The sequence below is a fragment of the Lepisosteus oculatus genome, chromosome 16, assembly GCF_040954835.1.
Source record: "Lepisosteus oculatus isolate fLepOcu1 chromosome 16, fLepOcu1.hap2, whole genome shotgun sequence".
Lineage (NCBI taxonomy): Eukaryota > Metazoa > Chordata > Actinopteri > Semionotiformes > Lepisosteidae > Lepisosteus > Lepisosteus oculatus.
The window spans coordinates 15,836,662-15,908,750 of record NC_090711.1 but is presented as its reverse complement, the minus strand read 5'-3'; the positions used below and the strand labels follow the sequence as shown (position 1 = coordinate 15,908,750).

The 72,089-nt window shown below is 38.8% G+C and overlaps 1 long non-coding RNA gene across 1 annotated transcript; it reads right to left on the bottom strand.

Annotated features, from left to right (window-relative positions):
• Positions 1 to 30,932: 30,932 nt before the first annotated feature.
• On the bottom strand, positions 30,933 to 48,506 carry LOC107079545 (uncharacterized). Its single transcript, XR_001480491.1, has 3 exons — positions 48,429 to 48,506; positions 32,327 to 32,442; positions 30,933 to 31,328 (listed from the first exon to the last, which is right to left on the bottom strand). It is a non-coding gene; the product is annotated as an uncharacterized lncRNA (long non-coding RNA).
• Positions 48,507 to 72,089: the final 23,583 nt, after the last annotated feature.

The following is a 72,089-nucleotide window of genomic DNA, read 5'->3' as shown; positions in this document are numbered from 1 at the left end:
ACAAAATGAATGTCCTTTAGTGAAGCCATCCAATGTTTAGGCTTGAATGCAATAGAATCAGATTTGAAAATTGCTGTCCATTGATAGTATTGTACTGTATGTCACCAACATCACCGAAATTGAGCAAATTTGCAAAACCAATTTGTGTCTTCATTTCTGGTGTGCACAGTTTGAAGAGACTTATCTGAAAAGACTCATAATTGCTTCCTAGGTGCTTCCACCAAATATTGTCTGAAGGGAATGAATATATATGATATAAACAAACTTCTCAATATTTCTTTGCAGTTTTGCTGACATGTAACTTATTTTACCAATAATGTGTTCAGATTGAGATTCAAGTTTTATATAAAAATATTCATTTTAAAAATATGAACAGTACACTGTATGTACAGTAACTCTGTGTTATTACTTATCTATTCCAGGCATTAGCCAATACTTTACACTTCTTCCAAGACTTACATCAAACACAGGGGAGCCAAGTGTAAAAAACTGCCAATTGGCCTAGGATCTATAATTCCCATGAAATTCAGTGGGTGACTTTCTGATGGTACATACAGTACATCATGGGTCCCTAAGATGCCTGACTGTGGTGGTGTCTAGCAGGTCCCTTCCAGCCCTAGCAGCTTCACAGATGTCATTGGCCCGTGCAGAAGGAACTCACACAGGATTCCTTTCTAAAAGTTTATTTTCTAAACAAAAATTAAAACAAACAAACATGGAGGGTAAGTCAGGAGTACTGCAGGCTGGTAGTGAGGATCTAACTCTTGACTCCTGTGCCTGCACCACATTACCTGATTACATATCCTGTACAGTACTGTACTGTACATCATTTGTAATTCAACAAAATTCGTGTGAATTTCTTTTATGTACAGTGTACTTGATTAATAGACTATACATTTTGTTTTAGCAAGCAAGTTACAATTCTTCATAAAACAAAGTTAAAATTAGTGACATACTTGTCACTCAGATAAACTGTTAAGTATTTTATGCATATAATCATTGATCAGCCAGCCACATACTGTAGTGCAGAATCCACCTCTGTCAAATAAAATACCAACAACAAAGCACAAACCTGTACTTACTGGTTATTTTACACTGCGTAGAAGCAAAATGCATCTGCAAACAATGGAATGGCATTCTACAATTAATTTTTACAGTTAGCATGTTGGATGCATTTTTGTTTCAATCCAGGCCTGATAATGTATAGAGATCTCTATACATTACTGGTTTTAGTCATGTTGTGCAGAGACTGTGATGGGACTGTTGATGGGACCAAATGGTGTAATACAGTAAGAATTTCTCTGAACATGGTCACAATGAATACATTACTTGTTTTAATCTTGCTTCAAGAGAATCTTTAACTTCCTTGTAAATATTTTATCCGTAATCTGTTAATTGTGCATGTGAACCAAAAGTGGTTCCTGTTTTTTTTGTGATTTATTTTTGTTGTAACAGAAGAAATAAGGTGCTTGATCCCGAGATGAAGTAAAACAGATGAGTTTATTGCATGCAAGGAACAATAAAGCCGAAGTCTTGTTTCCCGCAAGAAACAACAAAACCGAAGTATTGTTCAACGTACTGTTACAAACTTTTGGGTTATATACAGTTTTCTTCTCCGTTTCTGACGTCACTCGGTCTGATGGTAAAGAGGGGGGTTCATGGTATTTGGCCAGTTTATGATGTTCTGGGCAAATGGTCAGTTTAACATTACACCCAGGGGGGTTCCTAGCTGGCATCTGCAATCCTTATCAGTTAACCCCCTTTCCTGCCATAAACCCCTGCTTGTGACTTAGAAGTCTAAACCCCCTACAGAAAGGATTAAATTCAAACCCCCGTCTTCACATCTTTCTTCATTCCCCCCTTATAAAATATGGCATACGTCAGTGTAGCCTATTTTTATACATACAATGTCAGGGCAGATCTTTCCTTTCTTGGCGAACAGGTATGTATTGCCATGACATTGTACGTTCCACGGTTATAGCAAGATGTGATACATGTTTTTGTGAATGTGATGATTACAATTATACATACAAACAATACTACTCCTACAGATAAACACTATAAAAAGGTTCCACCCCAGGCCCCAAACACAGACTTTACCCAAGACCCAATTCCCCAATTTTCAGTATAATAGTCCTGATATTTCTGTCCCTCATTGTAAATGTGTTGGGCCAGATCTGAGATGTGCTCAGAATTATCAGGGATATATGTGCAGCATTCAGTGCCAATTACTGCACAAGTTCCTCCTTGGGCCGCCAGTACATAATCTAAAGCTAGTCGGTTCTGCATGGCCACTGTTCTGAGGGCTACCATCTCATCATTAACAGCCTTCAGACTAGATGAGGTAGAATTTGCTAATTCTTCTAAAGTCGAGGCCATTTGAATTAACTCTCGACTCAGAAAGTTCATGCTGGCTTGTGGAAATATTATACCTAAATAATATTCCCAATCAGCCAATTTTCTTTGTGGTCTGTGGTTAGGTCCGAAGGGGCTGTGGGTTTGAACACGGATATAAGGAACCCCATATCCTAAATAACATGAGCCAGACCACTGGGCTGGCAACCATGGGTAGGCTCGTTTTCCACAAATTAAATATGTTCCGTTTGGCGCTCCCCATGCCTCTGAAAATAAGAAACTTATACCGAATTGTGGGGTGTGCCGATCCCATCCTGGAATTTGGAAGGTAGAGGTGGATATATTTGCAGCGATGGTAAGTTGGCAACGACTCCATCCAACCAAGTGCAGACCATTAGTGTGCTGAAAACATATGTTTCCCTCACGTTCCTTATTGAGAGTCAGGTATGGTGGTGTATGGCTTCTGTTATATTTAGGAGCGTAAGAGCCTGTGAAACTCGTAGGCTCTAAGCCTCGCTCCTGTAGATATTGTAATGTTGTGCAGGTTAAAGTCGTGTTATGGCAACCCCCCATAGTTTGTCATATTAAAATCTCCTAAATTATCCCTCCAAATGATCATGCCTATGACTTCCTCGAGACGCCAAGGAATGGCTCCCATAGGAAGTCCTCCCTGTACATATTTGGGTAATGCTGCACACACCCAGCAGGCACTTTGGTTGGTTTTCTTAGCTGTCAGATAGGAGAGGCCTAAAAAGGAATTAATTCCATGTTCTCCTTTGTGGGAGAGATGATCATTAATCCCTGCGGAACATAGTTCTACAGCAACAATTATCATTATTGACAGAAATGATTTCATTCTGGGTCTGTAAATGGGGATGAGGCTCGTCGGCAGTGTGGCGCGTGGATCCAGCGATCTTTTCCTTCCACTCGAACCGCAGACTCGGTTGTCAACAGGATCTGGTAGGGTCCGTCCCACCTGGGCTGGAGAACCTGTGAAGGAAATTTCCTGATCCACACCCACTCTCCTGGGATGAGGTTGTGCCCTCCTTCAGGTGGTGGTCCCCACGCCTCCAGGACCTGCTCGCGGGCTCCTTGGGTGGCCTCTGTCAGCTACTTGCAATAATACAAAGGAATGGTTGATCCATCTGAGGAAACCCCAGTCTCAGCATCTGTAAGAGAACTTGTTTCAAATTATTAAAGGCGGCTTTTGCTGCAGGAACCAAGGCAATCTTGTCCTTGTACTACACTCCCCCCTTAAGCAGATCTGTTAAGAGTTGTGCTCACCCTGTAAAAAACATTGCACCCAGGCCCTGTTAAAATTTCACAATGCTAGACACAAAAGGGCCTTATCATAACTGCTTCTATTAGACACTCAAAAGCTGAAGCAACTCAGACTTGTGGGTTTCCTCGTCAGGGGAAGCACTCAGAATACCATCAACATACTGAGTGATCACAGCCAGTTGAAGCCACGTGATACCCTGTTCTGCATAGTCATTCTTTGTAATGCATAATATTCCAACCCAATAGATCTGGAATAAAACCACCCATTAAAATCCAGTACTCGGCAAGTAAAACTTGCTGTCCCAATACTCCTATGGCCTCCTGCCATCTTCCCATATACATTGCTCTATAGTACACTGTTGAACAGAGGAGTGAAACAAGCAGGACAGTAGTGCTCCAGTATCCCCTAACAGAGAAACCAACACTCCATTAACAGTACATTTTTATCCACTGGACTGGGACAGACTTAGGGAGGCTACAAGGGATTTACAGGATCTAATCGTTAGGTAAACAGATTTTCTCACAAGACGTTATTCTCCCCAGTCTCGATTCTAAACCTACAGCGTTTCAGCATGTCTGGTTTCGAGACATTCGAATAAAACCAAATTGTTTCCACTATTGCAACTAATTGTATAAATTACAATTTATAATAATTTATAATAATACAAAAACTGTTTAACTACTTTTACGTCCACCTGTACTGTACTTATACGTTTCAGACGCTCTTATATTTTCCAATCTCCTTAAGTTGATTTTCGTCAAGTCTCTTTAGTTACGTCTCTAGCCAGTCCCGCTGGCTAAACACACTCACACCGTCATTTAGTAGACCAAAACTCACAGTTACACACATACACACCGGCATACACCATACACCGGCACACAAATTCATAAAACACACATACACATCGAGAATATATTTTTCTCTTCGTAATACAATGTGCTGTATTCTTGTTTTACTTTTACATGAATCCTTTTAATTCCTGAAGCGCACTCCAGGTTCGCTGCATTTCTAATTTCGGGTGCGGTACTTTAGCCCACCGGTCAATATCTTACGGTTTTGGATTTGATCGTATGGGGGAAATCAGGGAAGGTAGGTGCGATTGCAGACCCCCTCGACGGGGTGCGAGACAGTGTTAGAGTGGCACTGTCATCAACGGCGCCAGCCCCTGCTACATCAAGTCCTTTCCCACTTCGAGTGAGAGTACAGATCTGCGGGCGCCCTCCCTCTAACAGGGGAGACCCTGATCCGTTTTTATCACACTCATACCAAGTGTTATCCCAATCAGACCCCCCTTCTCCATATGGCCACTGAGGGAATTGATCCCAATTATTTTCGTTTCCTGCCTGTTTGTTCCCCTGTGGGAGAGCAGGACATAACTTAGTCGCCGGCTGCAGCACATTAACCAGTGCAGCGTGACCAGGAGTTAATTCCTTCTTTAGTTTCTCATTCTCCTGTACTGCCTCTTCTAGCTTTTTTTCTAGTACCTCTTTTGCCGCGAATAAATTATCTTTCCTCTCATTTAACGCTTTTATTTTTTCTGTGAACTCCTTCTCTTTTCTATCCCATTCTGATTTCTCCTTCATGCTAATCTGCCACCTCAGGTGTCGGCCGATCACCAGGGCTGCAGCTAAATCTTTGTTTTTGTTCCAATGTTCGTACGCTTTTTTACAGGCATCTTCGCCCCAAACTCCTTCTGACAGACTCAGCTTCTTCCTATATTTCTCTTCCCTTTCAGTCAATTTACACTTTTCTGATATGTAATCAGATACTTCCACCACTTTCTCAAACACCCAATTAGCACACATGTTTGGTTTCTTTAAGATTTACTTTTGTCGTGTGTGAGGTAACAGCTCATTCAGTAGGGGGATGTTTTCACTTGGAAAAACCTGTGCATTACTGCACTCATTCAGCTAAGGGCGTCTGTTACCTCCAGATCTAAATGCCTCTCCGAGACTTTAGAGAGGACTTACACCGCACTGTTCACAGGTAAGAAACGAGACCTCGAAAACCCCCTTTCTTGATCAGTAATTCACCATCCCCAGAACGCCAGCATCGCTGCTTTTGCCCCGGGGTGGACTTACGCACTGAGCTCAATCAGGGCGATTCTCGGGTCTCAACGTCCTTTAAATCCTGCTACTTAATGCTTTGCTCTTTTATTATGAGGTGTGTTTATGTTAGTGTAGTGCGTGTGTATATGTATTTCACAAACAAGGAAAACACCAAAAACATACATACATACATATATCTCTTCTACTCCTGTTTCCTTTAAAACAAAAAAAAAAACCACGCCACGCCAATCTGTGCACGATCAAGGCGTAGCTAATCTCAGGACCCCGGGCGTAATTAAAGCCCACACCAATCCTGGATTATACGTGCATTTAATGCACCACTCAGCTCCAGAACCCCGGGCGCAATTAAGGCCCACACCGATCCCGAGCCACAGAACTCCGGGTGCAATTAAGACCCACACCAGTTCTGACCTTCAGAACTCCGGGTGCAACTAAGACCCACACCAGTCCTGAACTACGTGCATTTAATGCACCACTTGCTCTAGAACCCCGGGCGCAATTAAGGCCCACACCGATTCAGAGCCTCAGAACTCCGGGTGCAATTAAGACCCAAACCAGTTCTGACCTTCAGAACTCCGGGTGCAATTAAGACCCACACCAGTCCTGAACTTCACGGTAAGGGTCCAAAACCCGTTCAAAACTCCACGCGCAATTAAGGCATACACCAGCTTCGAACGCCTGTACACAATACCGCGGAACCCCTGCCAGACCAAATTCTGGGCTTACAGCAAACAACCCATTACATACACCGGTGCCTTCCCCGGGCCAGAGGAATTCAGAAACTCACGTTTACTCCGTCATCTCGGGCGATTCTCGCAGGGAGCAGAGATTTCCCAATCGGTCAGAGAGAGTCGGGACTTTTAAATAAAAGAGGAGTCCTTACCTCTTAGTTCTGTGCGCGCTGACCGTCTCTCCTGCCGATGGGAAGTTCTGCGCATTCTGGAGCATCCTGCCGACTACGCCAAATTTGTTGTAACAGAAGAAATAAGGTTCTTGATCCCGAGATGAAGTAAAACAGATGAGTTTATTGCATGCAAGGAACAATAAAGCCGAAGTCTTGTTTCCCGCAAGAAACAACAAAACCGAAGTATTGTTCAACGTACTGTTACAAACTTTTGGGTTATATACAGTTTTCTTCTCCGTTTCTGACGTCACTCGGTCTGATGGTAAAGAGGGGGGTTCATGGTATTTGGCCAGTTTATGATGTTCTGGGCAAATGGTCAGTTTAACATTACACCCAGGGGGGTTCCTAGCTGGCATCTGCAATCCTTATCAGTTAACCCCCTTTCCTGCCATAAACCCCTGCTTGTGACTTAGAAGTCTAAACCCCCTACAGAAAGGATTAAATTCAAACCCCCGTCTTCACATCTTTCTTCATTTTTTAGAAGGAATTAATATTAGCAAGTGTACAAATTATACTGTACATCACCCTATCATTTTATTAAACATTCATCACTGGTTTAAACAGCCATAAGTTCAGGAAGATGCAAATCTCATTTTCTTCATGTATTATAGGTACAGCTGTTTATACTCAAATATCCATTTCTGTATGAAGTATTTATAAATGACAAACATCTGACTTCAGATAATACTGGTACTGAATTAGTACATTGTGCTTACTACAAGGTCATTGTTACTGCATTAAGGACCCCCTCAGGTATTATAGATTGAGAGAGTTTAATATATGAATTCGCAGTGCATATACTTATACCAAAAATAACTATGCAAATCTTTTTACAGGTGCATTTTACTTTTATTGTAAACATTAAGAATAAAATATATCATGCTAGACAAAAATATTTTGGTGTTTTTTTAACTCATTCACACCTTTTCTTTATTATGGCAAATTGTGATTCATTGAGAAACTTGGCAAGCTTAAATGAACATTTTTTAAGGTGGTGTAATTTCATAAAATGCTAAATTGTGTGTAAAACCAAGATGCTATTCTTGGCAGATTCTTTAAAATAAAAGTCCAAAAAATTATTAGAATCATAAACACATCACTGATCTGGGGCACAATGAGTCATAGCACCTCCCTAAACTTGATGTGGAAGTCTTTGATGGCCTGGGCAGGAGTTGTCTAGTCATTAGAGCAGGGGTGTCCAAACCTCGCCCTGTAGAGCCCCAGTCCAACAGGTTTTATACTATAAGTAGCTTTTAAAGTAATCAATTTTTAATTTTAAAAGACAATTTAACTGATTGAGTTCAAAACAAAAAGTTTTTTTTTGCTGACTTGTTTGTGCGTTTTGTTTTTGCAGTTGAAATTTATAAGTTTCTTTATATACAGCAAGTCTGCTAAATTGTGTTTGATAGAGCAAGTTGCTTTTTGTGAAAAGATTTAAAGAATTACGTTAAAAGTTGTCACATAGAACAACAGTGTCGCTGAAAGTTCTTTCTTGGTTAACCAAACTTTTGATGTCCCACTCAGTATGGCTGGCACACAATAATATTTGTACTTCAAAAAGTCAAGAGAGCCACATCAGGATAGGTATGCAGCCACCAGCTGGCACAACAGTGGACATTGTAGTTCTTTTACCACTGCTAAGTTGAAATTAGTGTCAGCACACCACAAACAGTATTGTTGCAGATTCATATTTTGCAAAGAAGCCTTACTTTACAATGCTATAAAATTTCCGTGGAGATCCTGAGTGTGACTCATTGTAAAAGGCAATGCTCCATGCTCTTACCAAACTGTGGTTTGTTTGCGTCATTTTCATTATACACTGCACCTCTGTCATCAAATATATGTACAACGAGGAAATCCTTTTGTAAGGCTATCTACATTTGTAAGGCTTGATGTCTATAGACCATAAGGGAGTTTTTATCAACAGAACATTATATGCAAATGAGTGCATTCCAGTTATTCCACTTGTTTATGACTCATGTGTTGATTTACTGCATGTATTGTGAAGGTCATCTGTGAGACAGGGTGGTTATTGCATGGGGTGTAATGAGGTGCTACATTGATACAGCTAGCATTTTTATTAATTTATTATTGTTTAATTATGTATTTAACGATGAGTAAGCTTCTGGACTTAATTCCAGAGATGTTTCTTTGTTTTCTATGATACATGAAGGTAATTTAGATTCCTTCCTGTAAAGCTTTAATCCCTCACAGTTAATGCTTGCTTGCATTTTGAAAATAAGATAATGTGGTATGATAGTGAAGTTATGTTTCAACTCTTGGTTTTGCTTTCATTATTGTATTCAAATACAATCCTCCTTTATAGTTTATAATATACAGTAATAATACTTGTATGTTTTAAAATGCAATAACTGGGCATCGTGGGAGAAAACATATCACACAGAATTGGAATGATTTAGTGTGATATGCTCTCAGATGCCTTTCCTTAGCAAGTTGATATCCTTTGTATCCTTGATGCAGTGAAACCTCAAGTATCTGTCACTTATACCGGAGAAAGATGACTAAATGAGGCTTTTTTTGCTTAACCCAGAAATACTTCCGTTGCAATTCTTGCCACAGAAAAAAAATATCATTCTCTGGAATCTTTCTTCAGTGACAAGTGGCTTAGAATAGCTTATTCTTGCATTTTTATAAGATTTTTACATAACCGATTTTTAGAACACCCCTCCCATAAACTGGGTTAAATTTTTTGTTGAAGAATTCCATATATTTCTGCATTCACTTTTGTTTTTATTGTTTTTGTTGTGTCATTGTCATGCTCTGAATGCACACAGATAATATTAATGTACAAGTATATATTCAAATAATTCAAGCTTTCACAGGTTTACTGGGATCAGATATAGCCATTCCTAACAGGTCCACAAAAGCAGAGGAATGTCTTTAAACCCAGGAATAAATGTAATAGCCTAATTTATATCTGTGAACTGTTTCTGCATCATGATTTTAGTGTTTTCAGGAATAAGAAATTGAAGCAACATTTCCCAGCAAAAAACTGCATGACAGATTTTATTTTTTTTGTCCCCCTAAAGTTTCAGTTGAGGTATATTTTCACAATACAATTCCCAGCCTGCATTAAACAAAGAAAATGTCTGTTTTTTTCTGGTATTGGAGTCTAAGGGTTTCCTGTTTATTTAGAAATTGCTCTTATCCATTAGATAAGCACTGCTGTGTTATTAAGGTTTTCAAGCTGTGTAGATGGTATTGCTCCTGAACTGGAGTTCTGCACTGACCAACTACCAGTATAACAGAAAATAAACACATCAGAAGATGGTTACTATTTCAACTCCTCTGGAAGAGAGCTTGTCATTACAGCTGTATGAAAACACAGACTATTTTCCTTCTGGTCTGGTTACACTACGGATATAACAGAAATTCAAACAGAACAGAAATCTTGTCCTGCCATAAAAAAATATTCTATGTGTCCACAATTTCTGTTTCTTTATTTTTCTCTGGATTAATTTTGTCTTCATATGATAAAATAAATACAAGATGTTTTTCTTCATACTTAAGGAAGGCATTCTATGCTTCTTCACTTGGTCTTTTCTCCATATTGGTATCTTTGAGCTCCCTTCATGCATTTTTTAGTTTGCTGATTAAGTTTTACGATTCGATCTCTGCTCTCTCTTACCCCATATCTCTGACATCTGTCTCTAGGTATTACCTGTTCTTGATTTCCACTTTAACTCTGTGCTCTTCTGCTTTTTTGTGCTGACCTCCCAATGTCAGTGTCCTGATTGTTCTCAAATACTTTGTATATGGATTGTGTACACAGGAAGCTGCTTTCTGTTGGGCACGTTGTTCTAATATATCTCAGAAAGCTTAACTATGGAGGTTCTAAAATGTCCTTAAGTTTAAAAACCTCCAGTTCTGTATTTCAAAATAAGCTGTGGAGCTCATTGTGTTTTCCTGTTCACTGAATTAAATGGATGAAGACACAGTCGAGCACAGACCATTAAGAGCACACCTTTCATGCACCTTACATGAGCTTATAGAAATAATGGAAAAGAAAACAACTTTTGTACCATTACAAATGTGTGTGACCCATTTTTTTCTACTTTTCACATTCAAGATTACTTCAAAATAATGTTTCACTCTGACGAATATGGCATTTAGTGCCCTAGAAAACTACTGGCATGATTTTAAGTGTTATTAACATTGAATTAAGTTCAAGTAGTTTTTCATTCTTGTACAATACATCACAAATGCCTTCTTAACGTAATCATTTTATAAAATGTATGTGGTACTCCAGTAGCTGCATTATGTTTAGTTTTAAAAATACAGTACACCCCTGGGGGGAAGGGGTGCCCATTACTGCTGAGTGTCTGTTAAATCACAAATGACATTTTTTCAGCCCAAAAACACAGTAATACAGTGCAGTCCATAAGTATTTGGACAGTGACACAATTTTTGTTGTTTTGGCTCTGTACTCCATCACATTGGATTTGAAATAAAACAATGACTATGAGGTTGAAGTGCAGAATGGCAGCTTAAATTAGAGAGTATTTATATCTATATTGGGTGAACCACATAGGAATCACAGCCCTTTTTATACATAGTCCCAGAATTTCAGGGGACCAAAAGTAATTGGACAATTGGCTGCTCAGTTTTTTCTTGACCAATATAGGTTCCCAATATACTACTGGGAAAGAACAGAGGACAAGTACGAGTAGTGCTAGAGGTTATGACGCGGCTGGATTAAAGCTAAGAAGATGTCCAACTACTGAAGTGCTCAGGGATTAAAGGAAAGTCTGATGTGGTAAAGAGCTGTTCACCACTGGAACTTGGAACGTAAGCACTATGAACCAAGGCAAACCAGACATGGTTAAAGGTAAGATGGCAAGATTGAACATCGACATTCTGGCAATTAGTGAACTAAGATGGACTGGAATGGGTCACTTTACAGCAGACAATCATCAGATCTTTTAATGTGAACAAGAATCCTGCAGAAGACACGGAGTAGCCCTGATAGTAAATAAGATGGTTTCAAAAACAGTGCTCGGTTACACCCCAAAAAATGACAGAATGATCTCAATCTGACTTTAAGTTTATGTCCCAACTACAGATGCTGAAGAGGAGGAAGTTGATCAGTTTTATGGGGGTCTGCAGCACCTTCTGGATATAACATAAAAAAATATATATTATTTTCGGCATAGGTGACTGGAATGCTAAACTTGGCAGTCAGAAAACAATTGGAATAACTGGCAAGTTTGGACTTGGTGTATGAAATGAAGTAGGTCATAGACTAGTAGAATTTTGCCAAGATAATTCAATGGTCATAGCAAATACCCTTATTCAACAGCTTAAGAGACGACTCTACACATGGATATTACCAGATGGTCAATATTGAAATCAGATTGACTATATACTATGCAGACAAAGTGTAACGCATTCCACTCGCATCTCTGTCCCGTCTTGCATTCTCACGCGCACTGTGTTTAACAAACGCTCACTCTGCAAGTAATACACCTATCACCTTTACTCCCATTACTATTTTAGTTCTCCTCTTTCCTCACTTCCCCGCTCACTATTGCGGATACACCTAGAGCTCCCAAGTGCGCATTATTGTCTTCTAAGCCTACACTTTGGTATTTGATCTTCAAGCCTGGCCCTCGTTTTCGACTTTGCCTTTCATTTTGGATTGTTGCTCTCTCATTGTCTCTCCCATGTTCAGACCTACTTGCTCGCCGCAAGGTTTCGTTGGAACTTAATGATTCGGATTGGTGATTTCTCTCTTTCCTGAGTCCTGCACAGGATCCATACACCCTTCCTGCTCGCCCTGACAGAATAGTGAGCCACATCATGGATCCAGCGGATCAGAATACTGCTGCCTTTTTACAATAGCAGTCCTGGGCTCTTGGACAACTGACTGCCGCAGTTCAATGCCTAGTGGACCACCCCTCCCGTCCGCCACCTCCTCAAGCGGTCCCAGCGCCTGCTCCTACCCCTGCTGATGCTGCTTACCCCAGAGAAATTGAGGGCGATGAGCGGAAGACACCCTTCATTACCAGTTTTGGTCATTATGAGTATCAGGTCATGCCCTTTGGTCTGGCTAATGCTCCTGCCGTATCCCAGGGCTTTATGAATGACATTTTCAGAAGTATGTCTTGGTCTACCTTGGTCTATATTTTGATTTTTTCCCACAACATGGATGACCATATCCTTCATGTCCGCGAAGTACTCACCCTACTCGTTGATAACAACCTCTATGCCAAATTGGAGAAGTGTACTTTTCATACTAGCAAGATCCACGTTTTGGGTTATATAATCTCCTCTCTTGGGGCTAAGGTCTCCGCCGTCCTGGACTGGCCCACACCTAAGAACCTGAAACAAGTGCAGCGGTTCCTGGGCTTTGAGAGCCGTTCATCCGAAACTTTAGTTCTGTTGTGGAACCCATCACCTCCCTTACTCAGAAAGGCCCTAGGGAGGGTAGATAGACCCCGTAAGCTGACGGGGCCTTTCTTTGTCTCAAGCAGAACTTCTCTTCGGCCCCAGTACTCCGTCATCCTGATCCCACTCTCCCATTTGTGCTCGAGGTTGATGCCTTTGCCCTTGGAGTTGGTGCTATTTGCTACTCCATCCGTGTGCCTTCTTTTCTAGGTGCCTATCCCCTGCGGAGATGAATTATGACATCGGGAACAGGGAACTCTTGGCCATCAAGCTTTCCCTGGAGGACTGGAGGCACTGGCTGGAGGGGGTTCACCATCCCTTTACAATTCTCATGGACCACAAGAACTTGGCCTACCTGCAGTCTGCTAAACACCTCAACCCTCGCCAGGCTAGGTGGGCTCTGTTCTTCTCCAGGTTCCATTTCTTCATTACCTATACCCCAGGCTCCAAAGCCGATGCCCTTTCCCACCTTCACAATCCCTCAGTCCAAAGACCTCCCTGTGCCTATCGTGCCTCCTGACAGGTTTCTCACATGCATTGAAACATCAAAGACCAAGTGAAACATGCACTCCGAAACCTCACTGTTCCCCTCCCAGTGCCCCCTGGACAGATTGTTTGTTCCTGATTCTGTGCACTCAGCACAGATTCAATGGGGCCATGACTCCTGCTTTGCCACCCAGCCGGGTGCATGACTTCCCTGAAGTCCGATGTAACAGAATACGTGCTAGCATGCCCCACCTGTGCTAGGAGCAAGACCTCTCAGCAGAAGAGGGCAGGCCTCTTGCAGAATCTTCAAGAAGATCGGAGATATCAAGGGAACTTTCCATGTAAAAATAGGTACGGTAAAGGATAAAGATGAGAGGAACCTAACAGAAGCAGAAGATATTAAGAAAAGGTTGCAGGAATATACAGATTAAGTATATAAGAAGGACCTTAACATCACTGCTATTTTCAAAGGTATGCTCACTGATCTAGAGCCAGACATCTTGGAGAGTGAAGTTAAATGGGCCCTAGAAAGTCTTGCTAATAATAAGGCTGTCACGCAGGGGCTGATTGCGTAGGATAGGGATCCAATGCGGTGCCCTTGGTAGGGTTGGCGCTAGATGTAGGCGTAGTCGGAGTAAACAGGCAGGGGTCCGAGTCCGGGAAGGCATAGTAGAGGCATAGGCACAGAATCGGTAGGCGAAGGCATAATAGCGGGAGCAGGCTGGGGTCGGAGTCCAGGAAGGCGTAGAAGAGGCGTCGGAGTGGATTAAGAAGGCGGAGGCGTAATCAAGGAGACTGGCAGGGGTAGTCGGAAAAGCAGGGTCGAGGTCCAGGGGAGAATCAGTAGTAAGGCGAAGGCGTAGGTAGTAGGTAAGCTCTGGGAAAGAATCTCAATCATGAGCAAAGACCGGGGGACTGATGAGGGTTTAAGTAGAGGACCGATTGACGCGTGCACGTTTGGTACGGGGAGAGCTTGTGAGAATGCGGGAGCGCTCTCCTGCGTGAGGGAGATTTGTGACAAAGGCTACAGGATGTGATGGAATTCCAGCTGAATTGTTTAACTCTGCAAGATGATGCTGTTAAAGTGTTGCCAGCAAATCTGGGAAACACAACAGTGGCCATTGGATTGGAAAAGATAAATTTATATTCCAATTCCAAAAAAGGGCAATGCCAAAGAGTGCTCAAATTACCAAACAATTGCTCTTATTTCATATGCAAGCAAAATAATGCTTAAGATTCTGCAAGCTAGACTCCAGCAATATATGGACCAGGAACTGCCAGATATACAAGCATGTTTTAGGAGAGGCAGAGGCACCAGAGATCAAATTGCTAACATCTGTTGGATAATGGAGAAAGCAAGGGAGTTCCAGAAAAACATCTACTTCTGCTTTATCAACTACTCCAAAGCATTTGACTGTGCCGACCATAATAAACTGTGGCAAATTCTTAAAGAAATGGGAACACTGGCGCATCTCATTTGCCTATTGAGGAATTTGTATGTAGACCAAAAAGCAACAGTTAGAACTGAATATAGAGAAACTGATTGGTTTAAGACTGCAAAAGGAGTGCGACAAGGCTGTATATTGTCACCCTATTTGATCAACATATATGCTGAATACATCATGCAAATTGTCAGGTTAGATGAATCAGATACTGGAATCAAAACTGCTGGGAGAAATATTAACAACCTGAGATATGGGGATGATACCACTCTGATGGCCGAAAGTAAGCAGTTGAAGAGTCTGTTGATGAAGGTAAAAGAAGAAAGTGCAAAAGCTGGTCTGCTGCTTCACATAAAAAACTAAGATGATGTCAACGGGCCATATTAATCCTTTGCAAACAGATAGAGCAGAAGTGGAGGTAGTGACAGATTTCATTTTCTTGGGCTCAAGGATCTCAGCAGATCTTGATTGTAGCCATGAAATCAAAAGGCGCTTGCTTCTTGGGAGGAAAGCTATAGCAAATCTGGATAAGATATTAAAGTGCAAAGATACAGTATTAAAAGATACAGTCAACAAAGATCTGTTTAGTGAAAGCTATGGTCTTCCCAGTAGTAACATATGGATGTGAGAGTTGGACTATAAGGCTGTGCATCAGAAAATCGATGCTTTTGAACTGTGGTGTTGGAGAAAATTGTCGAGAGTTCCTTGGACTGCATGAAGATCAAATCAGTCAATACTCAAGGAAATAAACACAGATTGTTAATTGGAAGGATTGATAGTAAACCTAAATCTCAAATACTTTGTCTATAAAATGCAAAGAAAATGCAGAATCCGATGTTGGGAAAGATTAAAGGGAAAAGCAGAGGGGGGCGGCAGAGGTTAAGATGGATAGATAGTAATACTGAAATAATGAATATGAATTTGCAAGAGTTCAGAGAAGCAGTTGATAGACAGGTCTGGCATGCTAAAGTCCATGAGGTCACAAAGAGTCGGACTCAACTAAATACACATGTACTGTGGTGTCGCCGGGGGAAAACAGGCGTAAAAGAGATCTAACTCACACCACATGGGTCTTCTTTGTTCTTCGTTGGTACGTCTCTCCAAGTCCGATCTGCAATCTGTAGCTAGTATCCTTAAACGATCCAAATTCCTAAATCCATATGTCCACCCTACTCTGCGCCGTATCCAAGCCGTAATCCGTAATCGTAGTCAAAACCTTATCCAATAGTCCATTATTCTTAAGCTCCTTTCAGTTCACTCCTAAATCTCTCCGTCTTCCAACACGCTTTCACCTTATCGGCTTCCGCACCGGCTCATCGCTTCTGGGGCATTTATATCCTGTTTCCTAATGTCGTTCAGCTGTGTCTCCCTGTTTTGCTGTGTAGGCTTTTCCCAATAGCGGGCAGCTGGTTATCTTGGGTGGCCATCTTGCCCAGGTCTATATCGAGTATTTTCAGCGTTACGTTCCGGAAATACCGGTTATAAATGACCCTTCCCCTCTTACAGTACACACAATGTTATTTTTTATTATTTTACATTTAACTATGTCTGTCATTCCACGGAGGGCTGGCATTTTTGATTTTACAGACAAAATTCCCTTTTAGCAGATTTTTTCTGTTAAATCTGCAGTCTGTTTAAGCAAAGTCTGTTTTACAAGTGTTTACTTGTAAAACAAGTGAAAAATTCAAAAATAATGTTCTTTGTTATTTTAATGTGCAATATTTGTGAGACTGTCTATGTATTGCAATGTACATAGAAAGATTCCTTTCTTCAACAAAGCAAAACAATTCCTTTCTTCAACAAAGCAAAAAAAATGGTAGGTAAATATGCTTAGCTCTATGTATGCATGTATGTTTTTATAAAAATAGATTTTAAATATAAATTAAATGTTTTATCATCATTTTGATTCATTAGTCATTTATGACTGACCATAGTACATTTTAGGAACCTTACAGTAACTGTTGTATAAGCACTGTATATGTAATGTTGTATAAGTCAACTCATTAGTGTGGAAGTGTGGATTAGGTGGTGAGAGATGATGAGCTGTTTTAATATGTCAACAGCTGGGATGGAGCAGTAACACTGGGAAGGTGTGTGAAATGCCAGTGGAGACTACACTGTGTGCCAGGGCTCTGAGAGCAAACATGGTAAAAAGCAATCTTATGGACTGCAGAGGCTGATGGTTGCAGTCACCAGTGATGCAGCAGAGCTAGACAGTGGATTGGCTACAGAAGTCTGGCGATAATGAAACTGTGATTGGAAACACTGTAGAAGAGAAGATGGCCGAAAGCTATCAGTCTCAGACACTGAAGTGGTATTGCCTGTGTGTTGGTGAGAGTGAATGGCCTGCAGAAGCATTTCTGATGGAGAAGCCCAAGCAGTCTTCCTTGGAAGAGTAAGAACATGTAATGTCTAGTAGGCCGGAGGGTTTTGAAAGAAAAGGGCTTGCAGACTGAAACAGGGCTTATTTCCTGTGTAGTCATTCCTGAGCACAAGTGAATTAAAATGTGAGGAAAAAGTGTATAGAACTATTTGATAGTCATTTGTGAAGGTCTGAATAGTGATCACTGACCCAGAATTAAGTGAGTGTGTACAGTAGCTGTGCAACCAGAGAGATGTCTGTTTTCTCCGTACTTCCTTCAACGGTTGAAGAAGGCTAATATATGTCCCCAGATCCTCATTAACTTTTACAGATGCACTACAGAAAGCATACTGACAGGTTGCATCTCAGTGTGGAATGGCAACTGCAGTATTGCGAGCCGCAAATCCCTAACAGCAGGTAGTGAAAACTGCCCAGTCCATCACTGAGATTGCTCTCCCATCCTTCCAGGACATTTATGACAGATGGTGTTTGAGGAAAACTTTAAGCTCAAAGACCCCACAAACCCCAGCTACAGACTGTTTGACCCTCTAACATCTGGAAAATGGTACCGGAGCATCCAGGCCTGGACTCCCAGACTCAGTTTTAACCCTCACACTATCAAACTATTAGACTCCCAGCCTCTCTTACCCACATCTGAAGCCTTAAGGTGTCTTCTCTCTTTATCAAAACTCAAACACACATCTACTTCTACAGTACCTCAAATGTCAAGAAGTTCACTCCCTATAATTTTCTATCCTTGATGTTTTGCACATTACCTGTTTCATGTTGTTGTTTTGCACATTACCTGTTGTTGTTTTGCACATTGTCTGTTGTCTCTGTCTTTCTTTTCTTATACAATTGATTTGTCTTAACCATCTGAGAGCTAGCTAAATAGCATTTCGTTATACCATATACCTGTGTATTAGTTTAATGACAATAAACTTGAACTTGAACTTCACCCTCTCAGCGCTGATGTACAGTAGTAATTTAGTAATGATGTAGATTATTTGCTCCTGGCTCTGCTGGTAGAAATGTGAATTCAAAGTAGGGAAACCAGAGCACAGGTGAATGGGTGGAGTGGTGGCTCTGTGGTTAAGGATCTGTGCCTGTGGCTGGAAGGTTTCTGGTTCAAATCCTGCAGCTGGCAGAGGAATCCTATTCCCTTGGGCTACTGAGCAAGGCCCTTAACCCTAAGTGCTCCAGGGGTGCTGTACAATGGCAGACCCTGTGCTTTGACCCCAGGCTCTCTCCCTGTCTGTGTGTCTCATGGAGAGCAAGCTGGGGTATGCGAAAAGATAATTCCTAATGCAAGAAGTTGTAAAGGGTTAATAAAGTAATTTTATAATAAGTAATGTTAAATAATGGAATTCTGATATTGTGAGGGTGGGAAGCTGATTATTGCATCTGGCTCTACCAGTGTAACATGAGGTGAAGACCAGAGACCAGGAAGTGAGTCAGAAGAACAGTGAGGAGTTACCTGTCCAGATCCTGGCTTTCTGGAAATGATGCCTGGAATGACTCCTTTGCAGGGAAAAAGAAGGACCTTGACAGGAGTGAGTGTGAATTGTTGTGTGAAAAGAAAGAAATTGAGAAGATGTGTTAATTGTGTTTGGGGACCATGTGTTATTCCATGAAAAAAAAAAAACAGTGTGGGTATGTGAGTCCACAACAAGCATCTAGTATAGTGGTTCCTGTCTGTTACAATGACGTTCATGCTGATTAAGTCCAATTCAGCAGGCATTGCCCCACTGAACATTTGTGGGATGAGCTGGGATAATGTGAGGAACCTAGGGCTCAGAGACCAGTGAACAGGCACATGCTTGTCCTGACTCTGCAAGGCACATCTGGTAAAATCCTATAAGACAACATGGTGTAAAGAATGCTTTGCAAATGTACAGTTTACTTCCAGCAGTGGCCACATACTGTACAGTGCACGCTAACTAGCCTGTGACTTTCACAGCAGGGGTTCAACCCTGTTGACAACAAATATTAATTAATTTTCCTATGCCATGCCAATGAAATCTTTCTACAAAAAAAAGATTTAGCCATTTTTTTTATTACTTTGTGAATTTGTAGAACTGTAAGTGATACGTTTTGATGCTCACTATATTTTTGCTCTGCTGTGCAAAGTCTGTCATTTTGGATTGTTTTTTCACTCATTGTTTTTTTATGCAGAAATACAATTATATGGTGATCTTCTATGAAATTGTAGCCATTTTATTTCAATCAAACAGTTAAGCCTAACAGATCTGTATTTTATATTACAAAATGCAGTCTTTTAGCTTTGTGAATGTGTAGAGATGAACAAATGATGCTGATAACAAGGAACACCTGACAATGAGTTAATTCAATTTGATTGTAAGACCATTGTGCAGTAGTATATACATTTCTTTTAAAAAAGCATGTTAAAAGGAATGCTACACTTCAAATAAATCCACTTGGCAGATCAGCAACCAAGAACTGAAAAAAACGGGACTAAGAAAAGTATTTTGAGAAGGACTCCTAACTTTTAGCCTAGCTACAGCATATGTATTTGATAACAACAAAAGACTTATAACAACAATAATAAAAATAATCCCTCCTCCCCATATAAACAATACCCCACAGTTGGTTGAAAACAAACCTATTGTTTACAAACCTATAAACCTATTTCATGTATTGGACAGTAATATTGGCTTGGTGTACCAGTTTTTGGATGTAATAATGTTATGCAGCAGGTGAGAGAACCTAGGTAAGATGTAAGTAATCTCCTGCAAGAAATGAAATTCTTTGGCTCTCTTTGCCACCTCCTCCGGTCCTCCAGACTTCTCTATTCCTGCCTTCCACAAGGAGAACCATTCACAGGATCACAAATCTGTCCCCTGCCTCTTCACTCCTCACTGCCTCTTTAATCCAGGGTTCCTAACTCAATCTCCACAGTATTCCCTATGCAATCATCCTCGTTTCCCACTGAAGACTCCAGTGCAGCATACTGTATATCATATCCCTTCTCACTGGTAAAGCACTGACATGGGCATTGGTGCTCTGGAGGCAAGTGACCCCTTCTGCACCTACAGCACCTGCTTCCTGGAAGTGTGGAACCGCATGTTTTAATCTCCAGGAAGAACAGCATTAGTCTTCTCATTTGGACTTCTCATCTTCTTAAATTTAGACAGGGAACTGGACCAGTGCAATCTTCAGTGATCTGCTTCAAAACACTAGTAATTGAAAAATGGATGGAGGGAGTAAAAGATTTAATGGCAAACAGGGATTTTCCGTCCACCCTTGAAGAGATGATCTCTCTCACTATTCATCTGGATACTCATCTGTGAGAGTACCGCATTTCACTTCAGCATCCGGTGCCTCTCGATCTCTCCATTTAACTAGTGACTCAGCAAACCTGGAACCCAAAGTTGACTTGCCTTGGTAGAGGAACCCATGCAGCTCAAGAAATAGGCTCCTGCTTTAGAACGGATATATCGCAAGGTCTCTGCACAAACTGTGGGAAGGAGGGACATAGGCTCTGTGTGACCCATCTGTCCAGGAAAAGCCCGTGCTCAGTAGCAGGAGAGGAGTCCCTGCTGAGTGGAATTACAACACCTCCTTACTCCTTGCGATGACTTAAGCTACTTGTCAGTTTAGAATGGGGAGAAACCAAATGGCAGGGAGAAGGATTTATAGATTCTAGTACCATGACCTTGTCCATGGGAGTTCTACACCATAATCAGCTTGAGCTCCTTTGTATCACCTTGTCATGCTGCCTGTTATTGTCTTTCCTGTCTCCCTGAGCACAATCCCCACCTGGACTGGGCAACAAGGAAGCTCAAATTCCTCCATGCTCCAAATGCTCCAAATGCCAGAAGACCTGCCTTCAAAACCATAATCTCCTGGGGGCCCTCAGCCTGGATCTCTTAGGTTTACCTGCCAAATATAGAGAATTTGCTATTCTCTAAGGGAAAAACTCCAACTCTACCACCGCACTGAACATATGATTGCCACATTGACCTCCTTCCTGGAAAGATGTACCCAAGAGGTTGCTGTTAACAAAGGACATAAATCAATATATTCAATGAATGATGAATATGTTTTCATGAATTTGTTTTGTGGCAAACAAAATGGCACTCTGTGGTCCTGTATTGATCACACAGATCCCCTTCTTATTCCCTCCTTACTGGAGAAGGCCATTTATTGAAATGGGCAACCATTTTAACTGTATTTCACTACATTTTCACAATATGGGGGGCATGTAACTTAATAAGAATCTATGAAGAAGTTGAATGGAAAACACACACATTTTCAACATACACGCAAGGCTCTACTAATATTTACTGATTGTACTGCTCCAGTGGTCTTCTAGACTGCCATCAATGACATGTTCAGGATCTTTCTAGATGACTTTGTGGTGGCATATCTGAACCACATATTATTATCATCCCATAACTGACAAGAACATATCCAACATGTCTGCCGAGTGCTTTAATGACTCAGGGAGAACTACCTCTTTGCAAAATTAGAAAACTGTACATTTCACAAATTTGAGGTGGCCTTCTTGGGTCATGTCCTCTCCTCCTCCTGTGGGTATCTCAAAGGACCCCAGTAAGGTTGCATCAGTTAATGACCGATTAAAGGCTGATTCTTCATCACCCAATCATCACACAACTGTTTGAGCTTGAAGAGGACAGTTTTGACAGTGGGTGCAGTTCTCTCCCAACAGTCCAGCATGCCATCCAAACTCCACCCCTGAACTTACTTTTCCCAGAAGATGTGCTGGCTGAGCTACATTATTATGTCAGACACCTTGCGCTTCTTGGAGTCAACCTGGCTCTCGAGAAATGGAGGCATCTTTTAGATGGGACTCAACATTGTTTTCACGGACCACAAAAACCTTGAATATCTGACAATAGCCAAACGATTGAACCCCTTGAAGCTAGATGGTTCCTGTTCTTCTCTCATTTTGGTTTCACCATCACTTATCGACTGGTACTCTGAAACATTAAGGCCCATGCCCTCTCAAGAATGCAGGCCTCAGATGATGCTCCTCCAAAACTGGCCCCCAACATTCCTCCACATCATATCACTGAGGCTACCCTGGTATGTCGAGCAAAAGATTACTGCATCTCAAAACATAGCGCTGATTCCCAAAGATGCTTTGTCGGATAAACAATTTATACCAGCTTAAGCATGTACGGAAGCCCTTCAACACAGACATTCTTTTGACTGGCAAGACACCTAGGATGTTGACAAACCCTGGAGATAAACAGTCGACAGTTCTGGTCTTTGCTGGCATCAAAGAAGACAAATGTTACTAGCTTCGTGGCTTCCTGTCCAGTTTGTAATTGGGCCATGACTCCCACCAGTCTCCAGCCAGGTACCTTCTCCCTCTTCCAATTCTTGGTTGGCTGTGGCAGCACATCTCCGCAGACTTCTTAACTGGTCTCCCCCACTCCCGAGATCATTCAGTCATTGTCACTATGGTTGACCACTTCTCAGAAGCTGCCAATTTCATTCCTCTTCTAAGAGTACAATTTGCTGCCCAAATGGCAGACATCTTTACAAAAGGACTCTACTGACTCCATGGTTTCCCAAGCACCATTGTCTCCGGTAGAGGTCCTGAAGTTGTCTCCAGATTCTGGAGAGAATTCTGCCAAAAAGTGGGAATCAGCGTTGACTTGTTTTCCAGATACCACCGAGAATATAAAACCAAGACCTGGAGACTTCCTTTTTCCAGGACTACTGGGCACCACTGTTCCCCTGGGCAAAAATGTTATCACATCCTTTTGAACACCTCCACAGGCAGCAAATCACCATTCAAGAGTCAGTACAAGTTCCAACCTCCTCTTTTCGTATTCTCAACTGAGACAACTAACATTCTGCCTGCCAATAGAGCAGCCCAAGACCTACATGAGTCTGTTGACTGATACAACTTTTTCAAGGCAATCCAACAAAAAGAGAGATCAGAAAATTGATGCAGACAAGAAGATCTCCTCTAACGACTGGGGCAACAAGTCTAGCTATCCACTCAAAATCTTTATCTCTGACTGTCCTCTGAGGAATTGGCTTCTAAATTGATTGACCAATACAAGATCCTAGGACATGTGAATGGCGTGACCTCTTGTCTTTCCCTGCTCCATTCCCTGCGGTTATTTTTACCATACCAAGTCTTGCTTCTCAAGCCCACACTGACCACCATTAACTCTCTCTGTCAGTTCACCTACTGTATGGAGGATACAGACTAGCTCTGCTTGCAGTGCATACAGGATTCTCAAAGGGTCCTATCCAGTGTGCAATACCTTGTTCACTGGTGAGAAAGACGACCAGAAGAATGGACCTGGATCCCAACCCAGGAGCTCAACTGCCTGTGTCTGAACCTGACCTTTTAATACACGTGACCCATCTCTCCCTTGGAGACTGCCATTAAGGGGGGGGGGGGGGGGGCACTGTAATGTTGCTCGCATCCCGGCTTTTCCCTGAGCAACCTGAAAATTCACATAGGGACTGAAAGAGGCTGAGAGGAATTGATCAGGATGCACTTCTCAAACACCACCTGTCTTTCAATCAGGAGGTCAATCCAAGTATCAATCAAGCAATTAAGCAGACTATTTAAGCCATTTTTATCAACTTAATCAGTGCTCTTACATTGAGCTAAAGCTTTCAGTGTACACTTTACGTTTGACCTCAAAAATTACTTTTATTTAGAAAATCTGTGAGCACAGATTAGTGGGGTCTCGCCATTCTCTGGACTAGCAGTAACCAGTCATCCAAAAGGTTTTCACTGTTGGCTCAATATCTCTACCTTTTTTACAACTGTCACCTCTTATGCATCTTCTCCCTGGCCTTCTCCTCTGCCGCTACCTGACATTCTTTTCCTGATGGGAGTCCCTGCCTCTTTATACTGACAGCTCTTTTTTCATTCCTGCCAAGGCATTGTTCTCCAGCCTTTCTGCAGCAGTTAACAGGCAGCTTTTATCTTCTGGTTAAGAAAAAAAAATAATTCACTCAACTCCTCTCACCACTCCAAATAGCCTGCTTCATTTTTCCAACAGTATTCATTTAAGCCTCGCTCCCACCGAGTTTCTCTGAAGACTCTCGAGGTTTCTCTGAATCCTATGTTTTTAGCTCGGCTTGTCATTCGCCACATTGCCCTGTTGCCATAGGGGCTGTAGCATAACAAATAAAACATGGCAGAATAATAAAAAAAACAATAGACAAATCAATAATAAACATTCTATCACATTGAAAATCACGCATAATTAGAAAGAAATAATGAAATTAGTTTGGATACATAAATGCCATTCAAACTGCATTCTCTCATCTTTAAAACAATTTATGGTCTTTACCTTCAGATTGAATTAATATTTCTTTTGATACTAAGAGCCTTGTTGGGTATATATACTGATGTAAAAAAGAGACGCAACATTTTCTGGAATGAGAATACTATAGTTATAGCTTATGTACTTTCACAAAAAGTTGTCAATTTGCTTTAAGCCCTCTGACCAGCAATACCACTTGTGCAGTGAGGCATTACAGCTTGCCAATGACACAAAAGCTCGTTAGGTGCACTTTTACCCAACGAGGTCCAGGTGGAGCAATGCCTGATCAGGTCACCTTTTTAAAGGCCTTAATTCAAAGCTTAGGTCGCTGCAAGAAAAAGGCCACACTTAGCTTTCTGTGCACTCCATAATGCCTCGAATGTCACCTGAAGCAAGGGAGAGGGCCATTGGCATGCTGCTGGCAGGCATGTCATGTGGAAGTGTTGCCAGACACTATGGAGTAAGCTTCTCCACTGTGTGGTGACTGTAGAGAAGGTTTCAGCAGACCAGCAGATCACATGACCATCCAAGATCCCGTCACCCTCAAGTGATCACAACAGAACAGGACCGACTGGTCCATCTGAGACATCGTTTCAGATCTACCACCCATACTGCTACTGAAACTGCCAGCAGACACAATGCCTGCATCAGTGACAGGACAGTGAGGCTCTGTGCTACTGGTCTTAGAGCAAGGAAACCCGTCAGAGGCCCTCTGCTCACCCCTCTTAGATGTCACACCCAACTGGCTTGGGCCAGAAAGAGGCTGCAATGGACTCGTCAGCAGTACCATCAGGTCCTCTTCACAAATGAGTCACTCTTCAGCCTGTTCCACTCAGATGGGAGGGCAAGAGTGTGGAGGAGAAGGTGTTGCGTTTCTTTTTTCCATCAGTATATTTTAATACAAAGGTACCTTCCCAATAACTGCAGCAACCAAAATTCAGGCTTTATTGGGGCTTGCAAGTGCAAAATGGTTATACTGTGGCTTGCACAAACATTTACATGTAAGCCTGCTTTTCTACAAACACTCTAATAGCATTAAAAAAACATTAGGTGAAATCTATGTTAAGGGTACCTTTTAGCAATAAACTAAATCTCCTTAGCATATCACAAATAATGTGCAGAGGGGACCTAATTTAGAAAACCGATTAAAGTCTCTTAAGAAATTCGAATTCATTTATTCAGTTTAGTCTTTAATTACAGTGTACAGTGAATTTACTGATTAGTTATGCCTATACTGATTTAACTTTGTATATACAGTAGCTTTACTAATAATTTTTTGCTGTCCTTACTCATTAGTAAATCAAATCCATTCATAAGCACTGGCTGACTATTCCCCCTCTGCCATTTATGTGCTGTTCAAAATTGTAATTGCTGAGCTCATACTACTGTATGCTCAGGAGAACACTGGTTGAACTACCTGGGAGGTCCATGTCTGTCATTTTTCTTAGAGAGAAATCCATATTTTTATCTGGTTGGTGATGCAGGCTGAAAATTCAGCCTCTGTACATTTGGCTTCCAAACTAGAAAATTGCATTAGAATGAAAATTAAGGCATAGCTTCTTCAGCAGGGGTGTACTTCTCCATTAACAGGGAAGTCAGACAGTATAACATTGCCATCTTGCAATTAACAGGTTAAATTGCATATTGGTAAAATAATCAGATCAGAAGAAGACATCAAAATGTTTCTTTGCATATGGGGGTATAGATAAATGCAATTTCATTTGTTTATTTTTTAAATATTTTTCTTCTAAGACCTGAAGCATATTAGATGACAAGAATGCATGCTCTACTGTGGTTTCAGATTGAATCAGAGTTTAGAAGCTTTCACTGCAATTACTGCTCTTCTGAATCAGGTAACCTTTAGAAGATGATTTTAAAAATGAGTCATCACAATATAATTGTAGAAAACATCCTGTTCTTGATTAGACTTTAATACATTCAGTTTTGCAAATAATGCCATTGAGAGACTGTAAGTGTCCACCTGGTTGACAATCTTGTATTAAGCGACTTGCATTTTCTCCAGGGTGGAACAACCAAGTAAATGAGTTTACTGTGACAACAGGTTTACACTTATGGTCTGGGCCTGAGTCTGGACTGTGTCAGTATTGGCCAGGGCAACCTCAGCTTCCAATGCATCAGGGACTCCCTGTGGCTCGCTAGAAGCCTGTGAGGTTTCAATGTTGTCATCAAGACTTATGTCTCTCCTCCACTGATAACTTCGCTTAGTGATTGTGAGGCTTACAGTGTGTGCAGTGTGAACAATACCAGGCTGGCTTGACAGGGCAGATCTTAAACTCCTTTTACACATTCCAGGCCTTCACATGGCCAGATCTCAACCAATCTCATATTTAGATCTGCATTCTTAAGTATAAAACTCTACAGAGTTTTATAAGACTTTGAACATTCATACTTAAAAAGCTAACCTATGTTTTGACAAAACATTTTTGGAAATGTAACCATGTAGCATGAGCATAGGAATATAGATTGTTAAAAATAACATGCTGGCAGGAGCAACAGCACCTGTACAAAAAAAACCCAAAATAAATATTTAATCCTTGCAAGATTGATGGTGTCATACTTCATTTAACACTCTTGCTACTTAAAGTCAAACAAAGTCTTTCATGTATGTGCTTTGATGGGGCTCAAATTTAAACTTTTTGCTCATTGCATTCCTTAAATTTTTTTTATCAGTGTTATTTATGAATTTCCTATTTAAATTCAATTCAATTTATTTTTATATAGCGCCTTTCACAACAAGATTGCCCCAAGGCAAGGCTGTGAGCCAATACCTGTCGTTACAATCCAAAAAGAGAAAAAGCCAGAAGACAATGGAGGATTGGAACCAAAAACCTCTCAGTAAGGAGAAAAAAAAGTAGTAGTCTTCCATCTTCTGTATGTCAGTACTCCATACAGATCTCTGTAGACCAGCAATTCCTCCTAAACGATAGCTGTATTCGTGATGTCCATAGCAGTGATGCAGCATCCCACTCAGATGGTGCCCAGCCTGGGCACCATCCAGACATGTGGGAGGAGAATAGGATAATTTGGTCAGAATAGATGTATCTACCTGACAGGCCAACACAGAGACACACAATGGCATGTACAGTAGCACCAGCAGCCATACAGTAGTTGCAACAAGCTATGATTTAAGGTGTGAATAGGCTAGGTTGAAGTAATAGGTTTTCAGTCTGGATTTAAATCCTGAGATTGACTCCGCATCCCATATGTAGGCTGGCAGACTATTCCATAAACTAAGGACCCTGTAGCTAAAGGCTTTACCGCCAACTGTTTTTTTTATTAATATGTGGAATAAGAAGAAGACCTGCATTCTGTGATCTAAGTGGGTGAGTTGGATTGTATACATTACATTTTCATTAAATATACAGGTGCCTGACCTCTGATATCCTTATAATTAAGTAAAACATATTTAAAGTCTGCCCTGTACCTATCAGGAAGCCAATGGAGAGAACTAAATATACAGTAGGTGTTATGTGGTCGTACTTTCTACTCCTGGTAACAATTCTAGCTGCTTCATTTTGAATTAACTGTAAGATGTTGAAAGTGCGATAGGTGCTCCCTTTCAACACTCAGAGTTGAGTGCTGAGCTTATACAGTAGTAATCCTGTCTGCACTGTTGCCTCCAAACAACAAAACCTCAGTTTTATCAGAGTTGAGTGACAAAATGTTTCCGCACATCCAAATCTTTACTTCATTAATGAAACTAGCTAAAGTGACAATTGACGAGTTGTCGTTAGGTGTAAATAAAATGTATATTTTAATGTCATCAGCATAGAAAGTTAATATTATGCTTTCGCATTATTCTATCTAACGGGAACTTGTACAGAGAGAACAATACTGGTCCCAGCACTGATCCCTGAGGTACCCCAAATTTGACTTAAAATATTTCATGCTAATAAATGTCCCTTAAAATAATATATTATAATTTGTGTCTATTTGTTTAGATGAAGCAATGTTTTATGATAAAGTTACTTTTCTTTTGAGCTTCAGACCCATCACCAACAACCCATTTTGGAACAATCTGAATGAAATCACAGCAGTGCCATTTCCCATGTTTTCTGTGCAAAGCTAAATGACATATGATGGGCATATGCTTTATTTATGTTCTGCATTTCACTATTACATACTGTAAGTCTACCACCTAACAATATTCATACAAATGAAGGCATTTTTTAAGTATTATCATATCTATCATTTATAAAATATCAATCTACAACAGAGAAATATACATAATATACATAACCTTTTTTTAATTATTTATAAGTAATATATAATTACTAATCAAGCTTACTACAAATTGTTTCAAATATGTAACATACACATGAGATAAAATAAAAAAACATTTGCCACAAATACTGCAATTTGGCAATTTGCATACATTTTTTGTATAATATTGTCATTTGCTGTGTAATTCTGTGTGTTTCAAAGGCTGCTATAGCTAATAAAGACTGATTGATTGAGTGATTGATTTACTTTTGTTTTGGACAATGTATCCATGACATTGTTGATGGTTTGGAATTATCTGTGTTGCCACAATGCATAGAGGCAGGCAGAGCAAAAGAGTTAGTAAAATAGGTTTGTAATTGCAGACAGTCTGCCACTAGAGGCCACTGCAATACTCCTAATACTTGTAAATAGCCACACTAGAGGTGATTCTGGAAATTATAGGTTAATGTTTGGGTTACATAGGGGTTAATATTCCACATTGGTGCAATAAATCTTTGGTATGGTGTTTAAAAGGAAAGCATATTAGTGGTTCTTGAGGGGCATTTTTTGCATGTATTCTTGGCCTGAAAGTTCTTTTGGACTTATCATGTATTGCCACTGAGGTTTTTCTAAAATTCTTCTAAAACTGACTGACCAGTACAGAAATGTAAATGAAATAAAAAGTTAAATTCCAGCTGTAATCTGGGACAGTTTACTGCTCTCCCTGTCAATGAGAGCTTAGAGGGGGAATGGTTGCAGTTGCTGCTGAAATGCCATTACAGGCTGCTACGTGGCCTCTAATACTTGTAATTACAAAAGGTGAATTAAGAAATTATTGGAAAAGGGGTTAAAATCCCAAATTTTCAAGCATAGTGCTATTAGCTAAGTACATTTTTGAATATTTTTTTTGCTAACAGTCTTGACCTAAAAAGGCAGAAAATAAAGCCTTCTGAACTTTTTGTAGCCACTGAGTTTTTATTGTGTGTGTGTGCTGCCCCTGGGGACACTCCTGGTAGAATCTGTCAGTTTTGTATAACAGAAGAAGTTTTCAACTGCTGCTGTCAGTTCAAAATCTAATTTTATTTAATAGAATGTAGTGTTGCAACGATTACATTAAATATATATGTATTAAATATACAGTGTGTATTTCTAACAGTCCATCCAACTTGTAATTATATAATACCTAAACAAGCTGATGTATCAATGTGTTCAATATTTCAAAATGCTTGTATTTCTGAAAACAATATTACTTGAAGACAAAATTATTTTTTCATGATTTTTGACAAATTGAACTTAAAATGCTGTTCTTTTCCCAACTACATTTGTTTTCACTTTCTGTTTGTTAGTTGACTATAGTTAACTGCAGAAATCAGACCTTCAAAAATTAGACCTCGTTCTTTGAGTATATCCATGTTATAAAAATGAACAAAACAAAACAAATGCATGTTGTTTTCAATAGTTATGTTTTAAAGTAGGCTATGTGTTTCTGTGTCTACAGTTAAACTGAGCTTATATGATTTTCATGTTATAATGTGTTTTAAATTGCTTTTCTCAAATTGGCTGTGTTGTTCAGACCTAAATTAAAATTAACTGTTAAAACATTTCAAAATGATATTTATTCTATACAATAGATTAGGTCTGACATTTATTTTTTTAAATAAATCAGTTGCTTTCTTCCACTTTGTGAACTCTGCCACAATTTGTTTACCTTTTTAACTCAATTATTATCACTTAGTTCATCTCTGGGCCAGCCATGACCTGCAGTGAAAAGCATTTATTCCTTTCCCCCAAAACTAGATCACAGTCCTCTGTGTTTTCATTATATGAGATCCCTGCTGTTTGTCCAAACTATGAAAGAGGAGAACCATCAACCATTTCTTCTTTTAGTCATTGTTTTTCATCTACATTTTTTATAAATGTAGATTTAATTTAGACATAATTAAAGGCAATACTTATTCTTCGGATGATTTTTTTCTAGCTTTTTGGGATATCTTTTCTAATATCTCATTAGTTAAACCATTTGTTTTTCCCAGAGGCTAAGCTGCAGGTTTATTTCAAGCTTTTCCTCCCATCATTTTATTCTTAAAAGAAACACAATGCTTCCACAGAACTATTGATTCATGTTATCATTTTATTTTTTAATCTGCAGTGTGCAACAATTATTCTGTGGAGGAATTTTTAAATCTACAACAGTGTTACGTGAAGAAGGATTGCGTAAAAAGTAAGAAGTAACAAAGCTAATGGTACATAGACAGAAAAAGTGGCACAAACTGCAATGACATAGAATTAAATGTCGTTGTTCTATTGTATTCGCTAATTCAGCTCTGCATCTCAGAAATGTACAACAGTTACGTCGTTGCCAGAAATGGAATGTCTAAATGATAAAAGTAGCAAATTAGAATCAGAGAGAAGGCTTTTTAGTAGGCTTTCAGGAAATGGAGGCAGCTTGTAAAAGATGAGTCTGTGGTGGTGCGTGGTTCTCATTGACCTTTCACTCACCCTCCCACCTAAAAAAGAGCAAAACTTTGTAAATGAATCCATTCCATGTCATGAATCACATGGAAGCACATTAACTGCAGTATGTGTCTAACAATGAGGAAAAAAATTAATAAAAACATTGTCCAGTAACAGCAGGTTGTTAATGCACATTCTGTATCTTATTTCAAAGTAGCATGCTACACATTACTGTTAGGTAAAATCTGGTAAAATCTGCTGAAGTGTCTATTAACGCGCAAGACTATTTTGCTTTCTAGTTGCCAGAAAGTATAAAAGTCATTGCTGTCAGAGCTCCTGAAATGCCACTGGACTCACAATTGTGGCCTTTTGTTCTGCAGCTGTTAATAGAATTTAGGTCAGGTTTTGCAAACCCGCATTGCTGTTTCAGTTAAGTTCTAGCTGTAGCATTTAGTCATAAACCTAATAATATGTGCTATAACTGTGGGAACCACAGAACCACAGGGCAAAAAAGCAAACACACTTATCTGAATGTAATGTACTAAGAAAGCAAAAAATTGAATAAGAATTGAATGTAAAGAATGTAGGCATAAAAAATACTCTTCTAATCAAATGTAAGTAAATGAGGTAGTGATAAGAGACAGTTTTACAAATGTATTTTAGATCTGCTTAGATTGCTGACATTACAATCAGAAATCTACAAAGAAATATTACAAAATGTGAAAGAAGGGAAAATGCTGAAACTTCCTGGTGTTATAGTGTTATGAGCCTTCTGGCAAAATTTAACTGTTGATACAGGGGTAAGTGATAATATTGTGCTTAATTAAACTTTGGGTATTTCATGTGTTCTGTGATTTTCAATGCTTAAGAATAGGCTGCATTTAGAAACAACACACTGTTTTCAACAGCTGTCATAAAAGTTACAATTATTTTACTTTTCCCTCTCCTTGGGATTTCCCATGTCACCCTTTTTGAAGACTATGTGATTCAATTTTTGTTCAAGCTGTCTGAATAATATTAATCCAACTTCAGCTAAACATGTCTGCCATACCTGATGTTTAATTTCTTCTTTACAATCTCTTGTATTGTATGTCCCCTCCTCTTTCTCCCTCAGAACCCAGTGTCTGCTCCACACATGCTGGTTAACACACTGGACATGTCCCGTCTCTAAAAAATTAAGCAGACACAATCCAGTTTCTCACATGGTCAAAAGATGCACGTAGTAATAAGTTTGTCTCACTAGAGGGGATAAAGACTGGTCTTGGCTCCTTTTTGTTTGATAGCTTACTCTTACATGCTATTGCACCTCATTAATTACTTTCCAAGTGCAGTTCATGCATCCTCCTTAAACTACTCAGTGTTTCTCAATGCAAGACATGCTTTTATTTTTATGCAGTATAAGACTTCCAACTGCTTTATCCTCTAGTGGATTAACAAAGCAAAACATTTGTGGTATATTAAAGGTTTAAGGATGTTAATGTTAGGAATTTTAGTGACAAGCCCATTGAAAGAGACAACTGTGCTCATTGAGAACTGTGTTTGAAAATGATCAGTTCAATAGCAGCTTCCATGGGAAATGTACATTTGTATAAGACTCTGGTGGGACAAATGCAAAATTACTGTTATGCAAGTGGTTATGCGACATACGTACCGTAAGTAACATAATTTCATAGATGATGTCAATTAAAATTAAAAAAATATTAAACAAAATAAAACAAATTTCTAAGACATAGGTTGACTGCATGCACTTGACTATATAGTTTAACTCATGATGCTTAAGGAATGCATAAAAGTTTTCTATGTAAGGAAACCACAACTAAAGAAAAGACACTGAAGGTTCAGGGATAGATGAAGATGTTCATGGTTGACGAATTGCCACAGTTGCTGGTTTCTGCATTAGTAGCAGCTGTCTATTCAAGATTCTGTCTAGAGTTAAACAAAGGAAATGGATGAAAATGGACTGAATAATATAAACAGTGGTGCTGTTGGTGGTAGAGCTTTGCACCTACAGACAAAAACAAGGATCTGAGTTTCTCCCCACATCACTCATCAGTATTTTTGATTAGATGTCTTGCTTTACATGCCAGCAAGATTACAGCACAGTAATACATGGCACATGGGGCTTGTTAATAAAATACAAGAAAATGTCAACATGAAGCAAGTCAAAGAATGTCAAAGCCAAATTGTGAGACACATTGTTCAAGCTGTAGCAAACCAAAAAAGCGTAACATTACATCTTCAATGAACTGTCCTTTTCAGAGCACATGCTATAATTTAATCAGGAATCTTTGGTTGGGAAAACCCCACAAATGATAATTGAACTTATAGCAAGTGATATGCAAAGACTGGCCACCAACAGTAAAGATGTTTCTAATGACTGCAGTTCTGACAGATGCCAAGAAATCATCCCACACTACTGGGAAATTGAAGGGGCTTGATTTTACAAGATTTATGAGGTTCACAATAGTGCCCTTAAAGATCAGTCCTGAAAGGTCTCAACATTACAATGAAAATTTAGGGTTACATTAAAATTAAGGGTTTATAGATAATTTAGCATCAGGCAAACAGCAAATTTTTCTTACAGTGTGATAATAAGACTGTAAGTTGTTTTATTTATTCAGCAATTAGCATCTACAGTGCCTTGCGAAAGTATTCGGCCCCCTTGAACTTTTCAACCTTTTGCCACATTTCAGGCTTCAAACATAAAGATATAAATTTTTTATTTTATGTGAAGAATCACCAACAAGTGGGACACAATTGTGAAGTGGAACAAAATCTATTGGATTTTTGAAACTTTTTTAACTAATAAAAAAATGAAAAGTGGGGCGTGCAAAATTATTCGGCCCCCTTGCGTTAATACTTTGTAGAGCCACCTTTTGCTGCGATTACAGCTGCAAGGCGCTTGGGGTATGTCTCTATCAGTTTTGCACATCGAGAGACTGAAATTCTTGCCCATTCTTCCTTGCAAAACAGCTCGAGCTCAGTGAGGTTGGATGGAGAGCGTTTGTGAACAGCAGTTTTCAGCTCTTTCCACAGATTCTCAATTGGATTCAGGTCTGGACTTTGACTTGGCCATTCAAACACCTGGATACGTTTATTTGTGAACCATTCCTTTGTAGATTTTGCTGTATGTTTGGGATCATTGTCTTGTTGGAAGATAAATCTCCGTCCCAGTTTCAGGTCTTTTGCAGACTCCAACAGGTTTTCATCCAGAATGGTCCTGTATTTGGCTGCATCCATCTTCCCCTCAATTTTAACCATCTTCCCTGTCCCTGCTGAAGAAAAGCAGGCCCAAACCATGATGCTGCCACCACCATGTTTGACAGTGGGGATGGTGTGTTGAGGGTGATGAGCTGTGTTGCTTTTACGCCAAACATATCGTTTTGCATTGTGGCCAAAAAGTTCGATTTTGGTTTCATCTGACCAGAGCACCTTCTTCCACATGTTTGGGGTGTCTCCCAGGTGGCTTGTGGCAAACTTTAGACGAGACTTTTTATGGATATCTTTGAGAAATGGCTTTCTTCTTGCCACTCTTCCATAAAGGCCAGATCTGTGCAGTGTAAGACTGATTGTTGTCCTATGGACAGACTCTCCCACCTCAGCTGTAGTTCTCTGCAGTTCATCCAGAGTGATCATGGGCCTCTTGGCTGCATCTCTGATCAGTCTTCTCCTTGTCTGAGCTGAAAGTTTAGAGGGACGGCCAGGTCTTGGTAGATTTGCAGTGGTCTGATACTCCTTCCATTTCAAGATGATCGCTTGCACAGTGCTCCTTGGGATGTTTGAAGCTTGGGAAATCTTTTTGTATCCAAATCCGGCTTTAAACTTCTCCACAACAGTATTACGGACCTGCCTGGTGTGTTCCTTGGTCTTCATGATGCTCTCTGCGCTTTCAACAGAACCTTGAGACTATCACAGAGCAGGTGCATTTATACAGAGACTTGATTACACACAGGTGGATTCTATTTATCACCATCAGTCATTTAGGACAACATTGGATCATTCAGAGATCCTCGCTGAACTTCTGGAGTGAGTTTGCTGCACTGAAAGTAAAGGGGCCGAATAATTTTGCACGCCCCACTTTTCATTTTTTTATTAGTTAAAAAAGTTTCAAAAATCCAATAGATTTCGTTCCACTTCACAATTGTGTCCCACTTGTTGGTGATTCTTCACATAAAATAAAAAAAATTATATCTTTATGTTTGAAGCCTGAAATGTGGCAAAAGGTTGAAAAGTTCAAGGGGGCCGAATACTTTCGCAAGGCACTGTACATCCCTACATAATTACATAAAAAATAAATGCCTTTAGCTAAGGTAAATGTCATAGCATTTTTTCATTTTTAAACCATTGGTATTTCACAAAGATATTAACAAATACCCTTCTCCTTAAAGTTTACTGAAAACTACTCTGAGCTCAATGAAGCTAATTTTATTTCAAGGGCTCTTCAGTTATCAAAAATTATTTCAGAATAGCCCTCTCTAGTGTTTTCATTAAACAAAATCATGAACTGCATGCCACATCAAGGGTTTCGCTTTACCTTCTTGACTGAAAAGTAGGTAAAGACTGTTATCATAATAAGAATGTTTATGTAAAAAAAACAAAATCACATCTCATAAAAGAAGAGTAATGGGTAAACATGAAATTTCTCTCCCGATGTCCTGACACATTACTCTTCAGTGTTAGTCAATTTTCCTTATTGTGGTTGCATTTAAAGTACAAAATGTGTGATAACTTTACTGCACAGCTTCCATTTCTATTTATTCCATTCTGATAATTAATGTTTCCATTTCTAAGTATAATTTTCAGTTTACACACCACTAATAGAAAATGGTCATTTGTCTGACAGCTCAGCTCATGTCTTGTCTATTGCACTGTGAAACTATCTGCTACTACAAGCCCCACACCACCTATAGTAGACAGCTCTCACTGACATTAAAACAAGCTCACAAAGGCCTGACAAGTGACATGGGGACTCTAAGCAAGCCGAGGTTGACTCAGATCTGCCCAATCCCATTAAGGCTTAGCAATTTTCACACCACAACTTAAGAATCCTGGTCAGTGCCACACCAGCAAGAGTAAAGAATTGGTCATGGACTTTCAAAGGAATACTTTAAGTCTCTGTTGAATCCTGTTTCCATCCAGGGTGAGGACATAGAGGTGGTGCAGTCCTACAAGTACTTAGGGCTACACCTGGATGATATAGTTGGAGTGGTCTGTTAACACTGACGCCGTGTACAAAAAAGGTCAGAGCCGACTCTGTTTTCTTAGGAGGCTCAGGTCCTTTGGTGTATGTGAAACACTGCTACACATTTTCTATGACTCAGTTAAGGCAGCGGCCATCTTCTACGCTGTTGTGTGCTAGGGCAGCAGTATCATGACAAGAGATGTAAATAGGCTCAATAAACTCATCAAGAAGGCTGGCTCTGTGTTGGGTCTGAGCCTTAACCCCCTGGAGGTGGTGGCTGAGAGGAGAATGCTGACCAAGCTCACAGCCATCATGAACAACGCCTCTCATCCACTACATGGGACTGCTTTTAGGCAGCGGAGCACTTTTAGCAACAGACTGCTCCAGCTACGGTGTTCAAGGGAATGTTTTCGCAGGTCCTTCCTCCTGGGGGCTGTCAGGGTGTATAACACTCTCTTAGGCTAAGACTGCTAGCCCTTCATCTGCTCGTCTATGGACAGCATGTTGCACTATTGTACTTTTTGGACACTCAATCTTGTATATAACTATGCACATTTTGCACATATTTTATTGTTTTACAGTGACTATGAGCATTTTTTGCACACACCTATGTATTTATTTTATATTTATTTTGTATTTATGTACATATTTTAATTTTTTGTCTATTCTGATGTCTGTTTTTCCTTGTCTTGGGCTGTTTTTGCTTGTCTTGGGCTGGACTGCTGTAACACCTCAATTTTCCTTCGGAATCAATAAAGTCTTATCTATCTATCTAAATTGAATTAGCAATACCTGTACTGATCAGAAAAGAAGAAACACATACAAGAAGATACATATAACATACGACCCCAGTTATTTAATGTTTATGTTGAAAGGGTAGATAAAGATCAGTTTCCTGAACTCTTCCTAAACTCAGGTTACAGTAAATTCTAATATAGTGCTTGATGTCAGGTTACCTCTTCTCAGATAGAAGCAAATGACTCTGGTAATTGGAAAGCCACCATCCTGCACTAAAATTCAAATTTACACTTATTGTGTAGGTCTGATTTAATCCAGTCCTGGGTCTTGAGTTAGGGCCTATTTTTTCAGCCAGTTATACAAAATATATGTACACCAACACATCTCCTGCCACAAGCAAAATACTCTGTGCTCCAAAACTTTAATAAAGCTGAATAGCCATGAGACTCAGATGTTTAAATCAGTTTTTAATAATTTAGCATTAACACAAGAAACTCCAACATTATTAAATTGTGCATAAGCTTTAATTGGACAAACATATTAAAAAGGTCTTTGTTGTGTCAATTAGTTGATTAAGTATCATCTGCTCTCTGTGTTCATGCAACCTGATCTGTTTTTAAATGGATTTGTATGAGAGAGAAAAAGAACTGGGGAATGGAAAAAAATTCAATTAAATGTCACAGTGTTGAGTGACAGGAACTATTTGATAGGGCTTTTAGTTTAATTGCTCGCATTTCATTAAGGGATTCATTTATCTAGAGAATTAATCAGTTTGGAAATATGCTAAACTTGATCAGGTAGGCCAGTAGTCATTAAAACAAATTTAATTACTGTTTAGAAAATAACCTAGAATGACAAACTTTGTGTAAGGAATACATATAAAATAATTATTCAAACTAATTCAGTAGGTTTATGCATTGTATAACTTATACAGTAGTTATAGAGGAAGAGAGAACATGATGTAGATTTACTTTAGGCAAAAATTAACAAATTAAAAAAGGTATTATTACAATCACGGAACTGTGGTAGCTCAGACGACAAGGGCGCCTAGCTCCTGACTGGAAGGTCTTGGGTTCAATCCCAGGTAGGGGCAAGAGATGTAGTTTACTGTAATTCCTTCCAGATGGCTTCCAGGTCCACTCAGCCTGCTTTCTAACTGAGTACCAGGAGTTAATCCTTCCTGGGGTAATAGGCCGGCCAGAGCCAGATGCTGACCACATAACCTACACCTCTAGTATTGGATGGTTGAGACAAATGGTGGCCTTTTCCCCCGTGGGCTTTTATGGCCTGAAAAGGGGACCTACCTACCTATTGTGACAGTGGAGCACACCTCCCAGCGCACTCCCCATTCCGTGGCGCGTGGGAATGCTACCACACCGGAGGCTAATTAGGGCTGGATTTAAGGTCCCCATCCGCCCACAGACGGCGTTCAAGCTGAGAACCGAGTGGGTTCACAAGCCAGCTACTGAACCAAGTGCTCTATTCACTAGAGGACTTATTCTCTTCATTTCTTTGAATATTATCTCATATACCGGAGATTTTTTCCTTTTTTTTGGTGGTCCGGATGGTATACCTTGACTGCCCCCGGTCCGTTCGCGGATTTTGTAGGGTCCCTGCCATCTCGCGTAAAGCTTGCACTCCAGTGAGGCCAATAGCAGCATTATGTGATCCCCAGGGCGAAAAATCCTTTGCAGTCATAATACCGTTTTTGGGAGCACAATAGTTTCATAAGCACACGTCCAGAGTGGCTTTTTAGTCATGTATGCACTGTATAGAGGAAATGTTGTAGTCAGGATCCCATGATTCTGTCCTTTCCTTTTCAAACAAAACTAACAAGACCACTGACTATGGTACCTTAAATGAAAATTGTCTGTTAGAAATACAGTAGAAAATAAGAAGAATATCATATTTACAGTATGTATTCTAAATCTGTGAAAATACAGTTGTAGTTTTTTTAAGTAGGAATTTAGCAAGAAACTGCATTTTATATTGGTCTGTGTACTTTTCAAGCAACAAGGACTATTTCAGGACCGCTCACACTGCGGTACCACTCACCAGTCCACAGCATTGGAGAATTCTGCAAAATTAAGTTTCTAATTTCTTATCTTCTGGCAAGTAGGATTATGATAATAACTGGTAGTGCATACCACAGTGGAGAGGACTAAAAACACAGAAGAGAATGTAACTTAGATTAGTTTATTTCTTCAGCCTGCGAAGGGATGCTAAATTGGTTGCAGTACTTAACAGTGACTCCCTTTTATTTAATAATCTGTATATATATAATATACAAAAATGTTTTAAAGTAGTGGCGATACACTTTAAAACAATGTGTTCATGTGTTACAATTTAACACCTAAATCTGTTCCAGGAATACATATATTGTGTTGTATAATTTTTTTTTACATTTACTATAAATTCCTGTAACAGGAATATATTATGTTTATGTTTAAAATTAAATATAAATTTAAAAATTAAAAGCAGAAAGTTAAACTGTTTCTAAGCACCACTGGCCTATTGTATATCTGAATCAAGGAAGCTAATGGAAGATACTGGAACTCCTCAGGCACTGGTCTGAATTGTGGAGGATTAAATAAAAGTAAAGCACAAATAAAAATGAATGGAGACATATTGTTGAACTCTTTGTTGCCTCTATTAGCAATAAACATTCCAAAAATAGTATTTATAAATATATACAGTTTGATAAAATGTATTAAACAAAACCAGGATAGCGCAGTGACAGGGGAAAACACTGCTGCCTCAGACCTTGCAGCTCCACCAATTATCTAGTTGTCTAGTTGTCTAATCTAGTTGTCTAATTATCTCCAGCAATTATAAGTAGATAAGGACAATTATCTACTATCTGTATAGTTTTTTTCACGTTATTTTTATGATTATGTGGGTTTTCATTGGGTGCTCTTGTTTCTCCCCACCAACCAAACACATGGGGTTTATCCCCATGACAAAGGTGGCTGGTCTCCTCACTTCTTTAGTCACCCATAAGAAAAGTACTTTTGTTGTCTCTATTAGAAGCAAAGCCAATTAGTACCTTTGTGTGAGACAGTACAGTATGCAAGTTAAAATTATTGGACAGCTCTGGAAAAGCCAGGTAAACTGTAGGCTGAAGCTGAATTTCACTTTAATAACGACACTACATACCACTGAGATAGTAGAGATAAATGTCAGAGATAAATATTTTTGCTGGTGGAATTACAACCACAATGACAGAGAAAAGTCAACAGCTTCTTGCATCACAAACACTTTTTTCACAATACCTCAGAAAACAAAATAAAACCTCTTTTACACAGCAGTCCAAAAGACAAACACAATGAGAAATGTGGTTAGCATTTACAAAATATAGCTTCCAGACCAACAACTGCCTTCTCATGCCTCCACACACTGTTGTTACAGTATGATAGGTAGTGACAATTTCAAGAGTTTGGTTGGGCTGAAACTGAGGAAACCAAAAACAAATTAGTCAGCTCATTTTAACTGCAACAATGTGCTGATCATGAAAAAGGCAAAAGTGTTTTTTAATGAGATTTGTATTAACTTTACAAACTGGTTGTCTGATCAACGAAGCCAACATGGTCTGTGCATGTGTCAACTGAAGCATAATGCATGGAAATCCTTGTATTTTCATTTTATATATCTCAAAAATATGTCTGGGGCAAGTTCTGTAAAACTCTTAAACTGAGTGTTTTAATCATAGGGTATAAAGGTCCACACTATTGCGAAGATATAAACTGACACCACAGTGCTATTTTTAATTTACCATTTACTGTCAAATTTAAATAGTACCAGTGTTACAGATCATTCTCATTCTCAAGTACACTATTGTGACAGCAGCTGTTTCCACACAATCTATATATAATTATCAGTGGTTTTCATGAGGTCAGGTTACTTCTAATTGCTATGAAAGTGTTCTTTGTCTTACTGATAAAACAGTGTTGAATAGCAGATTTTAAAGTTAGCATTTGAATTTAGATTTGACATAACCACAAGTTACAAACAGTCTCTCGTGAAGAAATGCAGAGGTTTAAAGGAAAGAAAATAATACAGTATGGTTGGAACTAAGGGAGAGAAGGTTACAGTTGGAAGCTTTCACCCTTCTAAATATTTGCAAAGGCATTTGATTATTATCTGATAAACCCAGCTTTATTTGTACTAGTATGCCACAAGGATCTGAATTAATACAGTATATTTCTAACATTCAGATCTGATAACTATTACTTCAAGCTCACAGGTCTCCTGCAGTTCTTTCAAGCTCAGTTCCATTTTTTTTTCAAAATGATGATGCTGATCAGTCTAACTTGGGCCCAAAACATTTCACTACAGTTCCTATCTAACTTTAAAATGGGCTGACAATAAAAAAGGTAAAAAGAACTGAAGACTGAAGAGAATAATAGGACACTGCTAGCATAGTGCACTTACCCCTGTATATCATTGTTTGCCCTGTGGTGACTGAAATACTTACTTACTGCCAAAACAGGCACCTAACTATTGCTTTCATTTCAGCTGCTGGAGCCAGCAATTGCTACCCTGATTTACGTGAAGCAGTGCTACTACTGATAGCAGCACTGCTTGAGAGACAGGAGTCTTTCAGGGAAAAATTAAAAAAGAACACTGCTGACACTAAATCATAAACCATTATGATGGAAGGTGTGTTTTGAAAAAACATATAAGGTGATTTGAATTCTTCATAGGAATGAGGGGAAAGGAAAATCCCATCCTTAAAAAAGACATTTCATATACACTACTGTATATGTATGTACCTTAAAAGCTTAAGGATGTAATTTTAAATAAATTTTGAGTAGAATTTGTGCTGTAGATAAACTTTATTAAAATATTAACTTATTTAAAATATGCATTATGTATAGATACAACACACTTATGAATGCTTTTTAGTGTTGTTGTTGTTGTTGTTGTTGTTGTTGTTGTTGTTGTTATAGTTTTTATTGACAAGTCACATTATGTTAAAAGGCTTGTCTCATGACAATGTTATGAGGCTATTTGTTTTTCACCTTATTAAAATACATGCATCACACAACTCTCCAGGAACACATGCGCAGTTATTTTCTGCAAGGTATCTGACCAAGAACAGTTCATTGAACTGCATCATTTAATACACAGAAGCACACTGCTTGTTAACCCCTTTAAAGTGGTGAAGGAAAACAGTTGATGCTACATGAGGAGAAGTGTTACATCTTGGTTTTATTACAATTGGAATATCAAAGCATTCACATTTCTTTCTTATGCATTCCTATTTTAAAGTACTCTTTGTAAATGGAAACTAATCTAAATTTCTAATTTAATTGTAGATGGAACAAGCCAGAGTAAGGGTTAGATAGATAGTTTAGTCCTGCAATGGACAGGACTAGTGTTTTGTAATGACTATGCAACTGATCTACTGTAGAGTTTGATTATTATCTAATTATCTAATTTATGTCAATCTATTAATAACTTCTTAATATATTCCTATTATAAAATGTTGATAAATATTTTTTTGCAGACAAAAAACATTGAAATCATTGGTCTCATGATGTGCTACTTGGGGAACTCATGTGCATTTAGGTTCAATGACTCAATGTGTGTGTTCCACACCACAGGTTTTAGTATGAGCAAGCAAACTCCTGTCCCCCTCCCACACAACTCACAAATATACTGCAAACAAAATAGTTGTCTTATCATAGTGTATTCGTTGGCAGAACAATCACCCCGAACCTTTAATATAAAAAGAATGAACTTGTAAATCCCTGCAGTGTTGTAATAAAGTGTTATTTTCTGTTTTGTCTTTGTTATTAATAAAATATAAAATGTATTAGCATTATTGATTTATTGATTAACAGCAGTGAATAGTAAGAGAAAGAACACTGGAAAAAATGCAATGACAAAAAACACAGTATAACAAATGCTATAATCACATATAAATGTGGGGGAAATTAGTTTGTTTCATTTGAATAATAGAATAAAGAAAGTTGGAATGCATTTTATCTCTGGTGTTCAAACCACAGCAAAATGTTCTGAACAACATTATTAGCAAAGCTTGTCTGTACTTGTATATTGGCTAGCATTGATTATACTGTAAGTAATATAGTCCAAAATTATTTTTATTTACTTACCTCTGCTTTCAGACCACTATATCATCCACTTTTTACTGTTATCACAAATAATTGTTTAAGCTAAAAACACAATAAAGTATGAACTGTCAGTAAAGCAGAGCATTAATGATCTTCACTGCATTATTCTGTATTGAGAATGTTATATACAGTATAACAAATAATTTTTTTATTTTTATATTGTTCTTATTTTAAAGATCAATTATTATTAATTAGATATCACAATATTGTGTTATTTTACAAATATTTCTGCTAGAACATAGCTTTTGCATGATTCAATTGATAGTTCTGTATCAAATGCAAAAATTTGACTCATTTGCACGGCAGTGTTTGAACCTCTGCTGTGCCTGCTGATGTTAAGTTTATAAATTGTCCCCTGAAGCATGGGTAGATAATAGAACACATTAACGTGTGCAAGTCACAAAATATAACATCTTTAACTTCATAAATGCAGAGCAGCCTTGAGACAAACACCAACAACAGTAGTTTTAGATCGTTGTTTCTGCAGAAAACAGACCGTCATTATCATACACCATTCTTTCGGCTTGTGTGGGTTGTTTGTGTGTTATTTTACATGCAATGTAAAGTTGGAATATAGCTTGTTATAATTGTTCAACTTTAAAAATGCACAGTAAAAGGGAACATTTTAGATGAATATTTAGAGCCTGAAAAATCAAGACAAACAGTTCTGTAAAAATGTGACCTTCAGTGCTTTCAGCTTTTACATTTTAAGATCTGACAGAATGGACTTTGTCTGGTGTATAATCTATATTACATAAACTACTTTCCATTAAATGGTGTGCCTAAAGGCATATACTGTATATACAATAAAAATAACACCTTACATAGCAGGATTTTTAAATTAAAGTGAAGCAGTGACCTATAGTTTACCTTTAAAATAGCTTCCATTTTATCATTCCAATCAATAAGAAACTCCCTATCTCAAGTGGTTTTCTTTCAATGAGAGATTTGTTTTCAGTTAAAATGGTGTATACCGTATGTAGCTGCAAGACCAATACATCCTTAAAAAAATGGTATCAGGAGATTATGTGTTATTGCATGTATACAGTATGTATTTCTTACTATACATTTCTTAACATACTATTTTCTGTGAATGTAAACCCACTAAGAATGTGGCAAAATCTTGAACTGGATTTAGCAACAGTTTTCTGGGTTTACAAGTGAATGATTTCATAAATACCCTGAACGTTATCTGCACTTACAGTAAAAGCCCAAACTGTAGGCATACAATGTTTTTATAGGAGTACAAACACAAACAGGTGTTTGTGTCACACAGGTGTTTAGTGACACAAGTCACAAGTCACACTAAAAATTTGTTTAATTGCTGGATTTATAGTTCCAGGAAATCAGTTACACATTTTTGTTAATAAGGATAAGGATAAGGTAATATGGTAATTAGTTGCACTTGTAGTGCATTAATTATTTTTGAGCCCAGGTGAGGAGGTTGGAGTCTGACCTTTTTTAAAGAGACTCACACAGAAGCCCTAGAGCCTGGGCAGTTCTTTCTCTTGTTCAGATTTTTTTAACAAAGTTCCTATGCTGGTACAAAGCTTGACTACACTGAGGGTGTAGTCAAGTCAAGGGTGTAGTATTCAAACTCCATAGACTTTGAATAATTTGAAATATGTTTTAAACACTCATGGGAATATTCAGTTTTGAACACGAAGGAAGATAGTGTTATCATTAACTCTTTAACTTATTATTAAGTTAAGTTATTATAAACTATATTAACTTCTTGGAAAACTGATTAAGGAGTATCTGCAATTAACATTGACTCGATCAGGAATAAAGTATTGGATTCTTTGTGGAAAGTAAAGGGAAAGAAAAATACATCTACTCTTTCTAACTTGTTGATGGACTAAACAAGTGGTTATTTTATAGATTAGTTCTAATTGATTGTTATATACTGTAGTGTGGTGCTCCTTGTTAATTTAATAAATGCCTGGCTTTTTTACCAGTTTACCTCTTGAGAATACTGTTTTGAAATCGACTTTATCCTGGATCCTTGCTTGCTGTAAACCTTACCTGGTGGGCAGTAGTCACCAGGGCGGATCATTATAACATAGTGCTGCAACCAACATCCACAATGCTTGACATTAGGAATGGAGTTGACTGGATTGTGTACTGTATGTTGATTTGAAATACTTTTGTTTTCTTTGCAGTTTTTCTGCATTAAATTTCTTTTCATCACTTTAAGTGTTTTTGTTTATTTATTGTTTTATTACAGATATTTAGAAATGTATATACTGTGCTTAATTTGTAATTAATTGGTAAATGTTGAATACTTTTCCAAGCTATGTGCTAGTATCTCTAAATCTTTCAGCATGTTTTAAAGTGAAGCATCTGTATAGTTTTTAATAATGTGTTTTGTTGCATTTTCATAGTGTTTAGAAGCAGCAATATGTATTGCAGAATTATGTTAAAAATATACAATGATGAAAGCTATGCATCTTAGTTTGAATCAGGATATTAGTAAATCTGTGCTGCACATGAGAACAATATTTTAAAACAAGCACTGGAACCACTTCTGAAAAAACACTCTTCTGTTTAGCTAGAGTGCTTGTTGCCAGTTTTCTTGGTCTTTTGTGATTCTTCCGTCATTCAAGTCCAATAGTGACAAATTATGAGATCCATAAGAGGGTTCCACATGAAGCCACCAAGGAGTACAGCTTAGAGATATGAAGGAACATTTCACATCTCATTTAATTTAATTTGACTTTTGTCATATACTGTAGAATCAGTCTCCCTTACTGATTTATAGATTCCTGAATTTTGTCAAACTTTTCAGGCAAAGCAATACATTTTATTTTGTGTTAACTTCATGCTTTTAAAAATGTAAAGCTAAACTTATCAACAGGCATAAAAAGCACTCTTTGAGTATCTGCTGGTTTTATCTTTGCCCTTCACGGTGATGTAATACTGCAATGTACAGTAATATTTAGGGCCTCTGACACTCTTTTTAATTGTTTTACCTCGGATCTGATACAAACAATTTGTATGAAAGTCTGTTGCCTCTTTTCCACATATTATTGTAAAGGTTTATTCCATGCTGAAAAGATAAGAAAAGAAACACAATATTTTGGCTGTGGAGCCTTCTTCAGGTGTTTGGATGCTCTTCCACAACCGAAACGTTGTTTCATTTCTTCTCTTTTCAGCATGGAATAAACTACTTGTTCCTTTGAAGCCTATGCATGCTGATGCAGCTACCTATTTGAATTATTGTAATAGTTTTCATAATGTAATATTATGAAGAAAAAGGCCATATAAAATGCATAGAATTATTAGCACATGTAATATTATTAAAGTAACAGGTGTCTTTAATGTGAGATAGATTGAGATAAAAATGGATGAATATAAATGTATAACTTGGGGCTACTGTAGAAAAATATTGCTATTGAGATGATTCTTTGACTTTGAAAAAAAGGTTTCTGAATACACAATGTTAGTGTAATTTAGAAATCTAAATGAAAGTTCTAGAATCAACATAAAACCATTAATAAAAGAGCAGACCATAGAGATTAACAAAGCACTTACCCCCTACAAATGTCTGCACACATACTGTATGATGCAAGATCATCTTCCTTTGCTCATGAGCTGGAAAGACTTGGTTACCACATTGGACTTTCAGACACTAAGCAGCCCACACAATGTGTTTCTTTTTAACGGCTTAAAGTGTTAACATTGTCGTAACAGGAGATATTACAAATCTTGAGATATCAAGATATTTGAAATATCTTGAAATGAATTTTGAGGAGAGTCTGCAAGTTATTTTAACTTTTTGGGAAAATCCATTGTCTGTAATTTCTAAGCCCTGTATTTTCTCATTTCTTTGCAATTTAGTTAATGGTGCAGTTTTGTAAATGCTTGTATATCAAACAAGAGCAAGTTTCAGAAGCTGATAGTGCTTTATTTGCATCTTTAAATGAAAGGAGTTTTTTCACCATTTTAATATTCAATTTAATCATAATTCTATCCAGAACCTTTACTTAAAAAATTAAGCATTTTACAATTTTGCAAACAAAATCAGTTGTGAAACATTCAAAGTGTCCAAAAAAATCCTTACACAGCTAAAATTTCAACGTCTATTTCAGAAAAGTTATACTTTCAAAAGTATGGCTGTATGACAAACATTCAAATTAAGCACTGGAAAGGGGCCGTTTGTAAAAAATCTAAGTTCAAACTTAGGAACTCATTTTGAGTCATCAATAGCTGATGGAAAAGATTTTTTTTTTAATGGTAAAGCCGCAGAGCAGAAACCATGGCTGCTTATGGTCTAAATTCTAGTTTGGAGTAGAAGAAGAAAGCTAATAGGGTGTAGAGGGAAGAAGTGTACTGGTGTATCGGGTCTGTGCATTTGCACTGCTCTGGAAAATGTAAGGATAAGGATTGTAAGAATTATTATTATTATTATTATTATTATTATTATTATTATTATTATTATTGTTGTTGTTGTTGTTGTTATTGTTGAGTGTACAATAGGAAGATATTGTGGTCTTTGTCTTTTAGGAAATGCAAATTATTTCTTCAATTATCCGTTTTTTTCAATGGGTATCTGACAAATCTAACAATTTCATTGAGTCAGAAGATCAGTGAAAACTTTAGGTTGTTTAGCCAAAACAAATATTTCATTGTTGTTTCCCTGTGAATTATTGTATCTTTTTAGTTCTGTCATCTAAAACTAATTCTAAGAAATAATACTTCTGAATTACATTTTCTTAGAAAATAATTGCTTTGATACTCCCAACTGACAGGACTACATGATGCTTAAATAAATCGTAAAAAAAAAAATCAAGAGTTCTTCTGACCTTTATCAGTCCAATGGAATATATGCCAATGTGTCAGATGCAAAGACCAGGCAGGCTAACACAGTGTTCCTACTGACCCCAGCATCACAATCAATACGTGTTAGTTTACAGCTGATGTCCGTAGCCTGGTGCATTCCAATATGATTCTCTTCCAGACTTTTTCTGGTGACAGGAACTACATAAACCTTCCAAGCTGGTATTATAATTAATCAAAAAGCAGGAGGTGCATCACATTTTATACAAAGACATTTTGGTACTGTTACTGGAAAGAAAAAATTAACTACTACTTACCAAGAAAGTCTGAAAATGTCTTGCGGTACTGTTATAGAAAGGAATCAAACTTATTCATAGACATAAGCTCTAAAACTGGTTTTCAAACAGGAAGTTGCTTTTTTAAACTGTCACTATGATATTAGTTTGTGAAATCATGAGTCACTGACTTTAAGCTTGTGTGTATGGAGCTCATAATGATAAGCCATTGACATTGTGGATTTTTTGTTGTTGTTGTGAAGGCCAAATAAACTGTTTAAATTGTGTAAAATACTTTTACAAAAAAAATGACCATGAAGAGTGTGCCCTTTTTAACTTGAGCCACAGAATTTTACTAAACATTTTAAATGTTGTTTATTTCATTCTTAACAAAATAGGATTAAAACATCAAAAATATTTTTTTTCTGAATGTTTTTTCATTTTCATTTTTTCATTTTTCAAGTTCATTTACATCATTAAAACCAAGAATTCATTCTGTCAGCAAGGTATAAATATGAAACTTTTAGTCCTATGAAATGCTGTTCTTAAAAGTTATTATAATGTGGCCTAGATATAATTCCCTCAAGGTAATGCATTAATTGAAAGAATCCAGATAAACTAATACATCTACAGAGGACTTCCAATTAATTTGTCTTTTACTAAAAATAGCTCAGGTTTGACCAGGTCACTTTTTTAAGCACAATCAAATGTTAACTAAGCAAGGTTATTTAAGTTAACCTGTTTCTGTCAGTTCTCTATAAAACAAAGGGTATATTGTTTAATGACTTGCTGGAGATGTTTCATCTTATAGTGCAGAATACACTGGATGGACTAAGAAAATATTCAGAATAAAATTATGTAGTCCTGCACATCTGTGACTATCAAGGAGAAGTCTAAGAACACTGCTTCTGTTTTGTCTTTGAAAATATTAAAAATTGACCTTCAAATCCTTAAATAAATGAAAGAAAATTTTTGACTTTGACTTGAAAGCATCAGGTAAATTTGTAGGCTAAAGCTCAGAATCACATCTCAGCAGATCAGCTCAAACAAGGTATCTTAAAAATGATTTACTATGGAGTTCAGACAAGTTCTTTTAGGGTCAAGGGAATTGCTGAGGTGCTCCTCATCAATGACAAGCCAGTTTCGACATTCCTGTTAAATCTTAGATTACAAAAAAGAAGAACATTTTGGGAGGTCTTAATTTACCATGTTTCTATTATGTTTCAAATTGTAATCTTCTAATTTGTTTGGCCAATTGTAAAATCAGACACAGTATTCACTTTTCTAACAATCAGTGAATAATTTTAAATAACAATTAGAAGAAAATTATTTTGATTAACTCTAAGTTTCTGTTAGTTAGTTGTGAATTCTGAAAATTAGTTGTGAAACTGCACGGTGTTATGACCAACTCCATCCCCCGGGGCACAGGGTCATACTCTGTAGATGTAATGAACCCAAGAGCTAGGGCTTTAAACTCTATTGGGAGTGGCAGTTTCATTGCACCCTGGAGGCAAGACAGTCTGGCACAAATCTGCAGTCAGGGTCCAGGAGCAAGGGCAGCATGAGGTGTCGGACTCGACAGGTTCGGTCTGGATTCCTGCAGCTCGGCTCCCAAAGAAAGGGATGCACAGGACATTGGGCAACCCACTGGAACCGCCCAGGATGCAGGCTGGAACTAAAACACAAGAAAGGAGTACAAGGGAAGCAGGTCCTGAGCTGTGCTTCATTCCAGGATGCAGAGCAGGGCTGAGGCATCCAGCCCTTAGTCTGGGCAGGATACTCACAGTTGGGATAGTCATCCTCATGGTGTTTCTTTTACTGGGCTGAACAAGGCTCATAGTGGGGTTATCTCCACAGACTAGGCCAGCACTCACTATCAGGGTGGACTAGAGTGACATGTCTAAGACCAGGCTGAGGAAGTAGGTCTGGGTCTGAAGCATTGGCAGCCTGGTGAAACCCTGGACAGCCCAGCCATAGGAAGAGCTCCCAAGGTGAGCCCAAAAGAACAGCATTTCTTTTGGAATGCATAGTACTATGTTGGAGCCCTCTCACATATTCACACAGATGAAAACTCACTAGCAAATCTCAATAACGAAATCTATAACATTTACTCTTAAACTGTCATGCCCTCTGCATCCTACTCTGTCCTGTCCCTAGTTTCCTGTGCTTTGCTCTCCTTCCGCTGTCTCTCTCTCTGGGGCTTTATATTTCGAGGTCACTTATTCTCCTGCGATCAGCATTGATGTTCAGATGTCCTGAGACCCGCCTAACACCAGGTCGCTGCTTCGTCTGTGGCCTAGTGAGGGGGGTTGTGTGGAGAGGGGTGGGAGGAGACATGGGAAGGGGTTGAAATTTGGACTTGCATTCCTGAAGTCTGATGTCAATTTCGCAAAGTGGCATGATGAGGTTCTCCAAGGAAGGAAGGTTGAGTGGCAGGTAAGTGAAGTGATCCTTAAATTCACTGGACAATCTGCAGCTGAACTGATGGATGAGAGCCTCCTGATTCCAGGGGACTTGGGGAGCCAAAAGGCGGAATTCCATGGCGTTGTCCTGAAATGAATGGGATACCTGGGTGAGAGAGGTGAGACAGGAGACGGCCAAATGGTGGGAATGGAGCTGACCAAAAATGGATTGCATGGCAGCCAAAAGTAGGTTGATGTCAGCGGTCTCAGGAAGTTTACGGATGAGGAGGTTTGTAGCGCAGTCCGGGCTACAAAAGCACCATCCCCACATTTCCTGGTCCAATGGTGAACTTCTTGCTTGGGGACCCCAATGTCTTAATCTGTGCTGCCAGCTACCTCTCAGACTTTCTGTTGCCCATGTCTCCCAGAAAGAAGTCATCAAGATCCCTTCGCTTTACTCTGACCTTCACCTCGTTTTCAGCAAGCAAAAAGCACTTTCCTTGTCACCACATCGTCCCTACGACTGTGCCTTCGAGTTACTACCAGGAACCCTAATAACAACACAACTTATATGCTTATTGCCGTTCACTCCCATCACTATTTTAGTTCCCCTTTTTTCTCACTTCCCCGCTCACTATTACAGATTCTCCTTGAGCTCCCTTGTGCACGTCATATGCTCTTGCTGTCTAATCGTTATCAGAAATTATTGCTTGTCCCCTTGTTTACGATTTGGCCTTGTGATTTGGATTGTTACTCTCCTGCTATCTTGTTGCTGTGGGATCTTCTTGCTTGTTTCCTGGTTTATGTCTTAGCCTTGTGATTTGGATGATTGGAACTTTCAGTGTTCTCTCTCTCTCCTGAGTCCTGCACAGGATCCATATTCCCTTTTCTGCCACCTTGTTACAGTTGTAGCTCACAGCCTCTCATTAACTTGCAAATGCACAGAACTCTGTGACACTGCATTCCTTTGTCTGGATAAAACACCTTTCTCAGTCTGTCTGTTGGGTGGGGGTTGAGGCTGAAGTTATTGTCTCCCTTCCTCAATTTAACATCGGATATGTTCCCAGTACTGCTATGGGCTTAAGAGATTGTGAATGTAAGGTGAATATTTAACACAGCATGATATACTGTACTGTATAAAATAATAAAAAAAAACATCAAAATATAAATAAAAGATCAAAATATAAATATGAATTAGACTTCATCAGTTGAGAATTATTGTATTTATTTAAGAATTTAAGTATAAAAATAAGGTATTAGACATAGTGCCTTTAAAATCTTTAATGGAGCCTGCTAGCAGAATCTGTGTGTTACTCCATACCCATACCATACTCCATACCACTCCACACCAAGTGGTAGCAGTTGTGAACTCCTGCTGAATTCACATGCTGAACTCTGAACGTCACGCTTTCTTAATATCCCCTTTGCACTAAGATAGATTCTATAACTTTTATGGTCCTTATTGTGGTTCCTTGTATGCATACAATAAAGCGTGGCTGGACGAACAGACACTTCAGGCTCAAATCTCTTGGTTTCTACATCTTTATATTTAAAAGGCCAGATTAAAAACAAAACTTTTGAGTAGTTTTTGAGTAATTTGCCATGTATTGTAACTTACCTTACAGCAAGATGTATTACTATCCTGGAACCGTAGTACCAGGAAGACATCCTGTGGAGTTCATGGGAATTGGAGATCCTAAGATACAGTAAATCAGTGACAATTGGGAATGTGTATTGAAGACAGAGAGTGAAAATAGAAGCCACACCCAGTTACCCTTCTTCCTTCTGCATGGACACAATGCAGTACCAAGGCATGAAACACTCTCTCCAGTGTTACATCAGAAAAGTTAAGTGTAATCATTCTCCAATATTTCCAACAACTTTTTCTAACAACTCAGATAAAGCCAAGCAATTTTAAAAACCAATAATATAATAATGAACTTTCTATCTGATATAATTTTATCAAATACTAAGAAGAAAAAAGGGCACCAAAAACTTACAAAAAAAATAAAGTTTAGATGGTAAATTTCATATTTTAAAAATACACAGTGTCATTAAAATCTGTATTTAAAACTGCTGTATACACGTAAAGAAACTCAACTGCAATTTCCGTTAAGGGCATCTTGAAATTCCCTTGCTCTTTCCGAGCATCCTGGAGATTGGTGGTCTGAAGGTTCATTCATATTATTATTACTTTATTACTAAACTTATTTTAATATTTGACAAAGTGTGATAAGTAAAATTATCAGACATGTGAATATAGTTTATATATTTGAATGACTAAAAAAAAAAGCTTTGGTTGGACTGGGAATTGGCTCGTGGACGTTTTGAGTAGTAGGCAAACCTTTAACCACAGTACCAAAGCTCCAGCTGGGTGCAACCCAGTACATTAACAAACTATGAGTGTTTCACTATCCATTCCAACTACAACAGCAAAATGTGATTAAAATGAACGTCAAAATGTTTTCAAAATGACAAGTGATATTTTCCACTTCCCAAATTTCTGCCCTGGTCACTAATGATCTTCTAATAGCTTCTGATTCTGGTTCTCTTTCTATCCCCATTCTTCATGATCTCAGTGCTGCTTTCGACACTGTTAACCATGATATCTTACTTTCTCGTCTTGAGGCCGTGTATGGAGATTCTGACACTATTCTCAAATGGTTCAAGTCTTACCTCACTGATCGCTGTCACTTTGTCTCTCTTCATGGATTTAGGTCTCTTACTTTTCAGCATTTACATGTTCTCACTTAGTCAACTTTTAAGATCACATGGCCTCAACTATCATTTCTACACTGATGATACTCAAATCTACATCAATACCAAACCAGACACTAATGTGGCTGTCTCTATTCTATCTAATTGCATCTCCTACATCAAAACATGGATGACTCAAAATATCCATCATCTAAACTGTGACAGGACTGAAGTCATGCTTATAAGCACCCCCATCACCTTGTAAAGCCAATGGCCAATCCTATAACCCTATCCATGGATGGTACTGTACTTGAGCTTCAGTCTAAATTGAAAAACTTGGGGGTGATATTTGATTCAGGCTTGACATTCAACCCACATGTGCAGCATTCTGTCAAAACATTTTTCTTTCACTTCAGATATATTGCTAGACTATGTCCTATGTTACCCCTTGTGGCTGAAAAACTGATCAACACATTTGACTCCTCCCGAATTGAGTTCACTCTACTCACTGGGGTTTCTAAATCCAAACTCCAGTATGTCCAAAATTTGGCAGCCAGAATCCTGACCAGGTCTAGTGTAGGTGATCAAGCTATATTATTCCTATCCTGGATTCCTTGTACTGGCTTTCTGTCAAATTTCATGTTGACTTCATAATCCTCATGCTCACCTATAAGGCTCAGCATGGCTTGACACCTCAGTACTTGTCTGAGCTACTATCGTCCTATTCGTCACCTTGCAACCTTCACTTTTCTAATTCTGTTCTCCTATTTGTCCCCCAAACATGTCTACACTCTATGGGTGACATGGCCTTCTCCTGTTATGCCCCAAAGCTCTGGAATTCTACCCGTAAAGATATCAGAGAGTCAAATTCCCCAGACTCCTTCAGATCTAGACTCAAAACTTTCTTCTTTAGAAGGGCCTTTACTTTTTCTTTACCTGTCTGCTCCTACTGTATTCCGTGTCCCAATCTACTGTCTCCTCTCATTGTGCATATTTTTTATTGTTGTTGTTGTTGTTCTGTAAAGCACTTGAGAAGCCATCTTTAAAGGTGCTATATAACATAATTTTTTTATTATTATATGATTTTAGTCAGAGATGTCCCATTCTAGTATCAAACAATGGAAAAGACTCCACCATACTGTACTTAGTTTCTGAGCTTTTGAGTTCAGGCTGTATGTTGGTAACTTGTACTCTGCATCCCTGTTGCTTCTATCAGCAGCACCACATTCTACATCCTGAGGACTGGAAAGCCAGGATTTGAACTGTCAGATGACTCAAATCAGATGTCCCTCTGTTGCTGCTAAAGTAAAAGTAAAGATGGGGGGTTAAATAAAGTCATTTCTGCTTGAAGATTAGACTTCTAAGCAACAGGAGTTTATGGCAGGAAAGGGAGAACTGATAAGGATTCCAGATGCGAGCTAGGAGAGCTAGAAAAACCACTGGGGACTTAATCCCTGACCATTTGGCCAAAAAGCTGTAAACTGGCCAAACACGTGACCCTCCCCCTTTACCATAATAACGAGTGACGTAAGAAGCAGCAAGGAAAGGATATACTAAAGTATATAAAGTATAACCTTAAGTTTGTACCAGCACTTTGAACAATACTTCGGTTTTGTTGTTTCTTGTGGGAAACAAAACTTCGGCTTTATTGTTCCTTGCAATAATCCCATCTGTTTAACTTCATCTCGGGATCCAGAACCTTATTCTTTCTGTTACAACACTGCTATGATTGATGAAGCATTTTTTGTTGTCTTTGCCCTCATCTTTCCCTCTGTTTTCATCCCTTGTGACCAAGTCTCATTTCTAAAAGCAGACTGTGACAAACTTCCAAGTCTCAGTTACAATTCAGTCTTGTCCTGGAGAATAAACACTGGAAGACAGAGTAAAATCAAAGAGATTTGTAATTATCAGAAAAAAACACAAGCTGGTGTGTTTGAAACCTTGTTTTCATTGTACAGTAGCTAGATATTTCACTAAAGGCTTATATTTCATTTTGTCCCCAAAGCTCTTCCAAACCAAATGACATCTTTTTTTATGTTTCTTAGATTATTTGAAGCACACATCCATTGATACATTAAAGTTAATATGAGGCGCATTATATTAACACTCTATGGCATTCCATCTACATAAACACACATCAAACCAGGTTCTACACTCTATGGGGGATAGGATCTTCTCTGGTTATGCCCCAAAGCTCTGGACATCTATCCCCAAGGATATCAGAGAGCCACCTTCTCTTAACTCCTCCAAATCCAGAATCAAAACCTTCTTCTTTAGAAGAGCCTTAACTTAACTGTTCTTTACCCCTCTGCTCCTACTGTATTACCAACACCTAATATCTCCTCTAACTGTGTATTCTCATTGTGCATATCTTGTGTATTTTTTTATTGTTGTTGTCGTTCTGTAAAGCACTTTGAGAAGCCACCTTTATATAGGCACTATATAAAAAGGCTTTTTATTATTGTGTGATTCCATATGAACTATTAAGTGGTATTTAAACAATACTACAGCTTTTATTTTGCGACAATGTCATCAATTACAGAATTCTTAGAAAAAGGTAGAACATTATATGCTTTTTATAAAGTACTGTATATAAACTTTATGCAATTAGAACAAGCATGTCACAGCTTTTCCAAAATAACCATAGTACATGGCCAACATGATGCAGAAAATGTTTATGAAGAAGATGGAATATTGTTGTCTACTTTATTTTTCATGTTTAACTAATATTATTTATGATGTTCATAGACATTGAAGGGTGATCTCTGAAGGCACCAGTTCTGTAGGGTTTGGGCATTTACTAGAACAATTATTAATTGTAGGAGTAAATCACAAAATGATTATTTTAATGTCCTTAGAATCCAACCATACGATATAACTCAAACAACGCACACACACAGGTACTAATACATGAGGATACATTTATTAATACATAGAATATGCATGTAAACTTAACAGATCTTATCGAGAGGGTTATCAGAATACAAAAGGTATATATTCAGTCAGTTACGAAGAGTTACATATATCAACGTTCAGTATATCATTCATTTAGACCGTTTCGTAAATTAACTTGGTTATAACTTCTACATTGGATACTCAAAACAAGAACATTACTCTTAGGAATTAAATTGATATCAACTGGTTGGGATAACAATTGAATTCTCAAGCTGTAATGCATTGAAGTTGAATACTCATCTAATCTCTGGGGATTCAGATCTCCCGCGGGTTCTCTGGCTCCGTGCCAGGCTGTGCTGTGCTGCTTGCGACGGTGCGCTGCTGATGCTCACTGACCGGCTAGTTAGTGTTGGCTTTAACTAGCACAGTTTGTGCACAGGAGAAAAGACGACTGTGGGTCCAAGCAGGTCAGGAAGAAGACCGGTTCGTTCCTGTTGAAGAGCTAGTTCTGAATAGTGATTCAGCTGTCCACAGTTCCGACCTGTTCACGAGGCTTGCTGCTGGTGCTAACCTCGGGTGGATCCTCTGGTTACTCTCTGGCAACCTCCACTCTAGACTCTTAGAACAGAGGAAAGTTCTGGCACTCAGACACACTTGCCGTTCCGTGGTGGTCCAGGCTGAGTCTCAGGATGGTCAGGAGGTGCGCTGCGAGAATGTCCTACCCTTGGGAGCCTTCTGCTCCTGGGCCGTCCTGCCCTGGAATTCTCCTTTGAGATTCTCCCTTTCAGAAAAGTCCACTACAGGCTCTCTGTGTTGCTTGTTTTTACCTGGAGGAACTTCAACTCGTTCATTGGCTGAAAGTTTTCATTAGAGTCCCACGTGGGTTACTCGGCCCTACCAGTCCCTGATTGGTTGATCAAGGTGAGATATGAGTCACTTACTCCTGACACTTAGGAATGCAGTCCAGATGTCCATCTGGCACTCCCTAGACAGATAGGCGCCAATGGATGACCATTGATCACGATAGCCAGGCTTACCTAAGTGCATCCCCATTTGGGAGCTGTCCCTTATCAAAAGAAAACATCTTTAAATCAGCCTGCACGAATAGTTTCTCTGTGGCTGCACCACAGAGATGAAGAGAGAGATGGGGCCTCATTTGGGAAAGCACAGCAACACTTAATTCTGCCTTATTAACAAGCATTGCTGCTACAACATTATACTTCTGTTGTTTTTATTTTACACTATAGTACCAAAATTTCCCTTTAGTTGCTTACAGTAATTCCATATTAATATTCTATATTAAGTGGATTTAAAGATGCACAGTACTGAAACAATTGTTTCACTAACATCTTATGTACTGTAGGAAAACCGGCTCAGGGACGCCAAATATGTAATCATAGCCAAAATATAATGTAGTGGCTCTCTGAAGGCACCAGTTCTGTAGGGTTAGGGCATTTACTGAGACAATTATTAATTGTAGCAGTAAATCACAAAGTTGATTCTTTTGATGGCTTTAGAGTCCAACCATGCGACATAACTCAAACAACGCGCACACACAGGTACTAATACACGAGGATACATTTATTAATACATAGAATTTGCATATAAACCTAACAGATCTTATCGAGAGGGTTATCAGAATACAAAAGGTATATATTCAGTCAGTTACAAAGTGTTACACATATCAAGAGGACATACGTTCAGTATATCATTCATTAAGACCGTTTCGTAAATGAACTTGGTTACAACGTCTACATTAGAAACTCAAAACAAGTACATAACTCTTAGGAATTAAATTGATATCAATTTCTGGGGATTCAGATCTCCTGCGGGCACAAAGAAACAGTTGCAGGCTGTTGCTGTCCAATCCGCGCTCTCTGGCTCGGTGCCAGGCTGTGCTGTGCGGTTTGCGACGGTGCGCTGTTGCTCACTGTTGGCTTTAACTAGCAAAGTTTGTGCACAGGAGAAAAGATGACTGTGGGTCCCAGCAAGCCAGGAAGAGGACCGGTTCGTTCCTGATGAAGACCTAGTTCTGAATAGTGATTCAGCTGTCCACAGTTCCGACCTGTTCACGAGGCCTGCTGCTGGCACTCCAACTGGCACTCCCTAGACAGATAGGCGCCAATGGATGACCGTTGATCATGATAGCCAGGCTTAGCTAAGTGCATCCCCCTTTGGGAGCTGTCCTTATCAAAGGAACCCTAAATCAGGCTGCATGAATAGTTTCTCTGTGGCTGCACCACAGAGATGAACAGAGAAATGGGGCCTCATTTGGGAAGGCTCAGAACACTTAATTCTTTCTTATTAATAAGCCTCGCCGCTACAGTACCATAAGAGCCACCTATCAATTGTCTGTGGCCAGTGAAGCACACAACATAACATGTTGCAATACCACAAATGCGCTACTAAGAATTGATGTGTAATCTGACTGGCTGCATCTGTACATGTCTATACATGCATTGTAGTATACTGTAGGTACACCATTTTTTATTTTCATCCTAAGTTTACTTTGTTAATGTGCTCTGTTCATTACCAGTCATATCAGTCTGTATATTGAACCAGGTGGTTATTTAAAAACAGATGAATGGTATTACCATTTTTTTGCATATGAATTCTTCAAGAGGAAGTGATCTTTTTTTTACCATAAAGAAAGGCAGCGTTTTTGAGTTATGCCTTATACAGCACTAATACGTTTGCATATTTCAGTGTAAAGTTCATAAATGATAACCATTTGGCCTATATGAGTTTATTTCTCTATAGATCTATATCCAGCACAGGTATCCATATCCAAGACACAAACTTCCCAAGTATGACTTTCCTACCCCACCCCCCAAATTGGACATTTAAAGTAGCCAGTCAAATTGGGACTCAAGAGGAATCCTGAGCATTCAGTGAAAACCAATTCAAACTGCATACAAGCAGGGTGGTATTGCACCTAGAGCCCAAGAGCTGTGAAGTATTAGTCCTAATCACTATGTCACCCACTATTTTCTACTTTTCTAATCTAAATTTAGGATATCTAGATTAGGGGTGTAACCCCGGCCAAATTTCCCATTGGCCCTTACCACTCATGGTCTCCTAATAATCCCCATCTATGAATTGGCTTCATTACTCTGCTCTCCTCCCCACTGATAGCTGATGTGTGGTGAGCGTTTTGGTGCACTATGGCTGCCGTCGCACCATCCAGGTGGATGCTGCACATTGGTGGTGGTGGAGGGGAGTGGAGTGTCCAAAAAAGCACTGTATAAGTGTAAGTAATTATTATTATTATTATTATTATTATTATTATTATTATTATTATTATTATTATTATTATTATTATATAACACATACGTTAAAAATGCAGATTTGTGGGTTTTTTCATGCTGCATTGATGTATTCAGTCTAGTATAATAGCCTTGATATTATTGCATACATTTTAATCATAATGGAGAGCTGTCAGCAACACTTAATTCTTAAAACACTCTACAATAGACATTCTCTTGTGAAAGAACGATGCATGATTCTTGCAGAATATTTAGTTATTTTAAAAAAAAACATTGATTTTGGCTTTGATTCCTTCATACTGTTTCTGGTTCTTCACAGCAATATTTCTCAGTTTTGCACCATCTGTACAAACACGATACCTCTCTTTAGTACACTAGACTGGGTCTGGAAGTGGTGTTTTATATAATCCCTGAATCCCTCCAACTCTCACATCATCATGCAAATTGGGTGCAGTTTGAAGGGAATCCAGCTTCTACCATATGCCTAAACAGAACATGAACAACAATCTATTATGCATGTATTGCACCAGGCTTATGTTAATAAGGTATTACATTAGTGGTGGACCTTATTATTGTTCTATATATTTTTTATGTAAGACACTTCAATAAAAGTCAGATGTTTCATAAAGAAACAGACAGAAGAGGGCAATGAGAGGACACTTTGCCTGTCATAGTCAGTGTTGCCTCAGTGTTTTTGTTTCTCTACAAAGTTTATTTCAACATTCAAAATGTAGCATAAAGTAGACTATAAATTCCTGTTGTCAGTTTCATTAAATTGATCTTTGCTTAAAGTACTGTTTGTAGAATTGTAACAACTTTACTATTAGATTGAAAAGTAAAGGATGTCCTGTATTATAACTTGGAGTTCAAGGAAGAATGAATCCAATTTAATTTATAGGTAATTTATATGTATAGGTAATAATATGGCTGTGTTCACTTCACAATTTATTTTATTTTTATCCATGCATGCCTCTCTAAATCATTTGCGCAGTTGGTCTCTTAAGAGTCAAGAATCTAAGCATTATTACAAAGATTTGACAATTCTCATTTTAAAATGATGGTCATTTATAACTATATTTAACATAGGGAGCTTGGTTTTATTTTGCAAGAATTCCTTGAAAGGGCATTTGGATCAAAGATTCTGTTGTACAGTATTGTTAGAATAATCCTTAACTGTCTTTGTTTGTTGGATCTGAATGCCCACAAACTGTGATTGCAATTAGTTGCTTGTTATTTATTTTCTGTTGTGCCTTTATTTTAATAAAAAGTCTTTCTTTTTTTATTTTGCCACAAGATGGCATTAAATATGATTATCCAAAGAAATGAGTTAAATTTTAGAGCACTGCTATATTTTTGGGTATGTTACCATTTTTAAAATGTCACAGAAAGTACTTTTTGCACACATAAAACACAAAAATAGATCTACAGGAAAGCTACAGGAAATACTGAATTATTCAAAGTTATGGCACTTGTAGAAAAAAAATCTATTTCTGAAACAAGTTTCCTGCTGGTTGCTGGACACCAGGTAGCAAGTGATGTTGATGGACCAGTAGGGGTCACTTTTCATTTCAAAATCAATGCAGAGACATTGTGCTATAGGACGTCCCGTCCTTCATATGAGATGTAAAATGAGATCCTAAATACTTCTGATCATTAAAGCTCTTATGGCACTTTTTGTAAGAACAGGGTTATTCATCTGGATGTCTGGATTTAATTAATTTTTTGGCTTTTTTCAGTTTACCCTAAACTTCGGACCTCCCGTCTTAATTTAGTTGGTGAAAGAACTCACCAACTTCTGTACTCTATGTACTGTGTAGTGGACCTGCTGGAATGTAAAGGCAGTCATGTCTCAACCAAGTGGGTGCTGCACTTGCTTTAGGACTTTTTATATATGAAAAAAGCTACACAAAAGTAAGAAATTATTATCATAATTATATCTAAAAGGTATACTTTTACATGCTGTATTGCAACATGGCAGTATATCACTCATTGCCATTTGTTCAAGATGGTCAAGAGCAGGGAAGCACATTTCTAGTCCTGGAGGCTTGAAGAAGCAACATTGTTTCCTTTTATTAGAGCTCCTGTTTATCTAATTGAACTACTTATTGGCTTAACCGAGCCAGTTTACACGCTTCTTCTGATGTTCATGGTTTAAATGTGAGCTATAAAACCTGAAGGAATACTACACTTTAGGAAGTGAATAAATCTCCAAACCTGCTTCCCAAAAGATATTATTCCAATAAAGGACTTGACTATCATGATTCTTGTGACCTCATTGTCTGCTGCTTTCTCTTTCCATTTGATTTCTCAGTTACTTAATTAAAACTTTAAATGATTAAATAACCTGATTAATTAGGGCCCTTCATCACTTTCAGCTCCTCAAAAAGTAACAGATGTCAAGATATTTGAAGATTGTATTGGCTCACATAAAATTTAAGAGTTGAAACAATTAGAAACTGCCTAATTAATCAAAATATCAATTCAATTAGAGCACAGTTAAGTTAATAGAGAGTTCAATTTGAACACAACTCAGTAGACAAAGGTGTGTGGACCAGAGGGCTTTGGTTAGGGCTTTATGCTCCTTATCAGAGGGTGGGTTCAAGCTCCCACTTTAGACACTGTTGTTACAATAATTCCAAAATACTGTATCCATGTATTGTTTTCAATCACAAAGGATCCCATAATGCTTTTCATATAGGAGAGGATGCACTTCATCCACCACTGAAGTGTAGCACCCACAGAGATGATAACATCAGCTATTGTGCATCAGTATTCCTATTGCACAGTAGCTCAACCTCTAAACATTGCTCCACTGATTTAAGAAGGAACACTAAGGCAGCCCAGAGTGAAATTTAGTCAAGATAACAAGGTTAAAACCAATGCTTTTACGAACAGTGACTTGGAGTCTTTAACGGTCAAGTTCAGCATCTTAGTTTAACTTATCTGAAAGACAATAGTCCCTGCACTATACAGGGTCAGCTGTCACTATACTGATGCATTTGTTTGGAAATTCAAGCCTAGAGGGAAGTGTGGCTCAGTAATAATAATAATAATTGCTTACACTTTTCTGGACACTCCACTCAAAGCACCTTACAGGTAATGGGGACTCCCCTCCACTACCACCAATGTGCAGCATCCACCTGGATGATGCGATGGCAGCCATAGTGCTCCAGAACGCTCACCACACATCAGCCATCAGTGGGGAGGAGAGCAGAGTAATGTAGCCAATTCATAGATGGGGATTAATAGGAGGCCATGATTGGCAAGGGCCAATGGGAAATTTTCCCATGACCACAGAGAGTCAGGACCTCGCTTTGACGTCTCATCCGAAAGACGGTGCCTGTTAACAGTATAGTGTCCCCATCACTATACTAGGGCATTAGGACCCATACAGACCACAGGGTGAGCGCCCCCTGCTGGCCCAACTAACACCTCTTCCAGCAGCAACCTTGGTTTTTCCCAGGTGGTCTCCCATCCAGGTGCTGACCAGGCTCACACCTGCTTAGCTTCAGTGGGTTGCCAGTTGTGAGTTGCAGGGTGATATGGCTGCTGTAATACCACGTACAGTAGCAATACAGTATGTAAGGAAACGTAGATGGCGTCTTTTTGACCTTAATGTACATTATCAGGCTTGGAAAAATTACTTGTCTGAATATTAAGATATGATAGAGTCTGCTAGATCCAACTACTTCTCTTGCATCATTGAAAATAACCATAACAGTCCTAGACACCTTTTCTCCACTATAAACATACTCCTAAAGCCAGATTTCTTTACCTCCAAGATCAACAACATCTGGCATCACATTCACTCCCCAGTGCATATCATTGCCACACCTACTGCCTGCTTGCTAACTTTACTGGTTCCCTTCTCTCTAACTTCTCTCTTCTTGAGTCTGCATCCGTCAGTTAACTGGTTTCACATTCAGTATGAAATCTACTACTTCTTTCGGCTCCATTGTTTTCAATATACTGTAATAAATGAATTCTTGATCACTGGGGTTGTACTAACGGTCCTCAAAACTGCTGCCATTACCCCCTTGCCAAAAAAGACAAACATGGCTCTGGACAATTTAAATATTTTTGCCCCATCTCCAACATACTCTTTCTTGCAAAACTTCTAGACTGGACTCTTACAATTCAGTTAAATAACCACCTTCTGACAACTTCACAGCACAGAAACTGCCCTGGTCAAAGTCACTATCGATCTTCTAATAGCTTCTGATTCTGGTTCTCTTTGTATCCTAAGTCTTCTTGATCACAGTGCTGCTTTCAACACTGTTAAACAGGATATCTTACTTCCTCTACTTTCTTGAGACTCTGTTTGGAGTTTATGACACTGCTCTCAAATGGTTCAAGTCTTACTTCACTGATCGCTCTCACTTTGTCTCTCTTGGCAGATATTGGTCTGAAATTGGACTCGTTAAGTCCGGTGTTTCTCAGGGCTTGATACAGGACCCCTTACTTTTCAACATTTACATTTTTCCACTTGGTCAGCTTTTAAAGTCACATGGCCTCAACTATCACTACTATATGTGTCAGGTTTCATGTTGACTTCGTAATCCTCATGCTCACCTATAAGGCTCAGCATGGCTTGGCACTTTGGTACTTGTCTGAGCAACTATCGTCGTATTCGTCACCTCACAACCTTCACTTTTCTAATTCTGGTCTCCTTTTTGTCCCCCAAGCATGTCTACACTCTATGGGTGACATGGCCTTCTCTTGTTATGCCCCAAAGCTCTGGAATTCTACCCATAAAGATATCAGAGAGTCAAATTCCCCAGACTCCTACAGATCTAGACTCAAAACCTTCTTCTTTAGAAGGGCCTTTACTTTTTCTTTACCTGTCTGCTCCTACTTTATTCAGTGCCCCCATCTACTGTCTCCTCTCATTGTGCATATTTTTTATTGTTTTTGTTGTTCTGTAAAGCACTTTGAGAAGCCACCTTTAAAGGTGCTATATAAAATAAAGTTTATTATTATATGATTTTCGTCAGAGATGTCCCATTCTAGTATCAAACATTGGAAAAGACTCCACCATACTGTACTTAGTTTCTGAGCTTTTGAGTTCAGGCTGTATGTTGGTAAATTGCACTCTGCATCCCTGTTGCTTCCATCAGCAGCACCACATTCTACATCCTGAAGACTGGAAAGCCAGGATTTGAACTGTCAGATGACTCAAATCAGATGTCCCTCTGTTGCTGCTATGATTGAAGAAGCATTTTTTGTTGTTGTCTTTGCTCTTATCTTTCCCTCTGTTTTCATCCCTTGTGACCAAGTCTCATTTCTAAAAGCAGACTGTGACAAACCTCCAGGTCTCAGTTACAATTCAGTCTGGTCCTGGAGAATAAACACTGGAAGACAGAGTAAAATCAAAGAGATTTGCAATTATCTGAAAAAAACACAAGCTGGTGTGTTTGAAACCTTGTTTTCAGTGTACAGTAGCTAGATATTTCACAAAAGGCTAATATTTCATTTTGTTCCCAAAGCTCTTCCAAACCAAATGGCATATTTTTGATGTATCTTAGATTATTTGAAGCACACATCCATTGATACATTAAAGTAAATATGAGGAGGATTATATTAATACTCTATGGCATTCCATGTACTGTACATAAACACACATCAAACCAGGTTCTTTTGAAATATTTAATAATAAAACAAGTATAACTGGAGATGGCAGTTTAGTATATAGATGCATTTTTAGAAGATGGTCTGCCACATAAGAATGTTTTATTATTTATAAAAGAATAAATCTTTGTGTAGGTCTGCTGATTGCCTTTTTGTTCACTTTATTCACAGTATGCAAATGTTCAAGTACATCACACTATATTTGTATGAAAATCTAATTATTTTAATTTGTTTTCTTTTTAATTCCAGGATATTATACACAAGTTAAAATATGGACAATGTATCAGAAAGAAACAGACTGACAATCACAGTATTAGTTGTTGACACAAACTGGCAACAGAGAAGAAAACCTTTATTCCTACATTCAGTCTTGTTCCTCACTCTTGAACTAAAAAATTACATCAGTCTGCAAGGTGTTGACATCCAGGTCAGAACAAAACTGGCTGTGAGGCCTTTTTGTTGTGAGGCCTTGAAATCCTTAACATACAGGGCTGAGTGTTAGAAGTTCTCATCCTCTTTTTGTTTTGGATTTGATGATAAATTAAATCACTGTAAATTAATGGGGGGCAGGAAAATAACACTAATGTGCCCATTGACCCTCATTATTTACTGTTTCTCTTTTGCACACAGAGATGCATTACAGTGGAAATAATAATTGTCATTATTTTTAATTCCTTTGTATTTGCACAGATTTAAAACCTAGTATTAATGATGTTTTCATTTGTTCGGTGACTAATTAATGCTCACACCTTGCCAAGAATCATTTTCTTCCTCTGCTAATTCTAATTGGGGCAATTAATCATGCAAAAAAGTAATTAGCATTAGTAAAATGTGGAGTAAAGCCACTTATATCCCCCAGGGATTCTAGTTTTGTTTCCAGATGCAAATAAAAATTAGTCAAGGCTGACAATTGTTTGATGCTTTGGAATACCATATATAATATAATTCAGTTCATTTCTGACAATTTCAGTATGTAGAGTTGACAGATAATTTCTGACTCTTGGTCTGTCTTGTACTTGTGTTTCCCATTGCTTGTGGTATAAGCTGACTCATTCACTGAACTCGCTGGCAGAAGAGGAGTGGGAAGAACCAAACATTTTCCTGAAACATACACAGCAGAGCCCTGTCTGAAACCATCAGGGAAGTCCTACAGGGGGCTTTTCAGTTTCATCCCAGCTCATCTCAAAATTACCAGAGTGACATAATTATTTATTTAGTTAATAATAATTCAGCTACTAAAGGATACCTGTTGGACCAGAATACTTAGTCCTAGATTTCTTCATAGTTCATTTATAGAGTATGTGTATCTCTTGCAATGGTATCCCTTTTTATGAAATGATAAAATGATGCACACATGTTTAAAAGTTATTCAAAACCTATCTGAGTGCTCAAACTGAGCTTAGAACACACTTAAGTTCACAATAAGGGAGTATTGGTTGTTGGGCAGGTGCTTACAGTATGTGCAAAACTGAAGGTGCAATTAGAGGGGCATTGGGTAATTGTGAGAAAGTTAACTTGAATTCCTGGGGTTGATGTCTTTTATGTAATAATTATTTTAAATTTAATGTACTGTTTGTATGATGTATTTTTGTAAACCTTTTTGTGTGTAAAGATAGCTGCTTAGATCCAAAACAAATTTCTGAGGAATCAAAGTATTATCAGATCATATTGCATTGTATTGTATCGTAAACCTCCACATTTTAAGATGACTCCAAACTCACCTGTTCACCATATTGAAGGGGGAAATTGGTGCCCCAATGCCCTTTTTTTCAATTTCCAAATTCCCACTTTTTAGATGCTATCCTTTAATTAAAACACAAAGGCTGGTGGCAATTGTAAAAGTTCTATGTGCTTTATCAAGCTAAACTAATCTGATTTAAGCTGAGTCATCGGGTCCTTCTTTGTTTACTGAGGTTGTAATTATGTTATCAGGAGAATTCTAGCCTGCCAAATCAGTTAATTTCATAGAGAGAGGCTAACCAAGCTTTCTCTCAATTAATATACAGTTACCTTGAGGGTAACACACTGATTTCAATTTTAAAGGTGAGTTTTATAGTAAAATGTAGATTTTAAGTGATAAATCTCTGCCTTTATAAAACAGCCCACGTATGTGAATACTCTGTTTCATAGCAGAAATAAATGGAAAATCTAAACTGCTGCCTTTTTCTTCTTTCTCTCTTTTTTGTGTTTTATATGTACTGTGCCCCCAGTAGCTTTAAATTAGGCTAAGAGCTAAAACTAAAATCTATTAAACTTCCAGCAGCTAAACTCAATGGAGGAAAACAATAACACCAATGGCAAAAGATCTGTTTCTCAAGAGCATATTTCCATTACTTATTGCAACGCTGATTGGAACTATAAAAACTGAATTTAGTTTATGAAGTGTCTTTCCTGGCAGGTATAATAGGGCTTATGATATGTATTACACCTGTTACAGTGGGATTCCCCTGACAGTTAACCAGGACAAGGCTTATAGCACAGTGGACGTGTTGCTCATTTGGTCTGTGTGGTTAGGGAGATGGAAACTGTACAGTACATAACTCCAAAGTAGGACTGCAGTTGTTACTTTCAAATCTTTCACAAAAGTACACAGTCAAAAAATATTTTTTCTTAAATAATTTATTGTGATTATATTTCGCACATTCTATCCCAAAGGATCTCAGAGCACTTTATACCTTGGAGAGGAAATCAAGGATCAGGGTTTGATCCAGAATGGGTTTCTTGGCAACCTAGGATCTCTCCTCCGGTCCGTAACCCTCCCAGTCAACCAGATACTGCAGTTCGCCATTGTTCCACCTGGAATCTAGGATCTTGTGAACGGTATAGGCTGGGAGTCCATTGATTTAAAAAGGAGGGGGGAGGGGGGGTCAGGGCTGAGGTCTAGAAGGGAGGGACCAGTGGAAAGGCTTCAAAGGCATGAAAAGTTGGGTGGAACCTGAGAGTGGGGGGGAGGGCCAGTTGATAAGAGACGGGGATGATTTGAGTGAGGATATGAAATGGTCCCATGAATCTGGGGCCAAGTTTTTTTGAGGGTTGGTGTATAGGCAAGTTCTTAGCCGATAGTCATACAAATTGACCGTTGTAAAGGTGAGGAAACGGGCATCTGAGATGTTTTGCGGCATTTACTTAGTGTAGTGATGTCTTCTGTAGAAGACATCTGGACGCCTTGGCAGTCTTCCAGATGTTGCACAGCCTGTGGACATAGGTGGTCCTTGTGGGACTTCAGGGATTCTTGAATATAGTCCTCTAAGGCTTTTGACTCCGCCCTGGCAAGGCTCCAGGGAGCAGATCTATATTGTAAGCGTATGGGCTGTGCGGTGGAAGTGATAATGCTTCTTGTTTACTGAAGGCCTGGTGCAGGTCAGAGTATTGGGGAGGATTGGATGACTGGTTTTCTTGAGAAATTAAGGCTAGGAGATCCTGATGGGACGGTGACAACATGATGATAGGCAAGGTGAATTCTAGGAAATGATTTCATTTTTTGACCATGTTTAAGGAGCCAGGGATAGCCCAAGATATGGGGGTGTGACGGAAAATCCAGTATGAAGAATTTAATCTGCTCAGTATGGGTGGCATCGATGTTGAGGGTAAGAGGAATAGTTTGCCATTCAACTATATCTGGCAAGAGAGGGGTGCTGTCCAAGGATTGAACAGAAACCGGAGGAGAAATGGGTGAAAGGGGGATGTTCCATCTTCTAGTAATTTTGGCATCTAAGAAGTTCTCAGTGGCACCTGAATCGATGGAAGCCAAAAAAGAGAATTGAAGATTATCCCATAAGAGGGCTGCCATGATTAATGTCCAGAAGGTGAAGGTGAAAGAGATATGTTACTGACCTTAGAGGAAGTCGAGTGTGCCCGCTAGACGCTGGGGGGCCTGGAGGGACATGAGGCACGGAGGTGTTCAGGAGATCCACAGTAAAGACAGTGTCCTTCCAGATGGCATTTCTCCTTTTCCTCAGAGGTACTGTAAGTCGGGCATGTGTATTCCTATGTTGCCATGGTGCCGAGATGGATGAGTTTCTGGTCTCCTGACAGTGTTCAGCTTTTCTAGCCTGGATTCGAGCATCAAGTTCTAGTACCTGTGTGAAGGCAAGAGAATTCAAGAGAATGGGGACTGAGGGGGTTGAGAACTAGGTGGTCCTTGAGCTCCATAGAAAGGCCTTTGCATAATTGACAGATTAGTGCCTCATTATTCCAAGCAGTGGCCGCCCCCAGAGACTAGAACTCTGCAATATAATCTTGCAGAGGTCATTGGCCTTGTTATAAGAATGACAGGCGTAAATGTGTGAGGTCTGGACTAGATATATCGAAAGTTTCCTGAAGTCTTTCCACAAGGAGTTGGAAATTTGAGAATTAGGGACCCCCTCTAGGCAGAAGTGCTGTAGCCCAGTCCAGTGCTCTGCTTGTGAGTAGAGGTACTGTAGTTCGAAGCCGATTAGCTCTCTGTCTGTTGGAAAGAGTTCTGATTGTAGTTTTATGATTATTCGAACCTGGGTGATGAATCTTTGGCACTTAGTAGGATTGCGATCAAATTTGTCAGGGGCAATTAGGGGCAGAGTTGGGGTTGAAGGAGCCAGAAGATGAGGCTGTGCCGGGACTGGAGCTGGAGTCAGAGAGGGAGCCGGAGCCAGAGCCCCCTGGGAACTGGTGAGACAGGATACATGGTTAGTGAGGAGTTGTGTCGAGTATTGGAGCTGGGTGAGAGCTTGTGAGTGTTGATGAAGCAATGAGCAAATGGAGTGCAAGTCCTCTGGGTCCATGTTTCGGGCCAGTATTCTGTCAGGCGCAGTAGGCTGAAGGCTGAAGAGTGAAGGGATGGACCCTGTGCAGTGCTTTCACACCGTTCAAGTTTGGCTGTTCTGACTGTTAGGCTAAGGTGAGATCCAGGTCAAAAAGGGGATGGTATATTGATAGGAAAGGAAGATGAAATGGTGGAATGTGCTCAAAAAAGTTATGAAGATCTTTTTCACGAAAAGAAAGTAGAAAAAACTAAGCTTAATCTGTTTTTGAATTTTGTAAATAGTTCTTTAGATGATGAAGATAGGGTAAATATAGAAGGACCTTTTACGCTGGATGAGGTGGGGAGTGCTATGAAATCTCTTAAGCGAGGTGTGGATGGACTTCCAGTTAAATTTTATATGACTTTTTGAGATGTGTTAGGCCTGGTATTTTTAGAGGCAGTGAATGAGGTTTTTGTGAAACAAAGATTGTGTGATTGAATGATAGAAGGTATTGTTACACTGCTGTTCAAAAAAGGAGAAGCAACAGATATAAGGAATTGGAGGCCAATCACCTCATTGACTGTGGATTACAAGATCATAGCCAAAATTTTGGTTGGTAGAATTCATGATGTTTTGTACAAGTTGGTCCATCCTGATCAGACATGTGGTGTTCCTAAAAGATCTGTTTTTTGGAATTTAGCTTTGATATGTGATGCAATATCATTGGTCTGGGGATTATTGCTGATAACTATTGATCAGGAGAAAGCTTTTGATTGTGCGAATTATCAATTTTTGTTTTCAGTGTTATCTCGACTGGGTTTTGTTGATTGTATGATGAAGTGGCTTAAGATTCTATATACAGATTTGGGAAGTAGGGTGATAGTTAATGGTCATATAGGCGAATGGATAGGGCAACTTTCGGGAGTTCAGCAAGGCTGTCCATTGTCACTGTTATTATATATATATTATATATAGAACCTTTAGCGTGTTTGAGAGTCGACAAGAAGGTGGAAGGCTTGTGGTTACCTGGTAGCAGTGGAGCGGTGGTTAAGATTTCTCATTATGCAGATGATGCTCTTTTCAGCATCTGAAAGTGGAGTAGAACAGGCCTTGTTTCAATTGGGACAGTTCTCAAAAGCTTTTGGTTCTAAGTTAAACAGGAAAATCTGTTGCTATGTGTTGTAGAACTTGCAATACGGAATGGAAGATAACAGAGGATTTGTCTGTTGTTGAAGAAGAATTGAAGATTCTAGGGATATACTTCTATATGAATAAAGGAAATGTACTGTATATAATTGGGTTCAAATTTTAGAGAAGTTTAAATTTAAGTTTGGATTATGGAAATTAAGACGTCTGACTTTGTTGGGCAAAGTTGTTGTTTTGAAATCAGATGTGCTGCCAATGCTACTGTTTTTAGCAGTAATATACCCAATACTGCGTTCAATGAGACGCTCTCTTACACGTCTGGTGTTTAATTTTATGTGGGGGGGAGAAATATGAATATTTAAAACTTGAAGTGATGTATACAAGTGTCAAGGGTGGTGGGAGGGGTGTCCCAGACATTCCATTGAAGCTGGATTGTTGTTTTTTTCCATTTTATAAGATAAAATCACTTTATTAGCCATATACAATTTCTAGCATTAGGAATTTGTCTTTTTGCATACCCCAGCTTGCTCTCCACGAGACACACAAGCACACAGATGGGGAGAGAGAAGCTTGGGGTCAGAGCACAGGGTCAGCCATTTATACGGCGCCCCTGGGGCAGGTGGGGTTAAGGGCCTTGCTCAGGGGCCCTTAACGGAGTAGGATTCCTCTGCCGGCTGCAGGATTTTAACCGGCAACCTTCCAGCCACAGGCGCAGATCCTTAGTCATACAGCCACCTCACTGCCCATTCACCTGTGCTCTGGTTTCCCTACTTTGAATTCACATTTCACATTATCCACCAGCAGAGCCAGGAGCAAATAATCTACATCATTATTAAATTACTACTGTACATCAGCGCTGGGGGGTTAAGTTCAAGTTCAAGTTTATTGTCATATTGTCAACTAATACACAGGTATATGGTATAATGAAATGCTATATAGCTAGCTCTC